At 43.0% G+C, this 64125-nt stretch overlaps 1 long non-coding RNA gene across 1 annotated transcript; it reads right to left on the reverse strand.

Annotated features, from left to right (window-relative positions):
- Window positions 1-7960: 7960 nt before the first annotated feature.
- Window positions 7961-19496, reverse strand: LOC117503250. Its single transcript, XR_004558530.1, has 3 exons — window positions 19484-19496; window positions 10384-10389; window positions 7961-8126 (listed from the first exon to the last, which is right to left on the reverse strand). It is a non-coding gene; the product is annotated as an uncharacterized LOC117503250 (long non-coding RNA).
- Window positions 19497-64125: the final 44629 nt, after the last annotated feature.

Below are 64125 nucleotides of genomic sequence, written 5' to 3' on the forward strand. Positions count from 1 at the left end.
GTTGTTTGTATTTGGTCCAGAGTTTAGACACAGCTGACTGTGAACAACCAACATCTTTTGCAACATTGCGTGATGATTTACTCTCTTTTAAGAGTTTGATAATCCTCTCCTTTGTTTCAATTGACATCTCTCGTGTTGGAGCCATGATTCATGTCAGTCCACTTGGTGCAACAGCTCTCCAAGGTGTGTTCACTCCTTTTTAGATGCAGACTAACGAGCAGATCTGATATGATGCAGGTGTTAGTTTTGGGGATGAAAATTTACAGGGTGATTCCATAATTTTTTCCTCAGAATTGAGTGATTCCATATTTTTTCCTCTGCTTGGTCTAAAAAAAGTAACCGTTACTGACTGCCACAATCTTTTTTTCTTGATTTCTTATAGTGTTTCTTAAAGCCAGAAAGTTGCCATTTGAAATGACTTTAGTTTTGTGTCATGTCTGTGATCTGCTTTTTTTCTACAAAATTAAACAACTGAATGAACATCCTCCGAAGCCGGTGATTCCATAATTTTTTGCCAGGGGTTGTATTAGTTAATTATTTATCCTTTTTGTTGGATAACAGCAAATAGGCCAAACCACACGATGCATGTTGTAGTTTTCAACACCTGTCAGATAGGTCTCCCGAGGAATCCCAGACCATTCTTCTTTGTCAAATCTCTCAAATTCCTCCAGATTTGATGGTCTTCCGGCATGGACCTTGATAGGTCACCCCACAGATTTTCAATGGGATTCAAATCAGGGCATCCTGCAGCCCAGTTAACTTTGGTCGTCTGGAGGTAGTTCTTCAGCAGGAGGTACGTACAATGAACCAGACCCAGTTTTACCGCTGATTGCTTGAGGTTTTCTTTTAAAATCTTCACATATCCTTCTTTCTTCATGATTCCTCCCACTTTGAGGAAATTCCCAGTTCCACATGAACTGAAGCATCTCCACAGCATAACACTCATCCTGCCATGTTTCCCTGCAGGGACGGTGTTCTTTGCGTTATACGCCTCTCCCTGATTTCTCCAAACATAAGCAACGTCACTGTTGTGAGTTCTAGTTTCATCTCATCTCACCAAAGGACATGCTTCCAGTCTGCATCATCTTTCCCCAGGTTGTTTTTAGTGTACTTCAGTCTGGATTGAAGGTGTCTCTTCTGCAGAAGTTGAGTTTTTCCTGGAACCTGTTGATGCCACTGTGCGTCTCATGAGTCTATTGTGTTTGTGTCAGCTTACTTCTCTAGGAAAGGCTGGTACCCATTTACAGCTGGGTGGACTGAGACAATGCAGATAAACTGTCTTGTCCGAAGACAGACAGGTAGTACGAATGGGACTCAAACCCATGTCTACACAGTGGTAGCTATGCAACCTATGTAACCTATGCTATTGCAACCTATGCAAGCTATGTTGGAGTTCCTACTGGACACGAGCCTCGAGTGTCCTCGGTCCCACTGTGAAGGGGTTTGCCAGGAGAGATCTTGGTATGAGGGTGTTTCAAAAGAAAGAAACCCCAGCTAAAACCTCCACAAAGCGCCTAGGCACCAGGACGTATGAAGAAAATGGTGCAACTTCTCCCGGTGCTGTGGGGAGACATCTCTTCTGTAGCAGCACTCAGCTGGGTCATCCACCAGATCAGCGGTGTCACCCACCAGATAGTTCTGATCCTGGACCCAGCAACAACACCACCAAAGGGCTAAAAGAATCCAGTGAAACTGCATCATTGTAAATTGGTCCATTGGGGAGAAGAAAAAGATCTCTCACTATTTCGCTCACTCATACTTGAGAAGTGGGGCAGGAGATCAAAGGCAGTATTTGAGGAGAGGAAAGGTCACTATCTTGAAGAGAGCCCTCGGATACAAAGTCAGTTCCCCATGTGGACCACAGGGAATTAGTAATAGGTCTATTTGTTGACTTAAAAAAGGCTTTTGATACAATCAATCATAACATATTATTTAAAAAGTTGGAACTTTATGGGATTAGAGGAGTGGCTCTGAACTGGATTAAAAGTTATTTGCAAAACCGGAAGCAGTTTGTTAAAATCGGGGACTGCAATTCTACATATCTGGACATTGTTTGTGGGGTTCCCCAGGGCTCTGTGCTGGGACCAAAATTATTTATTTTATATATTAATGATTTATGTAAAGTTTCCAATGTGTTTAAAGCAGTTCTCTTTGCTGATGACACAAACTTGTTTTGTTCTGGAGAGAATTTGCAGCGATTATTGTTTGATTTGAGTGTCGAAATGATAAAGCTGAAGAGTTGGTTTGACATTAACAAATTGTCATTAAATTGGTCAAAAAACAAAATGATGTTATTTGGAAATTATAAATTGGATGTACAAATACAGTTAAATATACTTGGGGTAAATCTAGATTGTGTCAAGGAAAATAAGTTTTTAGGTGTGATTATTGATGAGACAATTAACGGGAGAGCTCATATTCATCATATTCAAAAGAAAGTCTAAAAGTATTGCAATATTGAATAAGGCAAAGTACACTTTAGATGGTAAATCACTACATACTTTGTATTGTACATTGATTGCACCTTATTTGACATGCTGTGCGGAAGTTTGGGGTAATAATTATAAAACTACTTTACAATCATTATTCATCCTTCAAAAAAGAGCATTAAGAATAATTCATAATTCAGGGTTTCAGGATCATATCAATCCGTTATTTATTAAATCAAAGATATTAAAACTTTATGATATGATTACATTTAAGACTGTTCAACTGATGCATAAAGCAAGAAATAAACAATTACCTCTCAGAATTCAAGAATATTTTATGTTGAGAGAGGGAAGGTATAATTTAAGGGGTACATTTTATTTTTAAATTGTGGGCGCTAGGATGACTAGGAGGTGCTTTTGTGTTTCCATTTGTGGCCCAAAAAAATTGAATAATTTACCAGAGAAACTTAAGCAATGTTCAGATATTAACCGGTTCAAACATTTATACAAACAAATGGTATTTGGTAGATATGTATTAGATTATTAGGGTTGAGTTGTGTTATATGTAGAGGCTGTTGTACTGGAACCTTCATTTTTTTCTTTTTTTTTTATGAGTTGTCTGGAGAAATATTTGACTTCTTTTATCTGTAACTAGGTGCTGCTGTGTTCAGATTGTGTTGGGTATAAATGTCTACGAACAGGCATATATGCCTGATGATTTTATAAAGGAGGGTAGGCGTGGATAAGTGTTGCTTCTGCCTACACCTTTAGGCACCATGTATTTGATTTATTTTCTTATTTCTTTTTGTTTTTGACTTTTCTGTTATGAGTTTGGTCATATGAGTGAATTTCCGTTATGCTTGGGTGTCTAATAAATTATTATTATTATTATTATTTACCTGCTGTCTTCTGTAATCTGTGAACATTATTGTAATGTTTGTGTTGAAATAAAACAAGTCTTTACAAGCACATCATGTTTTTGTACACAGTCAAAATTACAAAAATCAGTCACTATCCATTTACTTATGGACTTGACTGTAATCATGGATTGATAAATCAAGTTTCTATCCATCATCGTGGTACCACTTAAGTGTGATAACTTCAGGCTCATGTAGGGAAAGCAAATCCAACAACATGCAGATTGGAGAAGGTTGGTGTATAAACATGAGAAATCTGTGTCTGAAGATCACATTTGTCCATCAACATGGTTTGATGACGCAACACATCAGGCTTTTAGCATGCGAGTAGCGTATCTTCAGCAGAACCTCGGTACTTGTGGAAAATCTCCTGTGAAGTGTATTAAAGTTCGAATTGAAAAATAGAACATTTTCAAACGTCTTCAAAGCAGAGTTGAAATTAGAAGGAGGTGCAATGACGGAATGCTGTAGTTCAACATGGACACCTCATTGGATCCTCAAAGCTTTTCCAAGGTTTCAAGCTGTGACCTTCCTGGATGTGTGTCCTTGAAGGAGACTTTAAGGTGCGTTCAAGACACTTTATTTATGTAAAGTGCTTCTGTGTAATTAAATGTGTTGCTCTGACGGCGGGGTTTGATTGTTGACCTTGTACACACTCGCCTGCCCGTGAACACCTTCACCAGAATCATCTCCAGGGCCTCACCTCCCTCTCAAAACCCAGAGGAAATTAGAAGCCTCGTGTCGTTTTCAGGGACCTTGTGTCTTTTTTTCTTCTCGCTCCATTCTCTCTCTTCCTCCTACCCATGTTCTTTCCTTCCATCCACCTCTGTTGGTGAATTTGATCCAGGCCCTGGAATGGTGAAGCGGAGTGAGCAAATGAAATATTGATCCGCTGCTCCGTGGCCTTGCCTTCACCTTGTCCTGCGCGCTGAGTTACCGACTCTTCCGTTCTGCTTGTAATAGGAATTATTACAGGAGGCCGGGGCGAGTAATTACTTGGCGTGGCGGAGAGGGCGCAGAGAAGGGGCCGCTGTATATTTCCTCTGAAGAAGTTATTTACCGCACTTGGTGCCTTCAACCCCACGCTGCTCCCCGTCCTCCCCTCTGGCTGCCCCTCCCACTGCAGCCGTGTCTTTCTTAACCTTAAGTCAATTGTGTTAACCATCATTAATCATACGAGGCGTCGGGGGAAGTCTATCAAACAGCAGCTGAACCGAGGGGTGGTAAGGCTAACTGAGAGAACACAACCTCTAAACAGATGTCAGGGATCTCACTGTTCACTGCTCCGCAGGGCTAAAATCCCTTTAACAAAATCATTTCTCTTGGCTTCTTCCATTTGTTTGGGTTCACCAAAGTGGATCCACATGCCAGTTTGACACCGGATTTGCTTCCTGATGCAGCTTCATATGCACAAGGAGACTGAAACATGGTGGGCATTGAACTCAAGACCCTTTATCTGAAACAATGGTTGATTGGCCAAATGAAATCTACTGCTGTATTTTAAAGTACAGTAAAATCGTCCTGACTCCTACAGAGAGGTGATGGTCTAGTGGTTAAGCACTGGGCTTGCAACCAGAGGATCCTTGGTTCAAACCCCAGCCTGAATGGAAAATCACTAAGGGTCGTATCTCACTGAACTGTTGGAGAGCAGTTAGAGATGCAACCAAACGCATGACTGAGCGACGGTGTTGAAGTTGGTATCTCACTGAAGTGTCCACTCACAGCTGAAATGACACGTTTGCACACAGTGTTCAGCTCTGATTATTCATGTGAATAGACTGTGGAAATTCCTCTGACTCAACCCAGTAAGAAGAAGAACAACAACAAAAAGCAATGTTAAATGCACAAGTCCAGAAGTCCTGATGTTCTCTGCAACTGCAGCCAGGCTGGCAGCAGCTCAGCCACTTCCAGAAGTGGGTGTTCTTCTTTGATCATCTCTGCTATTGTAGCAACTATTTGCCACCTCCTGGTAAAATTCAAGGTGACTCAAACCCTCCCCAGCATTCAGATTTCTTCTGACCACTGTGGAGGACAGAACTCAGAAGACTTGCCTGTAGAAGCTCTGGAGTAAATACATTTTTCCCCTCACAACAAGTTTTGAAATTTGCAGATTTATTAAACACCACAACTACTAAGTACATAAGTATTCACATAAGTATTCCTTTGCTCAATACTTTGTTGCTGCACCTTTGGTAGCAATTACCAAGGCTGTGAAAACTCTGACGAATTCTGCAGGTTTCATCGTGGGGGGGTGTTAGTGTTGTACTCTGTAATCGTGATCGTCACTGAGTTTTTACAATGCCTATCACAAAGCGTTCTTTTTGTTATGACATCATACAAGTTTGATAAATCCGCGGTCACTGATCTGTATAACAGATACAGATCAGTGTCCGCGGATCTGATGAGAAAAATGCCTCATTCAAAGTGTGGCTGTTGCGACAGTTGTATTAAAGCGGGACTGGTTGGTTGCTGCTGCTCCAAGATGCTGTTTTAAGCTAAATGTAGCATGTGGACATCGCATACTTTAAGATCCATCAAGTTTTTAAAAGAAGAATTTTTCGGCATGTCTGTGTCATGGAGCAACGTCGGAGAGAGGGAAGATGGCGATAAACATGGTTTGAAAAAGTTTAATAAGGACAAGAATCCGTGGAATTGGCCCTGGGTTGAATTTAAAGATCGTTGTCATGAACATTGATAAAAGAAACGGGAAAAGTTCACTGGATCTTGTGCCCTCAAGAAACATGGTAAGAATTTTTGTCTCTGGAAAATAAACATTGTGCTGTTAAAACAGGATTTCAGACAAGATTATGTGACTTTTTAAAAATTAATCTAGACTTTCTTTCAACAGAAAAAAAAGACATTGTGTCTTTGAATGGATTTACACAAGGATATAAATGATTTTTTTTTTTTTACTATAAGGTAGGTTATTGACATTTTACCATGGTTTTCAAAATATTCTACAAGCTTTAGCTGTGGTTTTTGAAATGCTTTAACACTCTTTTCAGTCTTCATGAATTTCATGTAGTTTAATTGTTCTGAGTTAATGCATAATTTCGTTTATAATTAAAAGGAAAATCATTCCAGGTCCTACTTCCACGTCATATTTTGTTATTTCAACTTTATCACTGACGGTTCAAATGAAAGGGTGAATCTAGGATCATTTAAATATGCACTTCTTTTGAGATTTTTTTCTTCCGGGAAATGCTTAAAATGTATCATTTGATACAAAATTAATAACCCTGGCTGCGCCCCCCCATACACCCTGCAAATTTTCCTCAGATTTCACAATTTTCATTTCACAGCCCTGAATTACAGTCCCAAATCAAGTGAATTTGAAGACTCTGGCAGTAATAGGACTGTCCTTGTTGGGAAGGTGTAGTGACACTGACCCACAACAGGGGGCGTTAATGAACGGACAATGGATGAGCCAAAAAGTAACAATTTAATGTTGTGAATTGCACAACAGAATACAGACAATGACAATAGAGGAGTACAGTCAATTGTATACAAGGTGACGTGTGGGCAGGCTCGAGGATAGAAGACGTCTGTCCAGAGAAGAGCCGGATCCCACACGGCTTCCACCGCCAGCGGATCTGAAGAACACCGGAGCCGCCAAGTCCCGAGTCCCAGGTGGCCACCGTCTCCAGCTGTCAGACCAGGTACTGCTGGCAGAAACAGAAACAGTTAGTGATGGGTGTGTGAAGACACACCCAGTAATCGTCCCTTGATTAGTTCCTCCGGGAGGGAGAACCTCCACCTCCAGAAACAGTTTCACCTGTGCAGCTATTGTTGGTCTCTTTCCTGGATGGAGTGAGAGGCGAAGAACATCGCCCTCCCACTATCCTCCAATCCAGCTTCAGACAGAGCCCGCAGGAACACGGCTGCACACAGAATAATGTTTTAATCTCAATATAAACGCAGAGAAGGTTACCTTGATTGGTAGCTGATTTCTCGGCGAGGAGGTCGAGTTGCAGTCTGGCCTTTATAGTGATGGTGATGAGTGACAGCTGGTGCTGATAAGTGACAGCTGTCACTCCCAGCGGCTCTGATCCCCTCTCGTGCTTGGAGCCCGCACTCCAAGCAGGGCACCATCTGGTGGTGGTGGGCCAGCAGTACCTCCTCTTCAGCGGCCCACACAACAGTCCTTATGCCAAGCATAGACAGACGGACACATGCAAAGTCTTTGCAATTCCTGATGACCATCGGGTAAAAACTAAGAAATGACATGTACGACGTACTTAAGTATTCACACCCTTTGCTCAATACTTTGTTGATGCACCTTTGGCAGCAATTACAGCCTGAAGTCTTCTGGAATATGATGCCACATGCTTAGTGCACCTATCTTCAAGAGCACTCTGGAGCAGGTTTACATCCAGGATGTCTCTGTACATTGCTGCATTCATCTTTCCTTCAATCCTGACTAGTCTCCACGTTCCTACCCCTGAAAAACATCCCCACAGCATGATGCCTGGCATATTATTTTTTTAAAATTTGCAACAACCTCAAAAAACTTTTGAGGAAAAAACAATTTCATTCATTTTGAAATAAGGTTGTAACATAAAAAATGTGGAGAAAGTGCAGCGATGTGAATACTTTCAGAATGCACTGTATATAGAATATGGATTTCTAGAATATGGAAATGAATTTTTGTCAGGAAGAAGCCCAACATGCTGCTGCCCTTGAGGAAGAACTGCTTTGTCTGGCTGCTGCCATCCTGCAGCAGAAGAGAAGGGGAAAAAAAAGGAAGACAAGGATGACTGTTTGGGTCAGAGAGTGTCTGCTGCAGAGGAAAGACTGTAGTCAACATGAGAATCTCCTGCTGCAGTTACATGATAGATGCAAACGTTTGTGGAAAAATGAATTCACAGATATTTTGAACATATTCAAAATTTCTATGTGACAAAAAACTGTTTGCAAACTGCAAAACCCACATTTTGCTACGTTCGTCAGTATTTGCCGCTCTTTGAGAGTCTAGCTTTAGTAAGTTTGCCTCTGCACACCAGCATAATGGATTTCAAATGAAACTATTAGGATGTGCTTGTAATAAAAATATTACATTAACTACTTATGAATTAGAGACATTTGATGAAATTGTCTTTTAATTTTCAGAGCTTGTATGCAAAGTATGTCATATTGTACTTACTGACCCTGCAAAATTTATGTTCATATAGATGCACATTCCTGAACCACGCAGCAGGTGTCAGTGTTCACAAGGTGGCTGGAGAGCTTATGTCCTTTTTTCACGTACCGCTTAACAGTGCTCGAAACTCAGGTTTTCGGACCAGTATTTCAAGTTAGCGCTCAGTAATTTGCAGTATGGATTAAAATAAATTAATACATTTCTGAACACTGTTTGGACTTGCAGGAACAAAAGGTTTTGGCACCAGAGCTGCACAGACTTTTGATAATTCCAATTTTACTTTTCAGTTATCACGTATATTTCTGGTCATATTTGCTAACACACACGCTGTCCATCAGGTTTCTCCTCCAGCTGCTTGCTGCTTAACTCTGCTCACTGCTAACTCCCTATCTAGGTAATATTACATAAGTAAAAGGAAAGTTATTACTGGGATTAATCTGGTGCATCAAATATTACAATGAACAATCAATTCATCCATGTGATGCGCCCTTTTTAATTTTCTGAGTTACAAGATGGCAGTATTTATTCCGAGTTATTGTCTGTTCAACCTTGCTGTAGGTGATATTTTTACTGTCCAAACCCTCCACTTTTACATTCTGCATTTCAACTGCACAGAAGCAGTGAAGAAGCAAAGTGCTGAAAAAAATTTTAAAAAATGTATCACAATCCAGAAAATACTTATGTATAGGACTGTAAGTCCTTTTCATACAGGTTTCTAGCAACTGTTACAAAACTGACAAAATAATGCCAAAAGAATGTTCTCTTTTTCATGACTGTCAGTGCCATAATTTCATTCTGACACTTGAAACCCCCAGAATATAATCTATGACAGAGAACAATTCAAATGCTGAGTATTTAAACTATTTTAAAGATTTTTTGTGTAAAAGTGCAGAGAAAAATATATCTTTGCTTTGTAGGTGACATCTTTGTATTGGTTATAAAGCAACAAAAGGCATTCACCTTCACCTGTACAGGAACACAGGACAACAGAAGAAGAGGCAGGTCAATGCTGAATATCATGCAGAGATTTATTCTTGACACTACAGCTCAATTTGCTGTTCTTTTTTTTTCAGATTTTAGTGCCAACATTGGAGTGTATCTCCACTGACATTTTTCTCTGCACAAAACATTTAAAATACATCCAATAGATGAAAAGAGTTGACTTGCTCATTTTGAAATGGATGCCTGCAACACATTTCAAAAAAGCTGGGACAGTGGTATGTTTACCACTGTGTTACATCACCTTTCCTTCTAACAACACTCAATAAGCGTTTGGGAACTGAGGAGACTAATTGTTGAAGCTTTGTGGAATTCTTTCACATTCTTGCTTGATGTACGACTTCAGTTGTTCAACAGTCCTTGTCTCTGTTGTCGTATTTTATGCTTCATAATGCTCCACACATTTTCAATGGGCAACAGGTCTGGACTGTTGTTGTAACACGTGCAGAATGTGGCTTGGCATTGTCTTGCTACTACAGACTTAAAAATGTCTCAGGAAGAAGAAATTTATATTTTGTTCGTGATCCAGAAATGGGACCAGGAATCATAAAATGAATGAATTTGTGCTAAATATGATAGTGTTGACCATCTTAAGGCCCATTCACACCAGGGTTACAACCACCCTGCCACAGGTTCAAGACAAAATGTCACAGGTGTGTGCCACATTCGATCTACTGTCACAGTTAAAAATAAGTGTTGGTAATATGTGGTGGGGTGAAAATCACTTATATAACGTATCCTGAATATTTTTAAAATACATGCAGCGACTCCTGCAGTTCTAGAATGCTGATATTGGTTGATATTGGTGAGCCACAGTGGGACCATCTCTGTGGCTCACTGTGCCACAGAGGTGCACATGTGGGTGGCTGGCATGGTGAGGGTGAAGAGGAAAAAAAACAAAACACTGATTTCGAGTGGAATGGCTTAAAAAGAATAAATCAAAATGAACAGCTCTGCTGCTGAAATTTGGAAAGCTTTGCGTGTGTGTGAGGGCCGCATTTGTAGCCCAACACAATGTAGCAACAACACAATGTAGGAGTTGTCTTGGTTCAGTCACATGGTGCATGCAGACACTCAAATGCCAGTATATGGTTATTTTAAACAGCATACTAAAGGTTTATTTAGTAAATGCTGTACAAAGTTACATGAAGTGCACTGGTTATGATTTAGGTGCTTCTGTTGGTGAGTTAAGATTTAGGGACCTTGACTCGCTGATGGTGCTGTGATCTTTGCAGAATCAATGGATACACTGATTGCAGCACTTGGGAAGCTGAATGAGGAGTCAGCGTGTCGGGTTTGTGATTGACTTGACTTATCTTGTGTCTCTGGTAGAACCTGACCGATATGGATTTTTTGAGGCAGATGCCGATAACGATATTTGGATGAAAAAAATGCCGATAATCAATAAATTGGCTGATTTGCCGATAGCCGATAAATCAGCCGATAGTGAATTTGAATGTTTCAACCTCTTAGCAGTAAACGAAAGTTTTTCACGCTAGAAATAAGGTCTACACAACGTGGGCTTAATAAAAAGCGTGACCGACGCAATGAAGCACATTTGACACATTACTACATAAACTGAGTTAATCAAACTGAGTTGAACTGAAACGGGAGAAATGTGGGGTGAATGTAATCACAAAGTTATTACAAACAACATCTTATAAACAACAACACTTATAAACTTACTTGTATGCTTTTGTCAGCCAATCAGTGCAGTGTGACGGCAAACTACGGGGGCCGGTGATGAACACATTTAAGCAGGGGTGTAAGCAGCTCTCAGTTGAATGGAGTCAGAGCTCCATCTACTGGACAACCGGTGCAAGGACATTTTACATTGCCAACACAAACATTATTTCAGTAACTGTTCTGTTTATGAGAAATTATCAGCGTTCTATCGGCAAAATTTCGGCCGATAGTGAGTACTTTGAAAAGGGCTTATATCGGCCGATAATATCGGCTGGGCTCTAGTCTCTGGGTCTTCTGCATTTGAGATTGAGAGATGCTTGGAAAGAAGTTATGGAGTCATGAGGTCAATGGACAGTAGTGTTTGGGGATATTCATGTTTTTGCAGGACAACAAAAGTCGAAGTCTTTAGGGTCCCCGTGCTGCCTGGCTTGCTGTATGGTTGTGAGACTGAAACATTAACCAGTGACGTAAGGCGAAGACTGCATATCCTTGGGTACTGCTGGTATGAATTTGAATCAAACGAGTGGTTACGTAGGGAGACTGGGATGAGGAGCACTTGCATTGTGAGGGAGCATCCACTTCAACAGTTTGCCATGGAGCACTTTTTTTGTGCATGATGCAGCATGCAGTTGCCCAAGTGTTGAAGTGGCTGAAGGTGATGACCATGAGTCACCTGGCTGTGGTTGTTTTAGAAATGTGGGGATGCACCGGCTGTCTGCCTCTGTGGTTGTCACTAAGGACCCCAGCTGGCTCTGTGGTGTCACGGATGCAACCAAGTGCATATACCATCACGTTCATCCAGACTTGACTTGGAAGTTTCATTAGTGCTACTTGGAACACGCACGTTTAGCAAACTATTGTAGACCTGACAGTCTGCTTTATTTTATCTTGAGTGATCCAACAGTCTGTTTTATCTTACCTCAGGCTTGCAGTTGTGCCAAAGGTTAGGTGGCGTAGAGAAGACAAAAGACAACCTTCACGAACCAGAGTCCAAACAGCGTGAGACCTCACCATGTGCTTGTTGCATCAATGGTAATTGAAATTACATTTGGTATTTGCATTCTATCAGTTTTGATGACTAATATCCTCATATCAACTATTAGATTAACTTGCTGTTTTGTTTCTTTTCTAGGTAGTAAGAGCATTGGTGTTTGTGTTATCTCCTTGGGTGTGCAGTTGGTCTGATCAGCCATCTATCTATCTATCTATCTATCTATCTATCTATCTATCTATCTATCTATCTATCTATCTATCTATCTATCTATCTATCTATCTATCTATCTATCTATCTATCTATCTATCTATCTATCTATCTATCTATCTATCTATCTATCTATCTATCTATCTATCTATCTATCTATCTATCTATCTATCTATCTATCTATCTATCTATCTATCTATCTACACTGAAAAAAATTTGTAGTGATATTTACTTTAAAAAACCTAGGAAAGTTTTTTCACTCAAAAATTCCAAGTAAATTTTACAAGGAGAATTCTTCAGTAAATTTTACTTGCACATATTAGTTTTTCTAAAAGAATAACTCAAGTAACATTTACTAGCAATTATCAACTGAATATTTTCATTGAATTTTACTGTGTCTTTATTCATAAAAAGTAAAACTTGTCAGCTGTTCCCCTTGTTTTCACTCAAGGTTGCCACAGCAGATCCAATTTGGATCTGCATGTTGATTTGGCACAAATTCTATACTGGATGCCCTTCCTGACGCACCTCCACATTACATGGAGAAATGTGGCAGGGCTGGGGTTTGAACCAGGAACCATCTGCACTGAAACCAAGTGCACTAACCACTTGGCCATACAGGTTTATTGTCTTTGTACAAGTACAATGAAATGGGGAGAACATGCAAACTCCACACAGAAAGGCCACAGCTGGGAATTGATCCCATGACTTTCTTAGTGTGAGGCACCAGTGCTAACCACTAAGTCACTGTGCTCCCCGAGACAGAAAATATAAATAAATATAAAAGTGAATAAGAGATGGAGTGAGAATAAACAGTTGTTGCATTAGAACTATGTAGAGTTGACATCTCTAAGCTGACCTTATTGCACATAACCGTACTGCATACAGCCATTATTGCACAGAATTTCACGTCATAAATATTGCACTGTGATGGACCTATCTATAAGGTTGGAGGGATTGTCTTCTGAGTGTGAGATGTTTATCTCGGGTCCTGTTTTTTAGTCTGTTTTGCACACTTTTATTGCCCTGCAGCGCCTGCCTGAGAGTAGCAGTTTGAAGAGTTGTGCAGGGTGGGATGCGTCCTTCAGGATGGTATTTGTTTTCTTGAAGCAGTGGGACTTGTAGAGCTCCTCTAGGGAGAGAAGAGCGCAACTGATGATTTTCTGGGCTGACATGATGACCCTCTGGAGCACTGTCTTCTCTCCTGCAATGCAGCCAGTGAACCACACAGAGGTACTCTCTCTATGGAACACCAGCAGCCTCTCTGCCATGTTGTTGTTCTCAAGAAGTGGACCCACTGCTGTGCCTTCTTCATCTGAGCTGTGGTGTTTGCTTTCCATGTCATGTGATCCCCCAGGTGCCATCCCAGAAACCCGAAGACTGAAAGCCTCTGCACGCTGACCCCCTGGATGAATCAATCAATCAATCAATTTTTTTATATAGCGCCAAATCACAACAAACAGTTGCCCCAAGGCGCTTTATATTGTAAGGCAAAGCCATACAATAATTATGTAAAACCCCAACGGTCAAAACGACCCCCTGTGAGCAAGCACTTGGCTACAGTGGGAAGGAAAAACTCCCTTTTAACAGGAAGAAACCTCCAGCAGAACCAGGCTCAGGGAGGGGCAGTCTTCTGCTGGGACTGGTTGGGGCTGAGGGAGAGAACCAGGAAAAAGACATGCTGTGGAGGGGAGCAGAGATCAATCACTAATGATTAAATGCAGAGTGGTGCATACAGAGCAAAAAGAGAAAGAAACACTCAGTGCATCATGGGAACCCCCCAGCAGTCTACGTCTATAGCAGCATAACTAAGGGATGGTTCAGGGTCACCTGATCCAGCCCTAACTATAAGCTTTAGCAAAAAGGAAAGTTTTAAGCCTAATCTTAAAAGTAGAGAGGGTGTCTGTCTCCCTGATCTGAATTGGGAGCTGGTTCCACAGGAGAGGAGCCTGAAAGATGAAGGCTCTGCCTCCCATTCTACTCTTACAAACCCTAGGAACTACAAGTAAGCCTGCAGTCTGAGAGCGAAGCGCTCTATTGGGGTGATATGGTACTACGAGGTCCCTAAGATAAGATGGGACCTGATTATTCAAAACCTTATAAGTAAGAAAAAGAATTTTAAATTCTATTCTAGAATTAACAGGAAGCCAATGAAGAGAGGCCAATATGGGTGAGATATGCTCTCTCCTTCTAGTCCCCGTCAGTACTCTAGCTGCAGCATTTTGAATTAACTGAAGGCTTTTTAGGGAACTTTTAGGACAACCTGATAATAATGAATTACAATAGTCCAGCCTAGAGGAAATAAATGCATGAATTAGTTTTTCAGCATCACTCTGAGACAAGACCTTTCTGATTTTAGAGATATTGCGTAAATGCAAAAAAGCAGTCCTACATATTTGTTTAATATGCGCTTTGAATGACATATCCTGATCAAAAATGACTCCAAGATTTCTCACAGTATTACTAGAGGTCAGGGTAATGCCATCCACAGTAAGGATCTGGTTAGACACCATGTTTCTAAGATTTGTGGGGCCAAGTACAATAACTTCAGTTTTATCTGAGTTTAAAAGCAGGAAATTAGAGGTCATCCATGTCTTTATGTCTGTAAGACAATCCTGCAGTTTAGGTAATTGGTGTGTGTCCTCTGGCTTCATGGATAGATAAAGCTGGGTATCATCTGCGTAACAATGAAAATTTAAGCAATACCGTCTAATAATACTGCCTAAGGGAAGCATGTATAAAGTGAATAAAATTGGTCCTAGCACAGAACCTTGTGGAACTCCATAATTAACTTTAGTCTGTGAAGAAGATTCCCCATTTACATGAACAAATTGTAATCTATTAGACAAATATGATTCAAACCACCGCAGCACAGTGCCTTTAATACCTATGGCATGCTCTAATCTCTGTAATAAAATGTTATGGTCAACAGTATCAAAAGCAGCACTGAGGTCTAACAGAACAAGCACAGAGATGAGTCCACTGTCCGAGGCCATAAGAAGATCATTTGTAACCTTCACTAATGCTGTTTCTGTACTATGATGAATTCTAAACCCTGACTGAAACTCTTCAAATAGACCATTCCTCTGCAGATGATCAGTTAGCTGTTTTACAACTACCCTTTCAAGAATTTTTGAGAGAAAAGGAAGGTTGGAGATTGGCCTATAATTAGCTAAGATAGATGAATGTGGGCTGAGGTTCCAGCCTGTTCTTCCTGAAGTCCACAATGATTTCTTTCATTTTGTGGTGTTCAGGTCTAGGTTATTGTCAGTGCATCATGAAGTTAAGGTCCTCACCTCACCTCCATATGTGGATTCATCTCCTCCCATTATTAGGCTAACCATGGTTGTTTTGCCCACACATTTCACCGTGTTGTTGCTTGGGTGGGTTGGGGGTGCAGTCATGGGTGTAGAGAGTGTAGAAGAGGGGGCTTAGTACACGTCCTTGTGGTGCACCAGTGTGAAGGCTCAGTGCTGAAGAAATGTAGGAGCCCATGCTTACTCTCTGTGAGCAGTCAGTCAGGAAGTCTTTTAACCAGAGGCAGGTGGAGTGATGGACAGTTTGGAGACCAGTCTGGATGGGATGATGGCATTGAAGGCCAAGCTGTAGTCTATGAAAAGGAGCCTGGCACAGCTCCTCTGTTATTCCTCTAAGCAAATTGGTGGATGAGGTTGAAAGGCTGGAGAGGATGTGACTTCCCACCAGTTTCTCGAAATGCTTCATGATGACTGGAGTGAGAGCTACTGGACAGAAGCCATTTAGACCATTTATGGTGGTGTTTTTGGGGACAGGAATAATGGTTGAGGGCTTCGGGGGGGGGGGGGGGGTGACAGCCTGGATAAAGACTGGTTGAAGATCATTGTGAGCACATCCATTCCATGTTATTTCTTAGTTTTTTTTTAAATATTTAATATATTCAGAAAAATCTAAGAAGCAAATACTTTTTCGCTTTGTCATTATGGGGTATTGTGTGTAGAATTTTGAGGAAAAAAATGAGTTTCATCCATTTTGTAATAAAGCTGAATGTGTCATTCACATGGGCCTCATCTCTCTATGAAAAGCGAAAAATAGCACCCCCACATGGTGTGCCTCTGTTCCTGCATGTACACCTTGGCTACTTGGTGCACAGCTCTGTGCACAGAAATACTGATTTGTGTGCTTGTTTCAGAAACACAGCATTAGCTGCATGTAAACGGCACTTGTATTTTGACATGAAGTGAACCGTGTTGGTGCCGTGCGGTGGTTATGTGAGGACGGGCACAGTGGGCAGATCACCTGCAGCACCGACTGCCATTGTGCTGGGGTTTGATATATTCCTGTGTCCCTCAGACAAGAAGCAGCCGTTTGTTTGGGTGATAGATCCGCAGCCGTAGCATCCTTGCCTTAGCGGTGACCCATCTGTCGCTTCCAGGCTGGATGATACTGTATCAGAGTCACGCTGAAGGTCACCAGTGATGGGACGGGAAGTAGCAGCAATCCATTCTGAGGCAGGACGCTGGTTTAACAAGGCCAAAGTCTGGAGTGGGAGAGAAAAGAACAACGAGCAACCCAAAGCATTCTGTCCAAAAAGACAGATGGCTTCTGATCCATCAGCCACTGAGACTTGAACAAGTTTAATCACAAACAGCCTTGAGAACTTTCACAAGGATTTTTGTGGAATTAATTAAAGGAAACTGAAGTTCCAACAATGGTTTATTTTTTCTTTGAATTCTACAATGAAAGTCTTGCACAAAGGCTACAGTTTGTGTTTTGATTCTATCCAGACCCCTGGTGCCCCAGGATGGAGGCTTTCCAGCTCGGTCCTCCCTAACAAGATCAGACCCGGCCCTGATAGATTCTATTACCCCCCACTCTATTACATTACATCTCCATTTATGAACCTTAAGCAGCTCTGAGCACGGCCTGGGCTTCGACCTTGTCAAAGAGGAGAAACTGTGAGCCAGATAGAGAACAAGGGCGAGAGAGCGGGGAAAGAAAATAACTCAGAGACAGGCCGAAGTGATGGGAGCGCGCACGTGGAGATGGAAAGAGCTGGAGGACGGAGGAGGGGAGCAAAAGGAAAATAGAAAATCAATAAAAGCAGGGGGATGAAGATTGAAGGATGATGTGGATTTGGGGGAGGAGGTGAAGTTTGAGTGAGATTACAGAGTAGCTCAGAAGGTGCGGATGGTGATGACCAAACCTAAAAACATAAAGCCGATGTGAGACAGTGGGACAGGATGTCAAATCCCAGGGGGAACCAGCTCATCTCCTGAGATGTTTGGGAGGCAGTGGGGGCGGGGATCATCACGTTCTGAGGTTTGTCACGGACGGGTTAAGTCATGCTCTGTTATTGAGACCTGTCCATGTTCTTCCACCTCCACTCTGAAAAGAAAAGAAAAAACAAAACGTGTCTGGAAACGGCAGTTCTGACAGTCCATCTGATTCATACACAAGATAAGACTTGTTTTTTTTTTTTCATTTTCAAACTGACATAATGCTACAAAGAAAACTTTGGCCATTACTCAGAGTTCTGTGTCCTTGGCTATTGTGTTGAATTCATTTCCTCAACAAAAGCCCATTTTTTTTCCATGAACAAAAAGGGGGGAAAAAACAGCTCATTCTTATTACTCACTCACTCTTTCATATCCACAGGGTCACAGGAACCCGAGCGCCTTCACAGCATGCGATTAAAGGAATGAAAATACCCTTTGCTTTTTTTTTTTTTTTGCAGGACTAAACGTAAAACTCGAAACCATCAGAAAAGTGCAAAGAGCCACCAATGACAAACCTGCAGCAAAAGATAATTAATTTGGCATTTTCACAAGTAGTAGCAGATGAAAGCGCCAGTTTCAGGAGTTCACACAGCACAGTTGGTGGTCGTTTGTGCCCGTTTGTTAAAGTTCTGATCTAAATCTGTTGCAGTGCTTCTGCTCACAGAAACATCATGATTTGATTTGAGTTTTCTTGTGGACCATACTGTTATGATGTCACATACAGTAGTGTTCAGAATAATAGTAGTGCTATGTGACTAAAAAGATTAATCCAATTTTTGAGTATATTTCTTATTGTTACATGGGAAACAAGGTACCAGTAGATTCAGTAGATTCTCACAAATCCAACAAGACCAAGCATTCATGATATGCACACTCTTAAGGCTATGAAATTGGGCTATTAATAAAAAAAAGTAGAAAAGGGGGTGTTCACAATAATAGTAGTGTGGCATTCAGTCAGTGAGTTCATCAATTCTGTGGAACAAACAGGTGTGAATCAGGTGTCCCCTATTTAAGGATGAAGCCAGCACCTGTTGAACATGCTGTTCTCTTTGAAAGCCTGAGGAAAATGGGACGTTCAAGACATTGTTCAGAAGAACAGCGTAGTTTGATTAAAAAGTTGATTGGAGAGGGGAAAACTTATACGCAGGTGCAAAAAATTATAGGCTGATCATCTACAATGATCTCCAATGATTTACAATGGACAAAAAAAACAGAGACGCGTGGAAGAAAACGGAAAGCAACCATCAAAATGGATAGAAGAATAACCAGAATGGCAAAGGCTCACCCATTGATCAGCTCCAGGATGATCAAAGACAGTCTGGAGTTACCTGTAAGTGCTGTGACAGTTAGAAGACGCCTGTGTGAAGCTAATTTATTTGCAAGAATCCCCCGCAAAGTCCCTCTGTTAAATAAAAGACATGTGCAGAAGAGGTTACAATTTGCCAAAGAACACATCAACTGGCCTAAAGAGAAATGGGGGAATATTTTGTGGACTGATGAGAGTAAAATTGTTCTTTTTGGGTCCAAGGGCCGCAGACAGTTTGTGAGACGACCCCCAAACTCTGAATTCAAGCCACAGTTCCTCGCAGATGTGAAGAAATCATGAAAAGCTGTGGTTATACAACTAAATACTAGTTTAGTGATTCTCAGGATTGCTAATAAAGCAGTTTGAACATAATAGTTTTGTTTGTAGCGTCAACAGCAGATGCTACTATTATTGTGAACACCCCCTTTTCTACTTTTTTTTAATAATAGCCCAATTTCATAGCCTTAAGAGTGTGCATATCATGAATGCTTGGTCTTGTTGGATTTGTGAGAATCTACTGAATCTACTGGTACCTTGTTTCCCATGTAACAATAAGAAATATACTCAAAACCTGGATTAATCTTTTTAGTCACATAGTACTACGATTATTCTGAACACTACTGTATGACTGAATGTTACTGAGTTATGGGGTAAAAAAAGGTACATTTTACTTCGTACAGGGGTCACACGTTTAAGTTGCTCCAGTTTTGGTAAAAAGTGATACAAATTATTAGTTGAGGTAACAGAATTAATGAATAGAATACTTTTGACCATGCTGAATGTTTGGTCTGAAAATGGTCAAACAAGATCAATGTTTATTAGATTCTCTAACAAATGTTCCTGTCATGACCCAGTCCTGTTGGACCCAGCTGTTACTATTTTGACCTCTTTTTCCACATTTGTGTTCTGAGCTTTTTGTATTTTTTTAATCATGCCATGTATCTTAGTCATGCTTCAGCTGGTCTTGTTTCTTGTTCTTGTCAGGTTTTCATGTTAGCTTTGGTTTTGTTTTTGTCAATTAACCTTGTATTTGTTCTCTCTTGGTCACTTAGTTCTTCCAGTCTTAGTTTGATTCTGTTTACTTCATTTCTTGTATTATGCTTTGGTCACTGGTTCAGTTTTCTTTAGAGCATCTTGTATTCATAGCTTAGTTCTGTTTATCACATTTTTGTATTATGCTTTAGTCACAGGTTTTGGTTATTATTTATCTTCAAGTGTTTCTTCTGATTGTGTTCTGTTTGTCACTTATTGCTCATCAGTTAGTTCATTTTATTTATTGCACTATTCTGTAGTCACCAGTTTTGTTTATCTGCTGTTCTCATTTCTGTTGTACTTTTATATCGGGTTTTGCTTTCTGTTAATTAGTCACTTCCTGTTGAGCTTTGCTTCAGTATTGATTTTCTGATCAGTTCTCATGTAGTTTTTCTTTTGTACTTATTATATGTTGATTTGCTTTACGTTCCCATGATTCTTGCTCTGTCCTGGTCCCCTAGTATCGTATTCTGTTTTTACTGTGTTCTCACGTCATCCTCATGTTTGTGTTCATTCCACTTCCTGCACCCGCCTCATGTCTTTGTCTCCCACACTTTGTCTGTTTGCATTTTCATTCACTCCCACTCTTGCACCTGCTCACGCATCTTTGTATCTGACATCACTCCACTTTGTGCACTCCCTTCCCCATTATCTTTCCCATGCTTAACCTTTGTCTTCCCTGGTCACTCCCCCTTCCAGAACCTTCACCGACACCTGTGTCTTGTTCCACTAATTACATCACCAGTTATATAAGCCCTCACAGTCTCACAGTCCCTCGCTTGATTGTTGAATGTATTTCACTTTCCAGCTTTCACGTCCTGCCCTGTTTTGCTTGTTGATCTGCCTGCCGGTATTTGACCTTGTTTTGCCTTTGACCACGTTTTTTTGTCTCTGCCTCTGATTGCCAACACTCCGTATATTTTGACCTCAGCCTGTTTATTCGACCAAGCCTCAGCCTTACGTCTGTCTGTACCTTTGCTTCACTACTGGACCATCTGTGTACCGAATCTCTGCCTGTTACTATCATTAAACCTTATTGTAACTGCATCTGTTGTGAGAGTTCGCATTTGTGTCCACTCGATTTGTGCCACGCCCTGATAGTTCCTGTGTAATGTCAGAACTAAAGATCGTGCAAACTATTTCAGAATCATATTAAGTCGTAGTTAATCCATACTATAATTTTTTTTTATATTTATGGTTCAACAAATAATGGGTATACTTTTGAATATGACTGGAGCCTTTTTATATACTGACCCCTTGCTAATCCTTCATTGACCCCTTATCTGGCTATAGGTACCACCCTGGGATGCATATCATGCATAGTAAATATTAACTAGGGACACACGGCTAGTAAATTATAGGTGGTGTGTTTCACCACTTTCTGTGGTCTGGCCCTAGACCTATCCTTGGAAAGAAATATACACAACATGAAACTCACAAAAATCCAGAAAAAGTGGAGAAAAACAATGATCGTTTTAATAACTATTATTGATTACCCAATAGAGGAGTTGCTGTGACTTTACATAATACGCACACAAATTAGTTTTGAAAATCTAGTGGCTCGCCTGTGATCTTTGACAACCCCCTAGGGGAGTCCCAGGCCCCAGGTTGGGAACCAGGGATTTAGACATTAAAAATGGACATGTTTCAGTCTCTCCTGGGTGCGGGGTGAACATACATTGGTTATTTTCATGCCCGACACCCATGTTGCATTCATTTGTGTGTTCATGGGGGTGTAAAAATGAGGTGTGGTCATTGTTATTATGAGGCAGCATAAAATCACTGTGCCACAGACCAACAAATGCCTGGTCTAGAGTTGGGCGCAGAAGGGTTTTTGTTATGCATTATTTACAACCCAGTCTCACAGCATGTCGTGATTCAGCAGCACAAAATATACATTAATCTATTGGTTCGTCATATTGTCATGAAAACTGCAAAATTTTCATCATCGCAGCACACATTGATTCTAATTAATTCCGTGATGGCTGCACGTAATTAAAAGTGCAGCGGGGGTTTGGGGTGGTTATGGTTAGGGTTGGGGGCAGGAGTAGAGTTAGAAATAGTGATTTAAAAAAGAAACCCTGTCACAAAAAAATCTGAATCATTTCGTGATGGGAGGACGAAAAAAAAAACACGTGAGACTGGGCTGTTATTTACATACACCAAACACACAGGTGTGTGGACAATGCACACACACTGTGCCTGTGCACACAGTGATGTGCACTAGTGCCATTGTACTACAATGGAGCTGAACTGAAAATAAAAATAAATTCTATAAGAATACAAACTAATGGGGTAAAACAAAACTTTAACAATTCTGGTTTGTACAGTATTTTTATGAAGGTTTATTACTTTCTGGCAAGACAGTAGAGGTGGGCGGATCGATCCTAATATCGATAATATCGATGCCAACGCTGGTATTGATACTGAACGATCCGCTTGTAAAAAGATCGATACTCAAGCTTTTTTTCTCTCTGCACACACTGACTGCTGCACACGCAGATTCATCAAAATCCCTTGTATTGTGGTTTGTCAGCCCTCTACCTCAGGAGATTTTGTTTTAAGTTGTGTTGAGTGATATTTTTTTGAACAAAAATGTTAATTGTGATAATAAAGTATTCTGTTGTCACATGTAATGTTTGCCAAAATTCTATCCTACGTCTTTTGGATCCTTTGCATCTATGAAGCTTAAATCTGAAAAAGTATTGGTATCGTTTCGATATCGGCGATACTGGGCCTGTATTTACCTGGTATCGGATCAATACCAAAATTCCAGGTATCACCCACCTCTACAAGACAGCCGACAGCACCAAGATGAGGCTGGCCACAGAGTCCGGATTGCCGGCTGGCTTTGTCTTGTGGGATGTGAAGAAGATCGGTGTTTGGAGGAAGATGATGAGAAGAAGGTGTAATATTTTGACACTTATAAACTGTTGCACATTACAGTAGACATAACAGAAAGCCTACCAGCACCTCTAGGTCTGTGTTACAATGAGTGTCCTACCGATATCACCACCACCACCACCACCACTACTACTACTACTACTACTACCACTGCCACTACTACAATAATAACAGTGAAAAGTTTATGTATTTTTCATAACTAAAACATTGTTCAATATGTCAATATCACTTTGACCGTCCTAATTTTACTACTATAATGCTGCAATATTTGGAATTGAGGAGCCATATAATAAAAGAATCTTCAATAAATAAATAATTAAACTTTTTCATGCCAAGATTGCATCAGATGGCTCCAAATTTGATTCAGTATTTAAAATTTTCCTTGACACTTCAAAGCAGGTGCTCTTTCCACACTGTGCATTTCGGATTTAACACTGCTTGGTCATATCACACCTCTTTTCATGCTCAAAACTCTGGATAGCAGCCATTTACAACTACAACACTTGAAGTCTGCACTGAGTGTAAACGCAGTACTTGTAAAATAGAAAGCTTTCTGCTGTTGTCTGAGTATGAAGACGGGTTGCGAGTCAGTCGACCTTGTTGCTGCATGAATGAATATGACAGAATATGAGAGAGGAGCCAAAACGTCTAAAACAAATTAAGCAGATGCAACTTCAGTGCTCTGCCTGAGCTGATACAAAGATCGATTCATTTCTGAATTCTTCAGCCTGCTCAGTATTCAGAGATGCTGTATGTCCCTTGTTCACAAATACAGACAAACGTTACCACAGCAGACTTCACACGAGACGTGTGGCAACTGCAGCGAGTGCTGGTTTTCATTTCGGCATCCATGTTAACAGGTTACCGTGTGCATTACTGTCAAGTGCACAGTTTAGAAATAGAAATTGGGGGGGACAAAGTGCGAGGCCCACAGGGCTGAAACCCATAGGCCGGGGGTCTGGGGGCCGCTTTAGGCCCCCAGAAGCCAACGGTTTCTAGATAAGCTCAGATGCATTCTGAGCATCCAGAACAGTAATTTTAATGTTTTGAGAAGACCATAAAGTGGACACCATTTGACTTATGCAGTTTGAAACTGTGGATATAAGTACTTTATTCTGAGAATAGCCAGCATTGATTTTATTAACATCCTGGTGTAAATAAGGTATCACCGCATGTGTAGAACTCAAAAAGAATGATAGGTTGAGTTTTCATTCAAAAAAAAACAACTGCAATGTGGTAAAATATATTCATAAATATGAAAGAAGAGGCTCTTAATAATTATTAACTATCGCATACTGTATTTTTTTCTCAAGATTTGTTTTTGCATAAGTTTGAAAAACCAACAGATCATAAGTTTAGGATAAATTACTTCTCATGAATTTAATTTTTGAAGTGGCACTAATGACAACACTCATACTGAACATAATTTCACTTGCATAGACTGATTTTGGAGATCAATCAATAATTGCAGATGGGCTTTCTGAGGTCCCAGATAGCTTTTCTGATTTCCTTTTCTAACTTTCAGAATTTAGTAAATTAGCATATGGTCCATTGATACTTATGTCTAGAGACTACACCCTAGAGGCAACTATTTTTGGTGTCAAATCTGGGCAAATGCAGTCCCAGAAAATTCCAAATGTGACAAACAAGAAACAGGTGTAAACAAGTCAATGCTGCTAAAACACAAACTTGCAGAAACAAAGATACTGTTCTGAAATGGTTTGCACATAAGACAGGCATAGCATGTTTCAAGTACAAACATATATGTCAGAAAGTGGGGGAGACATACCATATTCTGTCCCCCCCGGTTGAAAAGGTGTCCCCCCATCCCCCACCAAATTGCGCCCCTGTCTGAATGAAAAGTGTGTCCCAAATGTGCCGCCACGTTTTTCCATAGATTTGGAGTGCTCCTTGTTTCTCACAGGGCAAAAAACGAGAAATGATGTGTAGGCAGTCGTATTTACATCTGAATGGCAAGAATGAATAGCTGACACCTTTGTGTCACAGGTATGAAAAATAAAAGTCATTTTTAAAAACCATTTCATTGGTTGAACAAGAGCAATCAGAGATTTCTGACATCCCCCAAGAGTTGATGAGGATTCACATCGTGACCTGGACTTTACCTGGATCCGGATTCCACAACACAATGCAATAAGTGCACACTGATCCAGAATGGCCCGATCACGATGTTGCAATCTGATATTTAATTCACAAGCTGAAACAAAATAGTGTCTTCCTGATCTTGGTGATATCGTACCCGTGAAGTAGTTTTGAAGCAATCCTCAAAAGTCTACAAAGTTAAATCCTGATCCAGAATCTGGATCTGGATCCAGATCACCCCCAAAATTTAATGGAGTCTTCTAAAGCCTATAACGCCAATGTGTGGTGAAAATTTGGCAAAAATCTGTTAAGACGTTTTGGCGTAATCCTCAAAATCCTTTTAGTAACAAGCAAGATAATCACATGACTCATATCTGCTTAAAGCATGTCATGTTCTCCATTAAGTTGTGCCGCTACATTTCCACGTAATCACCTTTCCTTTCCACACCAATTTTTGAAGAAATCTCCTCTCAGCACCAGCGGCATCTTTCTGCTTTCACCTCTGCATCATTAGTGTAACGTGACCCACCCCCCGCCCGGTAAATATCTTCTCTTCGTTGAAATGAGCTGTGATTTTGAAGACATTTAAAAAAGTAAACCGACTTCTTCGTGTTGACTTCGTGTTGACTTTTCTGAGTGCTCCGCTAGCACAGCACTGCTGCTAGTTGTGGAGGACTGAGCATTTTATTAAAAATGTTTGGAATAATTATGGCTCACTGTGTACTTAACTGTCCAAATGTATCCTCTCAGATGTCTGTGTGACAGTATTTAGGTGAAGTGAAGCTTTTGTGTTATTTAATTTGATATGTTAGCGAGGTTAGGCAATGCTCTCGATTTACCGATCAATCTACGTTCCAATCCTCACCTATGGTCATGAGATTTGGCTCATGACCGAAAGAACGAGATCGCGAGTACAAGCGGCCGAGATGAGTTTCCTCCGCAGGGTGGCTGGGCACTCCCTTAGAGATAGGGTGAGGAGCTCGGCCACTCAGGAGGAGCTCAGAGTCGAGCCGCTGCTCCTCCATGTCGAAAGGAGTCAGTTGAGGTGGCTCGGGCATCTTTTCCGGATGCCGCCTGGACGCCTCGCTGGAGAGGTGTTCCGGGCATGTCCCACTGGGGAAGACCCAGGACACGCTGGAGGGATTACATCTCTTGGTTGGCTTGGGAACGCCTTGGGGTGTGGGTGGATCGGGAGGTCTGGGCGGCTTTGCTTGAGCTGCTGCCCCCGCGACCCGACTCCGGATAAAGTGGAAGAAAATGTTAGCGAGGTTAGCCACGGGTTATCACTTTTAGCAGCTATTGGTATCTTGATGACTTTAGGTCATTAATCAGTGTTTAACGATATAATTCCTTCTTTATGTTTTCTAATGCCATATACCAACACAGGGCAGAGTAGCTACCTAAACTCTGTAAGTGAGATAGAGTATCTCGTAAATAGTTTTATATCCTCATTGAGGACAACTTTGGATGCTGTAGCTCCTCTGAAAAAGAGAGCCTTAAATCAGAAGTGCCTGACTCTGTGGTATAACTCACACGCTCGCAGCTTAAAGCAGATAACCCGTAAGTTGGAGAGGAAATGGTGTCTCACTAATTTAGAAGATCTTCACTTAGCCTGGAAAAAGAGTCTGTTGCTCTATAAAAAAAAAGCCCTCCGTAAAGCTAGGACATCTTACTACTCATCACTAATTGAAGAAAATAAGAACAACTCCAGGTTTCTTTTCAGCACTGTAGCCAGGCTGACAAAGAGTCAGAGCTCTATTGAGCCGAATATTCCTTTAACTTTAACTAGTAATGACTTCATGACTTTCTTTGCTAATAAAATTTTAACTATTACACAAAAAATTACTCATAACCATCCCAAAGACATATCGTTCTCTTTGGCTGCTTTCAGTGATGCCGGTATTTGGTTAGACTCTTTCTCTCCAATTGTTCTGTCTGAGTTATTTTCATTAGTTACTTCCTCCAAACCATCAACATGTCTATTAGACCCCATTCCTACCAGGCTGCTCAAGGAAGCCCTACCATTAATTAATGCTTCGATCTTAAATATGATCAATCTATCTTCATTAGTTGGCTATGTACCACAGGCTTTTAAGGTGGCAGTAATTAAACCATTACTTAAAAAGCCATCACTTGATCCAGCTATCTTAGCTAATTATAGGCCAATCTCCAACCTTCCTTTTCTCTCAAAAATTCTTGAAAGGGTAGTTGTAAAACAGCTAACTGATCATCTGCAGAGGAATGGTTTATTTGAAGAGTTTCAGTCAGGGTTTAGAATTCATCATAGTACAGAAACAGCATTAGTGAAGGTTACAAATGATCTTCTTATGGCCTCAGACAGTGGACTCATCTCTGTGCTTGTTCTGTTAGACCTCAGTGCTGCTTTTGATACTGTTGACCATAAAATTTTATTACAGAGATTAGAGCATGCCATAGGTATTAAAGGCACTGCGCTGCGGTGGTTTGAATCATATTTATCTAATAAATTACAATTTATTCATGTAAATGGGGAATCTTCTTCACAGACTAAGGTTAATTATGGAGTTCCACAAGGTTCTGTGCTAGGACCAATTTTATTCACTTTATACATGCTTCCCTTAGGCAGTATTATTAGACAGTATTGCTTAAATTTTCATTGTTACGCAGATGATACCCAGCTTTATCTATCCATGAAGCCAGAGGACACACACCAATTAGCTAAACTGCAGGACTGTCTTACAGACATAAAGACATGGATGACCTCTAATGTCTTGCTTTTAAACTCAGATAAAACTGAAGTTATTGTACTTGGCCCCACAAATCTTAGAAACATGGTGTCTAACCAGATCCTTACTCTGGATGGCATTACCCTGACCTCTAGTAATACTGTGAGAAATCTTGGAGTCATTTTTGATCAGGATATGTCATTCAATGCACATATTAAACAAATATGTAGGACTCCTTTTTTGCATTTGCGCAATATCTCTAAAATTAGAAAGGTCTTGTCTCAGAGTGATGCTGAAAAACTAATTCATGCATTTATTTCCTCTAGGCTGGACTATTGTAATTCATTTTTATCAGGTTGTCCTAAAAGTTCCCTGAAAGCCTTCAGTTAATTCAAAATGCTGCAGCTAGAGTACTGACGGGGACTAGAAGGAGAGAGCATATCTCACCCATACTGACCTCTCTTCATTGGCTTCCTGTTAATTCTAGAATAGAATTTAAAATTCTTCTTCTTACTTATAAGGTTTTGAATAATCAGGTCCCATCTTATCTTAGGGACCTCATAGTACCATATCACCCCAATAGAGCACTTCGCTCTCAGACTGCAGGCTTACTTGTAGTTCCTAGAGTTTTTAAGAGTAGAATGGGAGGCAGAGCCTTCAGCTTTCAGGCTCCTCTCCTGTGGAACCAGCTCCCAATTCGGATCAGGGAGACAGACACCCTCTCTACTTTTAAGATTAGGCTTAAAACTTTCCTTTTTGCTAAAGCTTACTGTTAGGGCTGGATCAGGTGACCCTGAACCATCCCTTAGTTATGCTGCTATAGACTTAGACTGCTGGGGGGTTCCCATGATGCACTGAGTGTTTCTTTCTCTTTTTGCTCTGTATGCACCACTCTGCATTTAATCATTAGTGATTGATCTCTGCTCCCCTCCACAGCATGTCTTTTTCCTGGTTCTCTCCCTCAGCCCCAACCAGTCCCAGCAAAAGACTGCCCCTCCCTGAGCCTGGTTCTGCTGGAGGTTTCTTCCTGTTAAAAGGGAGTTTTTCCTTCCCACTGTCGCCAAGTGCTTGCTCACAGGGGGTCGTTTTGACCGTTGAGGTTTTTCCGTAATTATTGTATGGCCTTGCCTTACAATATAAGGCACCTTGGGGCAACTGTTTGTTGTGATTTGGCGCTATATAAATAAAATTGATTTGATTTGATTTGTTTACTGAGGAAATGAGATGATCAGAATTTTTTTATACCCAACCCAAAGAAAAGCATTATGAAAACCACCACTCAGTCCCCAAAAATATGCGATAATAAAACACCTAATTTTGTTTAAAGGCTTAAATAATGATTAGCACTTTGTGCAGTGCAAGTCAGGAATTTTCTCTGAGTTGTTACTTTGATGTAACACTGGGATTCTGAACACTGACTCCTGAGCGTCTGTGCCACCACCTCTAAAACTATAATGGGGCTATTCCACAGAGCGCCGTTTATTCCTGTTTAATCCAAAATAGTAAATCAAGGCATGCTTTGAAGCATCAATTTCTTAATCCATCTTTGTCAATCTTGAACAAATTTGGTACACGCAGTACTTACAACAATCATCGCCACCAGATTTGAAATCAAGACCCAGTTTTTTGAAATGTTCAAAAATTGAATCCTGATTCTCAACATTGTTGATAGTACGTGGCAACTTCTGGGTATTCATAGTCTTAACGACTTCAGTCATGTTTGAACTTCTTTAAACAGGGTATTCGTAGTGACTACAGCTTGAAACTTGTTTTACTGTGTAACAATTTAAAGCCAAAGCAGCGTTTGTTGCGGTTTTTGCTCAAAGAGGTCAAGGGCGCAGCTCCTCTTTTTCAGGTGGGTTGCCAGGTCTATACTTTATAAGCCAGCCTGTTAGGAAGCAAGCTGAATCAAGGCGTTCGATCCCATTTTTGCACCTTTTTGGAGCGTGGGCGAGCGTAGTAGAATGGTTCCCGGTGGAATAGCCCTTTTAGGTGAGACTTTTAAAAGAAAAGACTTCCAATCTGAACCAAAATAGGCCTCCACAATGGATGAAGAACAGCAGGGGGATTCATAAATAATTTTTCATTTTCCAGAATAAATGAGGGTGCAGCAGCATCCATCATTGATGGTGATGTATTTCCACTCTCTCTGTCTGCACATTGATTGTTGTAACTGCTATTTAGTTCACATTTCATATATCACAGGGAAGCTTGTCAATGCTTGGCGCGTGCTTTACAATCGAATGCACCAACCCAGACACACCATCAGCATGCACTCATGTGGCTCCATAATAAGCCCATTATTCGCCAGAATTCTGCTTGGTAACCGGCGGAGGAATGTGCTTAAACCATTTTCTATACCTCTCTGTCTGTCTGTCTGTCCCCCTCATCCCTCCATGTGTGTCTCTCCGTTTCTGATGAGGACCTAATGAATATTTCCCTTTGAGTGCAGGAGTGTAAAACAAACACCAGCTCGGCTCTCTTTTCCCGGCTTCCTCTGAAGGATGTGAGATGCATGAAAAGCTTGTGAGACTGAAGAGCAGATACAGTATTTTGGCATCTGCTCTGCCCACCCTCTCCTCTCACCAAATCCCCTCTGCTCATCTTCCTCGACATGGCAAACACAGACAGACACCACTGCAAAAACATCTGAACCACCCAAACCAAGGAGACGCATTTTGTGAAGCAGCAAAATGGTTTTTGCAAACAAAAGCATGGGTTAAATCCTGCACAGGCACCACAATATCATTTTAAACATATTTTGAACGTATACCGATCCTGCACTGAGTATAGCCTTTAAATATGAAATTCATAATTTGATGTGGTGTTACAATGACATCTAGGAGGCTAGATGCAAGTGCACATTAATTTAATTACAGTGATGAGTGAGAAGACAACAGTAGATGCAAAAATGTGAAGTGGTGTTTTCATGGAAAGTCTGTGATGATCAAGGAGTCAAACCGTGATAAAACATACGTAAAGATACTATGTACAAGTCTCACCAAGCAAACAAGTCCATAGCAAATGCAGATTAATTCCAAAGCATTCAATAACTAATAGACAGGTGTGCACATACAGTGAGGTAAAAAAGTATTTAGTCAGAATCAGAATCAGAAGAAGTTTATTGCCATTGCCAGTGAACAGGATTCACAGACTAGGAATTTGCTTCGATATAATGGTGCAACATTAAGAAGAGATAAAATGCTAAGATAAAATATAACATATGTGTCAAAATAAGATAAAATATAAGATAAAAAAAAGAAATATGAAATATGAAAGGCTGTGTGCAACAGAAAAACAGAGAAACAGAAAAAACAGTGCAGTGGAAGGAGTGCAATTAAAAACCAAAGTACATTGTCTAAAGTGACCCGTGATAAAATGATAAAGTGACAGAGTTAAGGTTAAGGTGACTGAGTTATGAGGAGTTCATGAGTCTAACGGCAGAGGGGAAGAAACTGTTCTTATGGCGGGAGGTTCTGGTCCGGATGGACTCCTGCCCGAGGGGAGTGGTTTGAATAGACCGTGTGCAGGCTGAGAAGGGTCAGCTGTGATCCGACCTGCTCGGCCCAGAGTCCTGGAGACGTGCAGGTCGTGGAGAGATGGAGTCAGCCCCTGATTGTGCAAGTTCTCCTACTTAGAAAGATGAGAGAGGTCTGTAATTTTCATCATAGGTACACTTCAACTATGATAGACAAAATGAGAAAAAAAATCCAGGAAATCACATTGTAGGATTTTTAAAGAATTTATTTGTAAATTATGGTGGAAAATAAGTATTTGGTCAATAACAAACAAGCAAGATTTCTGGCTCTCACAGACCTGTAACTTCTTTTTAAGAAGCTCTTCTGTCCTCCACCTGTATTAATGGCATCTGTTGGAACTCATTATCTGTATAAAAGACCCCTATCCACAGCCTCAAACAGTCAGACTCCAAACTCAACCATGGCCAAGACCAAAGAGCTGTCGAAGGACACCAGGAAGAACATTGTAGATGTGCACCAGGTTGGGAAAAGTGAATCTACAATAGTCAAGCAGGTTGGTGTGAATAAATCAACTGTGGGAGCAATTGTAAGAAAATGGAAGACATACAAGACCATTGATAATCTCCCTTGATCCGTGGGGTCAAAATGATCATGAGAACGGTGAACAAAAATCTCAGAACTACATGGAGGGACCTGATGAATGACCTGCAGAGAACTGGGACCAAAGAAACAAAGGCTACACACTATGCAGAGAGGGACTCAAATCCTGCAGTGCCAGGCGTGTCCCCCTGCTTAAGCCAGTATGTGTCCAGGCCTGTCTGAAGTTTGCCAGAGAGCATATGGATGATCCAGAAGAGGATTGGGAGAATATCATGTGGTCAGATGAAACCAAAATAGAACATTTTGGTAAAAACTCAACTAGTCGTGTTTGGAGGAAGATGAATGCTGAGTTGCAATCCAAGAACAACATATCTACTGTGAAGCATGGGGGTGGAAACATCATGCTTTGGGGCTGTTTTTCTGCAAAGGGGACAGGACGACTGATCTGTGTTAAGGGAATAATGAATGGGGCCACATATCATGAGATTTTAAGACAAAACCTCCTTCCATCAGTGAGAGCATTGAAGATGCAACATGGCTGGGTCTTCCAGCATGACAATGATCCCAAACACACCACTTGGGCAATGAAGGAGTGGCTCCGTAAAAAGCATTTCAAGGTCCTGGAGTGGCCAAGCCAGTCTCCAGACCTCAACCCCATAGTAAGTTTGTGGAGGGAGTTGAAAGTCCATGTTGCCCAGCGACAGCCCCAAAACATCACTGCTCTAGAGGAGATCTGCATGGAAGAATGGGCCAAAATACCAGCTACAGTGTGTGCAAACCTGGTGAAGACTTACACGAAACGTTTGACCTCTGTCATTGCCAACAAAGATTATGTTATAAAGTATTGAGTTGAACTTTTATTATTGACCAAATACTTATTTTCCACCATAATTTACAAATAAATTCTTTAAAAATCCTACAATGTGATTTCCTGGAATTTTTTTTTCTCATTTTTGTCTCTCATAGTTGAAATGTACCAATGATGAAAATTACAGACCTCTCTCATCTTTCTAAGTAAGAACTTGCACAATCAGGAACAGCCTAAATACCCACTGTAACTGGTGCTCATGGTGCTCGTGCACAGCACAAAACATGAAGGAAAGTATTTCTCAGGAGGAAAACGATGATGACAGGTTGAACAAAAAGTGCTTCCCTCCATGTTTTTGTTGAATATCAATTATTTTCAGTACGCACAAGCACCAGTTATGTGCTCACCTCCTAACAGAGTTCAGAACAAAAGTTTGGGTTTATGACTCATGAGCTGAAAGTATTCACTAAAATGCAAACCAGCTGAGGGTCACAACTCTGCCAGTAGAGGGCACCATGAGTAGGGTTAGCAGTTATGACATATGGAGGCAAATTCATAAAGTATTCAGGCACCAGGATTCAGTATGCTTTCTTTTTTATATGGACACCAGAACAATGATCTGAAACAGGTTTTGAAATGTTCCTGAAGAGTGTTTTAAATTCACCATTACAAATTTGTGGTACTGACAAAAGGCTTTGGCACCATCACCAACCAAATGTTTTATCCATTCTTTCATTCTGGTTTTATTTTCCCATTATATTTGTCAGGCAGGTTGGTCAGGAAGGGTTGGACACAAATGCAAGGCTTGAACAAGCAGCTCTGATTGGTAAAAGGCTTTAATTGAGTAGATAGCGATGGTCGGTTCACACGAGTAGACAGTCCAAAAATCAGAATCAGAATCAGAACCATCCATCCATCCATCCATCCATTTTCTTCCGTTTTATCCGGAGTCAGGTCGCGGGGGCAGCAGCTCAAGCAAAGCCGCCCAGACCTCCCGATCCACACACACCTCCCCCAGCTCCTCCGGGGGAACCCCAAGGCGTTCCCAATCCAGTCGAGAGACGTAGTCCCTCCAGTGTGTCCTGGGTCTTCCGGGGCCTCCTCCCAATGGGATGCGCCCGGAACACCTCTCCAGTGAGGCGTCCAGAGGGCATCCGGAAAAGATGCCCGAGCCAACTCAACTCAACTGGCTCAACTGGCTCTTTTCAACGTGGAGGAGCAACGGCTTGACTCTGAGCTCCTCCCAAGTGACCGAACTCCTCACCCTATCTTTAAGGGAGTACCCAGCCACCCTGTGGCGAAAACTCATCTCGGCCGCTTGTTCTCGCGATCTCGTTCTTACGGTCATGAGCCAAATCTCATGTCCATAGGTGAGGATCGGAACGTAGATCAATCGATAAATCGAGAGCTTTACCCCTCTACTCAGCTCTCTCTTCACCATGACGGTCCGATACAGCGACCGCATCACTGCAGATGCTGCACCGATCCATCTATCGATCTCACGCTCCATCCGTCCCTCACTCATGAACAAGACCCTGAGATACTTAAACTCCTCCACTTGAGGCAAGGACACTCCACTGACCTGAAGAGGGAAAAGCACCTTTTTCGAGTTGAGAACCATGGCCTTGGATTTGGAGGTGCTGATTTTCATCCCAGACACTTCACACTCAGCTGCAAACCGCCCCAGTGCACGCTGAAGGTCCTGATTTGACGAAGCCAACAGAACCACATCATCCGCAAACAGCAGAGACGAGATTCTGTGGTTCCCAAACCAGACTCCCTCTACACCCTGGCTGCGCCTAGAAATTCTGTCCATAAAGATAATGAACAGAACTGGTGACAAAGGGCAGCCCTGGGGGAGGCCAACATGCACTGGAAACAGGTTTGACTTACTACCGGCAATGCGAACCAAGCTCCTGCTGCGTTCATACAGGGACCGGCTAGCCCTTAGCAAAGGACTCCGGACCCTGTACTCCCAGAGCACCCCCCACAGGGTGCCCCGAGGGACATGATTGAACACCTTCTCCAGATCCACAAAGCACATGTGGACTGGTTGGGCGAACTCCCATGAACCCTCGAGCACCCGATGGAGCGTGTAGAGCTGGTCCAGTGTGCCGCTACCAGGACGAAAACCACACTGCTCCTCCTGAATCCAAGGTTCGACTATCGGTCCAGTTCTCCTCTCCAGTACTCTGGAATAGACCTTACTGGGGATGCTGAGGAGTGTGATCCCCCTGTAGTTGGAACACACCCTCCAGTCCCTCTTCTTAAACAGAGGGACCACCACCCCGGTCTGCCAATCCAGAGGCACTGTCCCCGACCACCATGCGATGTTGCAGTGGTGTGTCAGCCAAGACAGTCCCACAACATCCAAAGACGTAAGGTACTCAGGACAGATTTCATCCACTCCAGGAGCCTTGCCACCAAGGAGCTTTCTAACCACCTCGGTGACTTCGGCCTGGGTAATGGATGAGTCTGCCTCGGTTCCACCAGTAGTTCCCAGCAGACCCTCACGATATGTTTGGACCTACCATGTCTGACCGGCTTCCTCCCCTTCCAGCGGATCCAACTCACCACCAGGTGGTGATCGGTTGACAGCTCAGCCCCTCTCTTCACTTGAGTGTCCGAGACACGCGGCTGAAGGTCAGATGATACGACTACAAAGTCGATCATCGACCTCCGGCTCAGGGTGTCCTGGTGCCATGTGCACTTATGGACAAATATGACAGATATCCAGAGGTGATTAGATTTTGGAGTTGTTTGTTCACACATCAAGATCAAAGAAAACATGGTCCAAAAACCATGTTTTTTAAACATATCTCTCAACAATCAAGAAACCGAGACTATTTGTGATTGACTGGGTTAAATGACTACGTAATTAATTTACACAGAAGTCATATGATGAAATCATACAAAGTCAAAAACACCATTAATTGATATATATTTGATATATATTGATATATACTTACTTACTGCCATATGCCTCTTTGGTATGTAGGACATCAACAAAGGAATGCCACTCCTGCCTGTCCCGGGCCATCTTCTGAATGGTTCCCCAGGTGTGATGGAAGGCCTTCAGTTTCATCTCCACAGTCCGAGGCCAGGTGTTGTTGGGTCGTCCTTGCCTACGTTTCCCCTCTGGTGTCCAGTGAAGGGCTATGCGGGTGATGTTGTCCTGTTCCTGTCGTATGACATGTCCAATCCATTTCCATTGCCTTCACAAAATGATGTTCCCATGCTGTCCTGGTTGCAGCGGCTGAGAAGTTCTTGGTTGGAGACGCTCTCAGACCAGAAGATCTGTTGCATTCTTCTGAGATTCTTGGTGTGGAAGGTGGACAGCTTGTTCAGGTCACTCTCAGTCATCCTCCAGCATTCCGAGCCGTACAATACGGTGGCAAGGACACAGCTCTGGTACAGTCTTAGTTTTGCCTTAGTGCTGTATTGGGATGACTTCCATACATTGTTCATCATTCTGAAAACATTTCTGGCCTTGCTGAGTTGGTTCTTGATGTCGCTGCCTGCTCCGCCATTGTGTCTGACAGTGTTCCCCAAGGTAGGTGAACTCTTCAGTTGTTGGTAGGTCTTCTCTGTTCACTGTGACAGGTGAGGGGTTTTGGCCGTTCAGTATCATTTTTTATTGATATATGTAAATTTATAATTTGGAGCATTGCAAGATGATTTATGAAGCTTTTACTGGTGGTTTTGCTTGATAATTAATTTGAAAATGCAGTGATTAGCGAAATATTTGATTGTGTTTATCCACTGATTTGACTGAGTTAATGAAATCTAATTTCTTGCTCTGCTGCATCTAAAAACCAGCTGTAAACAGTTAGGTGGCTCCTCGGGATAGAGGGCGGGTTGGACAGGCCTCCTGGTGCATCCGTGCTGATCAAAGGGGCTGCAGTGGAGAGATTACCCAAAGATGGGCTCCTTCTCCAGCCCGGGCTTCTATCAGGCATGAATGGCACACAGTAGAGATGGATGCCTGAGGGGCAAGAGCTGGTGGAGGAAATCAGAGAGATGTGGGCACAGTGCTCCCTGTCTGGGGAGAACAGCCCCCCCCACCATGCCCAACCACTGAGAGTCCATCCAAATTGAGGCAATCTTACAGGCCCTCAAGGGAATGGCATGAAAATGTACTCATTCCCGCCTTCCTGCCAGTGTGCCTCCATCTCCTTCAAGTCATGTATGAATGAAGCGAGCCGAGCGGGGAGGGTGGGAGGAGGAAGGGAATCAAAAAAAGGGGCGGGGGGTGCAGCGGGGTGGGGGTGTGTGATGTGGTGCAACAGAAGCAGGCGATCTCTGTGTGTCCTTTGAAGCTTGTCTTATGGCTTTTCTCTGTCAGGTCTCTCTCCAGGGACACAGATGGGATCTGGATCTGGATCTGGAAGGCATCTGCACTCTGACAATCTGAAGCTGCATTTGAGCATCCAGCCTGAAAAGTCTTTCTGTGTAGTAAAGAGCTCACAACATGAGCTGCGGCATGCAGACCTCCCTCTGCACGCAGGGAAATAATATGTGAACTGGCCCAAGTGACGGAGTAAAAACACAGCAATGTTCATCTTTATTTAACCTGGATTTTATTTTCTCCTCATTTACAACTCGGTGCTGATTTCCAATCAGAGAGTGTTACTGTATTAAAGCAGACCTGCATTGAAAAAAATGTGGTCAGATCTCAGAAAGAGATAGCTGATATGTATTTATAAGACCCTTATGAATGCAGTAAAGTAAATCTGTAAGCCCAAATTTGTAATTCAGTGGAGAAATCTTCGTTTAAAAATGACAAATTTGAAGCTAAAATTTGGCCCTCAGCAAAAACTGTTTGTACATCTGGGTCATTGCAGTGACATCCGGCAGAAGACGGAGCACTCGCGCCTTCAGTCCGATCCCGCACTGAAAATTATTTTATCTGTTAGTAATGTTACTGTTATACACATCCTGGTTTCAGCATCCAAACGTAAGCTGCAATGAATGTGAGATACAGCTCTGCATGCTCAGATCAGCGGTGACATCAACAGCGGGCGACATTCTTCCCGACGCCTAACATAACTGCTGCAATTTGTAATAATTGATTATAAAATGCAGCTAAACCTACTATATTCTGCATCCAGAAAGTATTCACAGCACTTCACTTTTTTCATATTTTGTTATGTTATAGCCCTATTCCAAAATGGATTCTAATTCATTTTTTACCCTCAAAATTCTACACACAGTACCCCATAATGACAATATAAAAATATATATTATATATATTTTTGCAAAGTTTGTGTAGTGTTAGACAAAAACTGTTCAGTCATATTTTGTGGAAATATGTGTCATGTTCTGATCTTCAGGGCATAGTGGACCACACTATAGTGTAGTGGCTGAAGCTGACGCAGCACTCTACAGCCTGCTTTTGGCATGTATGCTTTCATGAGGACAGCTTGTGCTGTGGCAGACTGATGACCTGATGGATGCATGCTGGTCCCTACACCCCAGGGTGCTGGACGTATCTCACTACACCCTGCCTGTGGTGCCAATGACTGCATGCTCATCTCAATAATTAACATTGTTTTTGGTGCTACTCTGGTTTTTACGGTTTCTTCAGCTTGGTGAAATCTTAGCAAAAACCTTGTAACTGTTAGAATGGCCTAAGCAGTGGGTCACCCCTTTGAGTCTGGTCTGCTTGAGGTTTCTTCCTCAACATCATCAGAGGGAGTTTTTCCTTACCACTGTCGCCTGTGTACTTGCTCTGGGGGTTGGTAAGTTTAGACCTTACTTGTGTGAAGCACCTTGCAGCTTTGTTGTGATTTGGTGCTGTATAAATTAAATAAATTGACTATTTCTAACCCTACCATACCCCCCTCCCCCCAACATCATCTATTTGTTCATAACAATATTACAAATTAATAGATTAAATCAGTCGTTGTGATGCCATCACAAACTGGCATGAGATTGGGTTGAGTCAATCAACAAACACAATCGAAATGCTTGACAGTTCACACTTCAGGTCCTGTCATTTTGCCATCCTCAAAACATGTTTTCTATGTCTGATGTGATTTATTGTAGCTAACTGAAATGGTTCCAGATTTGGTTCACAAACCATTTGTTAGCTTTACCAAGTTGGTGCTGAAGTGGATATGAAAAGGAAAAGCAAGGGATGGATTGTTACAGCATTTCTAAGTCATCACTTGGAAATTTAAGATTCAAAAGATTTAAGATTTGTGTGCTTAAATTGATTAAATATGGTTATAACAGTAAAGAGTATTTAACCCTCTGGGGTCGAGGGTATAATTGGCTCTTTTTGACTACTTTTGGTTTGACCTTTATAACTTACCTTTAAAAAATGTTTACCTGACCTTGTTTGGTGTCATTTTTTCAGCACAACCTCAACTGTGTAACTTTACAGTTTCTTATTCATTCTGACCTACTGTATTAACACAGTGAACCTAAAATTACACAAAAATATAAAATCCAAGTAGAAAAAAGTTTGTTTTTTTTCACTGTGAAAACCACAAACTTGTTTAATGAACCATTTTCATAACTTAAAATGTATATATAAATTGTAAATTTCAAAAACATATGTACAAATGTAGCAAAAAAGACAAAGTTAAATACAACTATTTACATAAATGCAGGAAATGTGTGGTGAAAGTGTAGTGACACGGACCCACAACAGGGGGCACAAATGAACGGTCAATAGATGAGCCAAAAATTAACAATTTAATGTTGTGAAGGTGCACAACGAACATACAGACAATCTCAGAATATGATTACAGTCAATCCACAAAGGTGACGTGTGGGCAGGCTCGAGGATAGAAGACGTCTGTCCTGAGAAGAGCCGGAACCACACGATTTCCGCCGCCACCGAACCTGGTGAATACTGGAGCCGCCAAGTCCCGAATTCCCAGGTGATCACCGTCCCCGACTGTCGGATCTGGTACTGCTGGCGAGAACAAAGACAGTCAAGTGTGGGTGTGTGTACACCCCGTAACAACAACGGTGGGAATGCCACCTCCACCTCTCACTCAATATGTTGCAGAGTACCGCAGTGATTCCTCAGGGGAAAAGAGTGCCGTCCTGCACTCACTCAGCCTCCACAGAAAGAGGGACCGGTACTCCTGCAAACACTCACAATATACAGATATGTTGCAACACAAATGGCTGAGGATATTACCTCCAACGAAGTACGATATCTCGGCAACAAGGTGGAGATGACGTCTGGTCTTTATGGAGTGAGATGATGTTGAGTAGATGGGTGACAGCTGTCAAGAGATAATGAGTGACAGCTGTCATCCCCGGCTGTGTCCGTGGCGGCAGCGCCCTCTCGTGCCTGAAGCCCACACTTCAGGCAGGGCGCCCACTGGTGGTGGGCCAGCAGTACCTCCTCTTCTGGCGGCCCACACAACAGGACCCCCCCCTCAACGGGCGCCTCCTGGCGCCCGACCAGGCTTGTTCGGGTGACGGTGGTAGAAGTCGGCCAGGAGGGCCGGATCCAGGATGAAGCTCCTCTTCACCCAGGAGTGTTCTTCGGGTCCATACCCCTCCCAGTCCACCAAGTACTGGAACCCCCGGCCCATCCGATGGACGTCCAGGAGCCGGCGCACCGTCCAAGCCGGCTCCCCGTCGATGATCCGAGCAGGAGGCGGCGCCGGTCCGGGAGCACAGAGGGGTGAGGTGTGGTGAGGTATGATTCGTGATACGTGAAAAACCGGATGGATCCGCAGTGAAGCCGGGAGTTGGAGCTTCACTGCGGCAGGACTGAGGACTTTGAGGATCTTGAATGGTCCGATATATCTGTCCTGAAGTTTCGGGGAGTCCACCTGGAGGGGGATGTCCTTCGTGGAAAGCCACACCTCCTGCCCGGGCTGGTAAGCAGGGGCCGGGGATCGCCGGCGGTCTGCATGGGTCTTCGCACTCGTCCGGGCCTTCAACAAGGCGGAACGGGCGGAGCGCCACACCCGACGGCACTTCCGCAGGTGGGCCTGGACCGAGGGCACACCGACCTCTCCCTCCACCACGGGAAACAACGGGGGCTGATACCCCAAACACACCTCTAATGGGGAGAGGCCGGTGGCAGAGGACACCTGGCTGTTATGCGCATACTCGATCCAGGCCAGATGTTTACTCCAGGCCGTCGGGTGTGCGGACGTCACACAGCACAGAGCTTGCTCCAATTCCTGATTGGCCCGTTCTGCCTGTCCATTGGTCTGCGGATGATACCCGGACGAGAGGCTCACAGTAGCCCCCAGTTCCCGGCAGAAGCTCCTCCAGACGTGTGAGGAGAACTGGGGACCACGATCCGAGACGATGTCGGTGGGTATCCCATGCAGACGGACGACGTGGTGGACCAGGAGGTCTGCTGTCTCCTGGGCTGTTGGGAGCTTCGGGAGGGCCACGAAGTGGGCCGCCTTGGAGAATCGGTCCACTATCGTGAAGATGGTGGTGTTGCCCTGGGACGGCGGGAGGCCCGTGATGAAATCCAGGCCGATGTGGGACCAGGGGCGATGAGGCACAGGTAACGGGTGGAGAAGTCCTTGGGACCTTTTATGGTCTGCCTTGCCCCTGGCACAGGTGGTGCAGGCCTGGATGTATTCCCGGACGTCGGCCTCCATAGACGCCCACCAGAAGCGCTGCCGGACAACTGCCACGGTCCTTCGCACCCCTGGATGACAGGAGAGCTTGGAACCATGACAGAAGTCCAAGACTGCAGCTCTGGCCTCTGGTGGGACATACAAGCGGTTCTTCGGACCTGTTCCTGGGTCCGGGCTCCGTGCCAGGGCCTCCCGGACGATCTTCTCCACGTCCCAGGTGAGGGTGGCCAAGATAGTGGACTCTGGCAGGATGGGCTCCGGTGGATCCGACAGTGCAGTTTTGACCTCCTCTTCGTGTACCCGGGACAAGGCATCCGACCTCTGGTTCTTGGTCCCGGGGCGATAGGTGATCCAGAAGTCAAAACGCCCGAAGAACAGTGACCAGCGGGCTTGCCTGGGGTTCAGCCGCTTGGCGGTCCTGATATACTCCAGGTTCCGATGGTCAGTGAAAACCGTGAACGGCACAGACGCTCCCTCCAACAGGTGTCTCCACTCCTCAAGAGCCTCTTTCACCGCAAGGAGTTCTCGATTGCCGACGTCATAGTTCCGTTCAGCCGGGGTCAACCTGCGTGAAAAGTAGGCACACGGGTGAAGAACCTTATCAGTCTCTCCGCTCTGGGATAGCACGGCTCCTATCCCTGAGTCAGAGGCGTCCACTTCAACCACGAACTGGTGGCTAGGGTTGGGCTGCACTAAAACTGGAGCAGTAGAGAACCGTCATTTCAACTCCTTGAACGCGGCTTTGCACCGATCCGACCAGGTGAAGGGGACTTTTGGAGAGGTCAGGGCTGTCACCCTTATCAGTCTCTCCGCTCTGGGATAGCACGGCTCCTATCCCTGAGTCAGAGGCGTCCACTTCAACCACGAACTGGTGGCTAGGGTCGGGCTGCACTAAAACTGGAGCAGTAGAGAACCGTCGTTTCAACTCCTTGAACGCGGCTTCGCACCGATCCGACCAGGTGAAGGGGACTTTTGGAGAGGTCAGGGCTGTCAGGGGGCTAACTACCTGACTGTAGCCCTTAATGAACCTCCTATAGAAATTAGCGAAGCCGAGGAACTGTTGCAGCTTCCTACGGCTTGTTGGTTGGGGCCAATCTCTCACCACCGCAACCTTGGCCGGATCAGGGGTGACGGAGTTAGAGGAGATGATAAACCCCAGGAAGGACAAAGACGTGCGGTGAAACTCGCACTTCTCGCCCTTCACAAACAGTCGGTTCTCTAACAACAGCTGCAGGACCTGACGTACATGCTGGACATGGGTCTCAGGATCCGGAGAAAAGATGAGAATATCGTCCAGATATACGAAGACGAATCGGTGCAGGAAGTCCTGCAAGACGTCGTTAACCAAGGCTTGGAACGTCGCGGGGGCGTTGGTGAGGCCGAACGGCATGACCAGGTACTCAAAGTGACCTAACGGGGTGTTAAATGTCGTCTTCCATTCGTCTCCCTTCCGGATCCGAACCAGGTGATACGCATTTCTAAGATCCAGCTTAGTAAAGATTTTGGCTCCATGCAGGGGGGTGAACACGGAATCCAACAATGGCAACGGGTATCGGTTGCGAACCGTAATTTCATTCAGCCCCCTGTAATCAATGCATGGACGGAGTCCGCCATCTTTCTTGCCCACAAAAAAGAAACCTGCCCCCATCGGGGAGGTGGAGTTCCGGATCAGCCCGGCAGCTAATGAGTCCCGGATGTAGGTCTCCATTGATTCGCGCTCAGGTTGTGAGAGGTTGTACAGCCTGCTGGACGGGAACTCAGCGCCTGGAACCAAATCAATGGCACAATCGTACGGACGGTGCGGGGGAAGGGTGAGTGCCAGATCCTTGCTGAAGACGTCAGCAAGATCGTGGTACTCAACCGGCACTGCCGTCAGATTGGGAGGGACTTTGACCTCCTCCTTAGCCTGTAAACCGGGAGGAACCGAGGATCCTAAACACACCCGATGGCAGGTCTCGCTCCACTGAACCACCACCCCAGACGGCCAATCAATCCGGGGATTGTGCTTCAACATCCATGGGAAGCCCAAAATCACGCGGGAGGTAGAAGGAGTTACAAAAAACTCAATCTCCTCCCGATGGTTTCCAGACACCACCAGAGTTACTGGTTGTGTCTTGTGTGTGATTAAAGGGAGGAGGGTGCCATCTAGTGCCCGCACCTGCAATGGCGAAGGAAGCGCCACCAGAGGGAGCCCTACCTCCCTTGCCCATCTGCTGTCTAGCAAATTCCCTTCTGACCCCGTGTCCACCAGTTCTGGGGCTTGAAGGGTTAAATCCCCACTCAGGATTGTAACTGGGAGTCGTGTGGCAATCTGTGTGTGTCCCACGTGAATGTTTTGACCCCCCCTTAGCCCAGTCTCTGAGGGCGGTTGTTTTTGTGGCCGTTTGGGGCAGTTTTTCTGTGTGTGCTCCTTTGAGCTGCAGAGAAAGCACTCCCCGCGGACCAGCCTCCTCATTTTGGCCCTGTGCATTTCCCTAACAACGTCAGCAGGGGGAGCTGTTGCCCCACGGAGCGCTGCGGCTGTGGAGCGTGGGGAGGGCGGCCCCTTTTCGAACCCAGAAGGGAGAGGGGCGGCGCGTATCCGGCCACGTCCTTCGCCTCGCTCCCGACGGCGTTCCTCCAACCGATTGTCTAACCGTATAACGAGATCGATAAGCCCATCTAAATCCCGCGGTTCCTCCTTAGCTACCAGATGCTCCTTCAGGACCGATGACAGTCCGTTTATGAAGGCGGCGCGGAGCGCAACGTTATTCCAGCCGGACCTCGCAGCCACGATGCGGAAGTCGACTGCATATTCGGCTGCGCACCGGCGCCCCTGTCGCATTGACAGTAGCATTGTTGAAGCGGTCTCTCCTCTGTTAGGGTGATCAAACACTGTTCTGAACTCCCCCACAAACCCAGTGTATGCTGATAACAACCGTGAGTTCTGTTCCCAGAGTGCCGTAGCCCAGGCGCGTGCCTTACCCCGAAGCAGAGCAATCACATAAGCTATTTTACTAGCATCTGACGCGTACATGACGGGACGTTGTGCGAAGATGAGCGAACACTGCATGAGAAAGTCCGCGCACGTCTCCACACAACCTCCGTACGGCTCAGGAGGGCTTATGTATGCTTCAGGGGATGGTGGGAGGGGTTGTTGAACCACCACTGGAACGTTCATATCCTGCACAGGGTCGGCAGGAGGAGGAGCTGCAGCAGCGCCCTGAGCGCTCGCCGCCACCTGCGCGGAGAGAGCCTCCACCCTGCGGTTCAGGAGGATGTTTTGCTTGGTCATTTGATCCAACCGAGCTGTAAAGGCGGTGAGAATGTGCTGCAGCTCACCAATCACGCCTCCTGCAGACGCCTGCGCTCCCTGCTCTCCCATTGGTCGTTCAACAGCCGGGTGATGCCCCTCAGAGACCATGACGCTGGCCGAGATATCCTGTTGTGAAAGTGTAGTGACACAAACCCACAACAGGGGGCGCAAATGAACGGTCAATAGATGAGCCAAAAATTAACAATTTAATATTGTGAAGGTGCACAATGAACATACAGACAATCTCAGAATATGATTACAGTCAATCCAAAAAGGTGACGTGTGGGCAGGCTCGAGGATAGAAGACGTCTGTCCTGAGAAGAGCCGGAACCACACGATTTCCGCCGCCACCGAACCTGGTGAATACTGGAGCCGCCAAGTCCCGAATTCCCAGGTGATCACCGTCCCCGACTGTCGGATCTGGTACTGCTGGCGAGAACAAAGACAGTCAAGCGTGGGTGTGTGTACACCCCATAACAACAACGGTGGGAATGCCACCTCCACCTCTCACTCAATATGTTGCAGAGTACGGCAGTGATTCCTCAGGGGAAAAGAGTGCCGTCCTGCACTCACTCAGCCTCCACAGAAAGAGCGACCGGTACTCCTGCAAACACTCACAATATACAGATATGTTGCAACACAAATGGCTGAGGATATTACCTCCAACGAAGTACGATATCTCGGCAACGAGGTGGAGATGACGTCTGGTCTTTATGGAGTGAGATGATGTTGAGTAGATGGGTGACAGCTGTCAAGAGATAATGAGTGACAGCTGTCACCCCCGGCTGTGTCCGTGGCGGCAGCACCCTCTCGTGCCTGAAGCCCGCACTTCAGGCAGGACGCCCACTGGTGGTGGGCCAGCAGTACCTCCTCTTCTGGCGGCCCACACAACAAAATGCTTCAGCCGTTTTTTATACAATATTTACAAAACAGTCAGATATCACAATAAGATTTAGAATGTAAATATAAATTGTACATTCCAAAAACATATAGTGCAGGAAATGCTAATGCTAAACTATTTACAAAACAATCAGATGTCAAAATAAGATGCAACACAAATTATTTGTGCCACTCAAAAAAACAATTCCCGTCCAACACAACACAGGGGGGCACATCGCAGGCCTGAAAGTTCCACGGTGTGTCACTCCTCTTGTTGTCCACGTGAAGGCACCTTTGGCACCTCAATCTGCCTTTTGTGGCTTTTTGGCGAGGATCTGTGCCTGTCAAAATTGGCAGAGGAACGTGGTTCTGGCTCCTGTTTTGTGGGACACCTGTTTTGTCTGTGCCACACAGCTGACACACCAACTCCACCATAAATTTCTTGTGTGTCATGGGTTGCACTTGCTTGACACTGCTGGTCTCATGATGCAAGAAGAATGCATTTGTAGTTGCAATGTCAAGGAAGTGCAGCAACACTGTCCTGTACCAGCGTGCAGTTTTTCGATGGGTGGAATAGTACTGGATGAGCTGGTCAGATAGGTTGACTCCACCCATTTTTTTATTATAAGCCAACGCTGGGGTAAGACGGGGAATGTCTTTCACCATTCAGCATCCATCCTTCCCATCCTTCACCCTTCTCCACAATGTCTCACCTGAAAACACATGATGGATAGTGGAGCACACAGAAACCTCCAGTGTGTCCATCCACTTTATAAATACATTAGGCCGCTCTCTTATCCATCTTATAGATCCTCTTTCAGATTTTTTTGTGAGAGCATTTGTCCTCACTTTGGGGCATCCTCGTCTGTTCTCCCTGTATGTGCCACATGCCCCAAACTTCATGTTAAACAGGTCCATGAACAGTTTTGGACTCATGTAAAAATTTTCCATGTAAATATGGTACCCAGTACCAAGCGAGGATGGCTGGATCAGGTTCATGACCACATCATATGACAGCCCGTGCTCACTTGTGATCACAGACTTGCCAGTGTAAATGGTGAACTTGAGTGTGTAGCCATTACTTGAAACAGCCAACACAAAAAGTTTCATGCCCCATTTTGTTGGCTTGTCCTTCAAATATTGAGTCATTCCAGTTTTTGCCTTCATCGCCACCATCCTTTCATCCACTGCCAGCTCCCTCCTCAGGTGGTAATAAGCCTGGCAGGCACTGAGGATGTCATCATAAAGAGGCCTGACTTGAAACAGCTAGTCATGACCTGGTGTTCCCTTTTTTCTATAATTTTCTACATCCTCATCTGGATCACATACGTGGATGTTCCAGAATATCGGTCTAAATCTGTCTCTGGACATTACTTTCACTGGAAAGGGCACAGACAAAATATTATGTTGTTTCCAGTAGACCTGGAGACTTGGCAGTGACACCAACGACATGTATATCAGAAGTCTAAAAAATTTATACTGAGCTTTCATTTTAATGTCTGTCCAGTTATATTTTTTCCCTAATGTCTTGTTTTTTTGCAGCAGTTTTGTTGGTGTTGGTGCAAATTGTTCTAATTGTGTCAGTTGCAAAAAAAAAAAAAAGGCTGAACTCTGCTTACTGCTGGAGCAGTGTCTACATCCTCCTCCGAGTTCCAGCAGTCAACGCTGGGACATCTCTCTGCTATGCATCCGAGAAAAGAAGCGCATGCTCCGACCCTCTGTTCAGATCTCTGTACGCATGTTGGTGGATCCACCTGCTTTGGTTGCTCCTCCAGAACAAAAGCGAGATCATCTCTTTCAGCACCAGAATCCTCACTGGCTGTTTCAGACTCTGACGACGGGCTGCATGCTCAGTCTTCCTCAAGTTCAAAAAAATAACTGAAGCACTTGCTCCACATTCATAAAATGCCTAATTTTTACAAAAAAAAAACCCCAAACAACAACAAAACAATAAACCACATACGCTTTCCACCAGCAATAAAGAGAAAGCGACCACACAATCAGACCCAGGTGGGGTGGGTGGGGTGTAATTAAACACACGTGGGATTAGTAACTTCTGATTGGTAGAAAATTCACAAGCCAGCAAACCAGAGAGGAAGAAGGAGTCATATTTCTTCCCACCACTGTCGCTGCTGCAGTAGAGAAGGAAATTATTCTTTTGGCTGTTTATGTGTACATAAACACGCAGTGAAAAATCAAATCAAATCAATTTTATTTATATAGCACCAAATCACAACAAACAGTTGCCCCAAGTCGCTTTATACTGTAAAGCAAAGCCATACAATAATTACAGAAAAACCCCAATGGTCAAAACGACCCCCTGTGAACAAGCACTTGGAGACAGTGGGAAAGAAAAACTCCCTTTAAACAGGAAGAAACCTCCAGCAGAACCAGGCTCAGGGAGGGGCAGTCTTCTGCTGGGACTGGTTGGGGCTGAGGGAGAGAATCAGGAAAAAGACATTCTGTGGAGGGGAGCAGAGATCAATCACTAATGAGTAAATGCAGAGTGGTGCATACAGAGCAAAAAGAGAAAGAAACACTCAGTGCATCATGGGAACCCCCCAGCAGTCTAAGTCTATAGCAGCATAACTAAGGGATGGTTCAGGGTCACCTGATCCAGCCCTAACTATAAGCTTTAGCAAAAAGGAAAGTTTTAAGCCTAATCTCAAAAGTAGAGAGGGTGTCTGTCTCCCTGATCCAAATTGGGAGCTGGTTCCAGATGAGAGGAGCCTGAAAGCTGAAGGCTCTGCCTCCCATTCTACTCTTACAAAGCCTAGGAACTACAAGTAAGCCTGCAGTCTGAGAGCGAAGCGCTCTATTGGGGTGATATGGTACTATGAGGTCCCTAAGATAAGATGGGACCTGATTATTCAAAACCTTATAAGTTAGAAGAAGAATTTTAAATTCTATTCTAGAATTAACAGGAAGCCAATGAAGAGAGGCCAATATGGGTGAGATATGCTCTCTCCTTCTAGTCCCTGTCAGTACTCTAGCTGCAGCATTTTGAATTAAATGAAGGCTTTTCAGGGAACTTTTAGGACAACCTGATATAATGAATTACAATAGTCCAGCCTAGAGGAAATAAATGCATGAATTAGTTTTTCAGCATCACTCTGAGACAAGACCTTTCTAATTTTAGAGATATTGCGCAAATGCAAAAAAGCAGTACATATTTGTTTAATATGCACATTGAATGACATATCCTGATCAAAAATGACTCCAAGATTTCTCACAGTATTACTAGAGGTCAGGGTAATGCCATCCACAGTAAGGATCTGGTTAGACACCATGTTTCTAAGATTTGTGGGGCCAAGTACAATAACTTCAGTTTTATCTGAGTTTAAAAGCAGGAAATTAGAGGTCATCCATGTCTTTATGTCTGTAAGACAATCCTGCAGTTTAACTAATTGGTGTTTGTCCTCTGGCTTCATGGATAGATAAAGCTGGGTATCATCAGCGTAACAATGAAAATTTAAGCAATGCTGTCTAATAATACTGCCTAAGGGAAGCATGTATAAAGTGAATAAAATTGGTCCTAGCACAGAACCTTGTGGAACTCCATAATTAACCTTAGTCTGTGAAGAAGATTCCCCATTTACATGAACAAATTGTAATCTATTAGATAAATATGATTCAAACCACCGCAGCGCAGTGCCTTTAATACTTATGGCATGCTCTAATCTCTGTAATAATATTTTATGGTCAACAGTATCAAAAGCAGCACTGAGGTCTAACAGAACAAGCACAGAGATGAGTCCACTGTCTGAGGCCATAAGAAGATCATTTGTAACCTTCACTAATGCTGTTTCTGTACTATGATGAATTCTAAACCCTGACTGAAACTCTTCAAATAGACCATTCCTCTGCAGATGATCAGTTAGCTGTTTTACAACTACCCTTTCAAGAATTTTTGAGAGAAAAGGAAGGTTGGAGATTGGCCTATAATTAGCTAAGATAGCTGGGTCAAGTGATGGCTTTTTAAGTAATGGTTTAATTACTGCCACCTTAAAAGCCTGTGGTACATAGCCAACTAATAAAGATAGATTGATCATATTTAAGATCGAAGCATTAATTAATGGTAGGGCTTCCTTGAGCAGCCTGTTGGAATGGGGTCTAATAGACATGTTGATGGTTTGGAGGAAGTAACTAATGAAAATAACTCAGACAGAACAATCAGAGAGAAAGAGTCTAACCAAATACCGGCATCACTGAAAGCAGCCAAAGAAAACGATATGTCTTTGGGATGGTTATGAGTAATTTTTTCTCTAATAGTTAAAATTTTATTAGCAAAGAAAGTCATGAAGTCATTACTAGTTAAAGTTAAATGAATACTCGGCTCAATAGAGTTCTGACTCTTTGTCAGCCTGGCTACAGTGCTGAAAAGAAACCTGGGGTTGTTCTTATTTTCTTCAATTAGTGATGAGTAGTAAGATGTCCTAGCTTTACAGAGGGCTTTTTTGTAGAGCAATAGACTCTTTTTCCAGGCTAAGTGAAGATCTTCTAAATTAGTGAGATGCCATTTCCTCTCCAACTTACAGGTTATCTGCTTTAAGCTGCGAGTTTATGAGTTATACCACTGAGTCAGGCACTTCTGATTTAAGGCTCTCTTTTTCAGAGGAGCTACAGCATCCAAAGTTGTCCTCAATGAGGATGTAAAACTATTGACGATATAATCTATCTCACTCACAGAGTTTAGGTAGCTACTCTGCACTGTGTTGGTATATGGCATTGGAGAACATAAAGAAGGAATCATATCCTTAAACCTAGTTACAGTGCTTTCTGAAAGACTTCTACTGTAATGAAACTTATTCCCCACTGCTGGGTAGTCCATCAGAGTAAATGTAAATGTTATTAAGAAATGATCAGACAGAAGGGGGTTTTCTGGGAATACTGTTAAGTCTTCAATTTCCATACCATAAGTCAGAACAAGATCTAAGGTATGATTAAAGTGGTGGGTGGACTCATTTACGTTTTGAGCAAAGCCAATCGAGTCTAACAATAGATTAAATGCAGTGTTGAGGCTGTCATTCTCAGCATCTGTGTGGATGTTAAAATTGCCCACTATAATTATCTTATCTGAGCTAAGCACTAAGTCAGAGAAAAGGTCCAAAAATTCACCGAGAAACTCACAGTAACGACCAGGTGGACGATAGATAACAACAAATAAAACTGGTTTTTGGGACTTCCAATTTGGATGGACAAGACTAAGAGTCAAGCTTTCAAATGAATTAAAGCTCTGTCTGGGTTTTTGATTAATTAATAAGCTGGAGTGGAAGATTGCTGCTAATCCTCCGCCTCGGCCCGTGCTACGAGCGTTCTGACAGTTAGTGTGACTCGGGGGTGTTGACTCATTTAAACTAACATATTCATCCTGCTGTAACCAGGTTTCTGTAAGGCAGAATAAATCAATATGTTGATCAATTGTTATATCATTTACTAACAGGGACTTAGAAGAGAGAGACCTAATGTGTAATAGACCACATTTAACTGTTTTAGTCTGTGGTGCAGTTGAAGGTGCTATATTATTTTTTCTTTTTGAATTTTTATGCTTAAATAGATTTTTACTGGTTGTTGGTGGTCTGGGAGCAGGCACCGTCTCTACGGGGATGGGGTAATGAGGGGATGGCAGGAGGAGAGAAGCTGCAGAGAGGTGTGTAAGACTACAACTCTGCTTCCTGGTCCCAACCCTGGATAGTCAAGGTTTGGAGGATTTACACTTAACAAAAATATAAATGCAACACTTTTGGTTTTGCTCCCATTTTGTATGAGATGAACACAAAGATCTAAAACTTTTTCCACATACACAATATCACCATTTCCCTCAAATATTGTTCACAAACCAGTCTAAATGTGTGATAGTGAGCACTTCTCCTTTGCTGAGATAATCCATCCCACCTCACAGGTGTGCCATACCAAGATGCTGATTAGACACCATGATTAGTGCACAGGTGTCCCTTAGACTGTCCACAATAAAAGGCCACTCTGAAAGGTGCAGTTTTGTTTTATTGGGGGGGATACCAGTCAGTATCTGGTGTAACCACCATTTGCCTCATGCAGTGCAACACATCTCCTTCGCATAGAGTTGATCAGGTTGTCAATTGTGGCCTGTGGAATGTTGGTCCACTCCTCTTCAATGGCTGTGCGAAGTTGCTGGATATTGGCAGGAACTGGTACACGCTGTCGTATACGCCGGTCCAGAGCGTCCCAAACATGCTCAATGGGTGACATGTCCGGTGAGTATGCCGGCCATGCAAGAACTGGGACATTTTCAGCTTCCAGGAATTGTGTACAGATCCTTGCAACATGGGGCCGTGCATTATCCTGCTGCAACATGAGGTGATGTTCTTGGATGTATGGCACAACAATGGGCTTCAGGATCTCGTCACGGTATCTCTGTGCATTCAAAATGCTATCAATAAAATGCACCTGTGTTCTTCGTCCATAACAGACGCCTGCCCATACCATAACCCCACCGCCACCATGAGCCACTCGATCCACACCATTGACATCAGAAAACCGCTCACCCACACGACGCCACACACGCTGTCTGCCATCTGCCCTGGACAGTGTGAACCGGGATTCATCCGTGAAGAGAATACCTCTCCAACGTGCCAAACGCCTGCGAATGTGAGCATTTGCCCACTCAAGTCGGTTACGACGACGAACTGGAGTCAGGTCGAGACCCCGATGAGCACGACGAGCATGCAGATGAGCTTCCCTGAGACGGTTTCTGACAGTTTGTGCAGAAATTCTTTGGTTATGCAAACCGATTGTTTCAGCAGCTGTCCGAGTGGCTGGTCTCAGACGATCTTGGAGGTGAACATGCTGGATGTGGAGGTCCTGGGCTGGTGTGGTTACACGTGGTCAGCGATTGTGAGGCTGGTTGGATGTACTGCCAAATTCTCTGAAATGCCTTTGGAGACGGCTTATGGTAGAGAAATGAACATTCAATACACGAGCAACAGCTCTGGTTGACATTCCTGCTGTCAGCATGCCAATTGCATGCTCCCTCAAATCTTGCGACATCTGTGGCATTGTGCTGTGTGATAAAACTGCACCTTTCAGAGTGGCCTTTTATTGTGGGCAGTCTAAGGCACACCTGTGCACTAATCATGGTGTCTAATCAGCATCTTGATATGGCACACCTGTGAGGTGGGATGGATTATCTCAGCAAAGGAGAAGTGCTCACTATCACAGATTTAGACTGGTTTGTGAACAATATTTGAGGGAAATGGTGATATTGTGTATGTGGAAAAAGTTTTAGATCTTTGAGTTCATCTCATACAAAATGGGAGCAAAACCAAAAGTGTTGCATTTATATTTTTGTTGAGTGTAATTAAAGTGGCCAGATTTCTAGAAATGAGTGCTGCTCCATCCAAAGTGGGATGGATGCCGTCTCTCCTAACAAGACCAGGTTTTCCCCAGAAGCTTTGCCAATTATCTATGAAGCCCACCTCATTTTTTGGACACCACTCAGACAGCCAGCAATTCAAGGAGAACATGCGGCTAAACATGTGACTCCCGGTCCGATTGGGGAGGGGCCCAGAGAAAACTAGAGTCCGACATTGTTTTTGCAAAGATTCAATGTTAATTTTAGTGACCTCCGATTGGCGTAACCGGGTGTCATTACTGCCGACGTGAATTACAATCTTACCAAATTTACACTTAGCCTTAGCCAGCAGTTTCAAATTTCCTTCAATGTCGCCTACTCTGGCCCCCGGAAGACAATTGACTATGGTTGCTGGTGTCGCTAAGTTCACATTTCTCAAAACAGAGTCGCCAATAACCAGAGTCTGTTCCTCGGCGGGTGTGTCGCAGAGTGGGGAAAAACGGTTAGAAATGTGAACGGGTTGGCGGTGTACAGGGGGCTTCTGTTTAGGACTACGCTTCCTCCTCACAGTCACCCAGTCGGCCTGCTTTCTCGGCTGCTCGGGATCTGCCGGAGGGGAACTAACGGCGGCTAAGCTACCTTGGTCCGCACCAACTACAGGGGCCTGGCTAGCTGTTGGATTTTCCATGGTGCGGAGCCGAGTCTCCAATTCACCCAGCCTGGCCTCCAAAGCTACGAATAAGCTACACTTATTACAAGTACCGTTACTGCTAAAGGAGGCCGAGGAATAACTAAACATTTCACACCCAGAGCAGAAAAGTGCGGGAGAGACAGGAGAAGCCGCCATGCTAAACCGGCTAAGATCTAGTAGCTGCGCTAAGCTAGTGGATTCCTAAAAACACACAAAGTGAATAATGTGTAAATAATTTAGAGGTGATTCAGCAGAGGGAGTGCTTTAGTTAAGGCACGTGAAGATTACACTGTAAAACAAATCGTTATCTAGTTAACTAGATCAATCTAACTGCACAGATTAAACAGCTAACAGATACAGTAAAGCACTGCTGTGCTGCAGAACAGGAAGTGATACAATACCACAGTGAGAGCCAACCACCAGTAGAGGCCAAAAATGACAATAATATTCATGAAAACGCATGGCGTAAAAAATACTCATAATTCAAGTTAAGCTAGGCCTATTAACAAAATTTAAAAAATGCTATAAATGTTGAAATCTCCACATTCAACACACATTTAAAGGGAGCCTCAGACTGCAGTGGATTGAGTGTTATGTCTGCTTAATTAGGTCATGTGACTTTTTACGTGAGGGCACGTCATTCAACTCCAGAGGGTTAAAAGATTCCCTGTCTCTGTTCTCCTGAGAGGATGCTGCAGATTCCTGCAGAACTAAAGGGTGCATAGAAGTTCCCAGTTTGTGAGAACCATCCACAGACATTCTATAGCTTTCCTTTGAATCCAGTTGAAGTTCCTACAGACTGCTCTTTGCTCAGTGCTCCAGACTTTCTGGTTAGACTTCAAAGTCAGACTGTTTTCAGTTTGCACACTATGTAGTTCGATGGTGGTGGTTAAAGGAGGTGGTGTTTCATCTATAAGAGCTCTCTGAATTAATATTATCCAGAAGAATCTGAGCGCACGAGCTGTATACGAAGCAGAGAAAGGTGGATGAGTTGGCACAAAGGGCAGATAAGCAGTGTTTCCCAATCCTGTTCCTCGGGAACCACATTGCTACCTGCTGTGCAATTTCCCCTGCTCCGATACATAATGAGCCAAATGAGGTGTTCCATTGAAACATCAAATGTTGACTGGTTAAACACCTCCTGACTGAGCTGATCTAGTATGATAGTAGTAGTTCATCATGTAGTAGATGAATGACAAATGGAAAATGCGCAGTACTCTGAGTCCCAATGACCAGGATGGGGAATCACTAGACTAGGGCGTATTTGTTAGAAGAATCAGCAACCAGTTGACACACTGTGGTTTCATAACCATTGATCTGCTTACAGGGGAATTGAAGCACTATCACTTCTCCAAACCTGCACCTCATCTCATGACAGTCAAGGGAAGTGAAGACGCAGTAATAAAAGATAACTCTGCTGTACTGTCCTGATGGTCCAGTTACTTTGAGCAGCTGAATAAATCCAATCATCCTGTTTCTGTGTAGGCTCTCAGTTGTCCAGGTGGCTTCCATAGTAGAGAAGCTTGAATCTTCGACTGGACTGGGTTGCTTGAAGCGAGGACGTTTCGCTTCAAATCGCAGAAGCTTCCTCAGCTAAAATTCTTGTTCTGGAAGTCTGACTTCTGTCTGACTCTTGTAGAGAAGAATAAAACAGAAGCCAACAAAAGCTGGAGTTTTAAACCTAACCAGACCCCTCCTACTGAGAGGCAGACTGCTATAGGCTAGTGACTAAACAATAGCTCTAATTAGCAACTATTGTGCTCTAGTTAGCACACCTAATGACAGGACAGCTGTCCCTCTAATGATCAATCATTCAATCAATCAATTTTTTATATAGCGCCAAATTACAACAAACAGTTGCCCCAAGGTGCTTTATATTGTAAGGCAAGGCCATACAATAATTATGTAAAACCCCAACGGTCAAAACGACCCCCTGTGAGCAAGCACTTGGCTACAGTGGGAAGGAAAAACTCCCTTTTAACAGGAAGAAACCTCCAGCAGAACCAGGCTCAGGGAGAGGGGCAGTCTTCTGTTGGGACTGGTTGGGGCTGAGGGAGAGAACCAGGAAAAAGACATGCTGTGGAGGGGAGCAGAGATCAATCACTAATGATTAAATGCAGAGTGGTGCATACAGAGCAAAAAGAGAAAGAAACAGTGCATCATGGGAACCCCCCAGCAGTCTAAGTCTATAGCAGCATAACTAAGGGATGGTTCAGGGTCACCTGATCCAGCCCTAACTATAAGCTTTAGCAAAAAGAGAGGGTGTCTGTCTCCCTGATCTGAATTGGGAGCTGGTTCCACAGGAGAGGAGCCTGAAAGCTGAAGGCTCTGCCTCCCATTCTACTCTTACAAAGCCTAGGAACTACAAGTAAGCCTGCAGTCTGAGAGCGAAGCGCTCTATTGGGGTGATATGGTACTACGAGGTCCCTAAGATAAGATGGGACCTGATTATTCAAAACCTTATAAGTAAGAAGAAGAATTTTAAATTCTATTCTAGAATTAACAGGAAGCCAATGAAGAGAGGCCAATATGGGTGAGATATGCTCTCTCCTTATAGTCCCCGTTAGTACTCTAGCTGCAGCATTTTGAATTAACTGAAGGCTTTTTAGGGAACTTTTAGGACAACCTGATAATAATGAATTACAATAGTCCAGCCTAGAGGAAATAAATGCATGAATTAGTTTTTCAGCATCACTCTGAGACAAGACCTTTCTGATTTTAGAGATATTGTGTAAATGCAAAAAAGCAGTCCTACATATTTGTTTAATATGCGCTTTGAATGACATATCAAAGTTTAAAAGCAGGAAATTAGAGGTCATCCATGTCTTTATGTCTGTAAGACAATCCTGCAGTTTAGCTAATTGGTGTGTGTCCTCTGTCTTCATGGATAGATAAAGCTGGGTATCATCTGCGTAACAATGAAAATTTAAGCAATGCCGTCTAATAATACTGCCTAAGGGAAGCATGTATAAAGTGAATAAAATTGGTCCTAGCACAGAACCTTGTGGAACTCCATAATTAACTTTAGTCTGTGAAGAAGATTCCCCATTTACATGAACAAATTGTAATCTATTAGACAAATACGATTCAAACCACTGCAGCGCAGTGCCTTTAATACCTATGGCATGCTCTAATCTCTGTAATAAAATTTTATGGTCAACAGTATCAAAAGCAGCACTGAGGTCTAACAGAACAAGCACAGAGATGAGTCCACTGTCCAAGGCCATAAGAAGATCATTTGTAACCTTCACTAATGCTGTTTCTGTACTATGATGAATTCTAAACCCTGACTGAAACTCTTCAAATAGACCATTCCTCTGCAGATGATCAGTTAGCTGTTTTACAACTACCCTTTCAAGAATTTTTGAGAGAAAAGGAAGGTTGGAGATTGGCCTATAATTAGCTAAGATAGCTGGGTCAAGTGATGGCTTTTTAAGTAATGGTTTAATTACTGCCACCTTAAAAGCCTGTGGTACATAGCCAACTAACAAAGATAGATTGATCATATTTAAGATCGAAGCATTAAATAATGGTAGGGCTTCCTTGAGCAGCCTGGTAGGAATGGGGTCTAATAAACATGTTGATGGTTTGGATGAAGTAACTAATGAAAATAACTCAGACAGAACAATCAGAGAGAAAGAGTCTAACCAAATACCAGCATCACTGAAAGCAGCCAAAGATAACGATACATCTTTGGGATGGTTATGAGTAATTTTTTCTCTAATAGTTAAAATTTTGTTAGCAAAGAAAGTCATGAAGTCATTACTAGTTAAAGTTAATGGAATACTCAGCTCAATAGAGCTCTGACTCTTTGTCAGCCTGGCTACAGTGCTGAAAAGAAACCTGGGGTTGTTCTTATTTTCTTCAATTAGTGATGAGTAGAAAGATGTCCTAGCTTTACGGGGGTGTTGACTCATTTAAACTAACATATTCATCCTGCTGTAACCAGGTTTCTGTAAGGTAGAATAAATCAATATGTTGATCAATTATTATATCATTTACCAACAGGGACTTAGAAGAGAGAGACCTAATGTTTAATAGACCACATTTAACTGTTTTAGTCTGTGGTGCAGTTGAAGGTGCTATATTATTTTTTCTTTTTGAATTTTTATGCTTAAATAGATTTTTGCTGGTTATTGGTGGTCTGGGAGCAGACACCGTCTCTACGGGGATGGGGTAATGAGGGGATGGCAGGGGGAGAGAAGCTGCAGAGAGGTGTGTAAGACTACAACTCTGCTTCCTGGTCCCAACCCTGGATAGTCACGGTTTGGAGGATTTAAGAAAATTGGCCAGATTTCTAGAAATGAGAGCTGCTCCATCCAAAGTGGGATGGATGCCGTCTCTCCTAACAAGACCAGGTTTTCCCCAGAAGCTTTGCCAATTATCTATGAAGCCCACCTCATTTTTTGGACACCATGATGGGATGGATGCCTTTCTGATGGCTCCCTTGATGACGTGAATGACTCATTACTATGAACAAAAGACTGAAACTCATTGTTTGGTTATGAGAGGGTTGTGTAATGGTCAAAATATGATGTCACTCCATAACGTAGGTTGGAGTCTGCAATATTTCATATTAGTCACTCATTTGACACAGTTTTTCCAGTGGTACCCAAGGATCTTCTAGTTATCTCCTTACATCACTGGATAGTATCCAGTTCTCACAATCACACAGCATGACAGGAAGCTCCAGGGCCCCAATGACTTGGGCCTTCATTCTTCTGCAAAGATCACAAACAGCTTTGTCCAGCAACTGCACAACTCCATAAGGTCATCTCAGGCATCTCTCAATCTCAAAGGTGGATGACAAAGATAAAAAAAAAAAAAATCTTGCTTTCTCTTTTCACCACAGACAGATTCTGTAAAGAGCATAGCATCATCCGTAAATTAACAGTCCACCACCAATAAAGGCACATAAGTTTCCACAAGTCTGCTCAAGGCCCAGTCCATGCATGAGTCCAGGCAACCAGTGGACAGTGTAGAAACTAGAACAGTCCCTTAATGAATACCAGAATTCACTGGGAAAAACGCGAGACTTTTCCCAGCTCTGCACAGCGCTCACAGTTCCTGTGTAAAGGTCGTCCGTGACTACCAGCAACAACTTGGGTAACTTTTTAATTATCAGGACACTTTGTGAGCATCAATCAATCAATCAATCAATTTTTTTATATAGCGCCAAATCACAACAAACAGTTGCCCCAAGGCGCTTTATATTGTAAGGCAAGGCCATACAATAATTATGTAAAACCCCAACGGTCAAAACGACCCCCTGTGAGCAAGCACTTGGCTACAGTGGGAAGGAAAAACTCCCTTTTAACAGGACGAAACCTCCAGCAGAACCATGCTCAGGGAGGGGCAGTCTTCTGCTGGGACTGGTTGGGGCTGAGGGAGAGAACCAGGAAAAAGACATGCTGTGGAGGGGAGCAGAGATCGATCACTAATGATTAAATGCAGAGTGGTGCATACAGAGCAAAAAGAGAAAGAAACAGTGCATCATGGGAACCCCCCAGCAGTCTACGTCTATAGCAGCATAACTAAGGGATGGTTCAGGGTCACCTGATCCAGCCCTAACTATAAGCTTTAGCAAAAAGGAAAGTTTTAAGCCTAATCTTAAAAGTAGAGAGGGTGTCTGTCTCCCTGATCTGAATTGGGAGCTGGTTCCACAGGAGAGGAGCCTGAAAGCTGAAGGCTCTGCCTCCCATTCTACTATTACAAACCCTAGGAACTACGAGTAAGCCTGCAGTCTGAGAGCGAAGCGCTCTATTGGGGTGATATGGTACTACGAGGTCCCTAAGATAAGATGGGACCTGATTATTCAAAACCTTATAAGTAAGAAGAAGAATTTTAAATTCTATTCTAGAATTAACAGGAAGCCAATGAAGAGAGGCCAATATGGGTGAGATATGCTCTCTCCTTCTAGTCCCCGTCAGTACTCTAGCTGCAGCATTTTGAATAAACTGAAGGCTTTTTAGGGAACTTTTAGGACAACCTGATAATAATGAATTACAATAGTCCAGCCTTGAGGAAATAAATGCATGAATTAGTTTTTCAGCATCACTCTGAGACAAGACCTTTCTGATTTTAGAGATATTGCGTAAATGCAAAAAAGCAGTCCTACATATTTGTTTAATATGCGCTTTGAATGACATATCAAAGTTTAAAAGCAGGAAATTAGAGGTCATCCATGTCTTTATGTCTGTAAGACAATCCTGCAGTTTAGCTAATTGGTGTGTGTCCTCTGTCTTCATGGATAGATAAAGCTGGGTATCATCTGCGTAACAATGAAAATTTAAGCAATGCCGTCTAATAATACTGCCTAAGGGAAGCATGTATAAAGTGAATAAAATTGGTCCTAGCACAGAACCTTGTGGAACTCCATAATTAACTTTAGTCTGTGAAGAAGATTCCCCATTTACATGAACAAATTGTAATCTATTAGACAAATACGATTCAAACCACTGCAGCGCAGTGCCTTTAATACCTATGGCATGCTCTAATCTCTGTAATAAAATTTTATGGTCAACAGTATCAAAAGCAGCACTGAGGTCTAACAGAACAAGCACAGAGATGAGTCCACTGTCCAAGGCCATAAGAAGATCATTTGTAACCTTCACTAATGCTGTTTCTGTACTATGATGAATTCTAAACCCTGACTGAAACTCTTCAAATAGACCATTCCTCTGCAGATGATCAGTTAGCTGTTTTACAACTACCCTTTCAAGAATTTTTGAGAGAAAAGGAAGGTTGGAGATTGGCCTATAATTAGCTAAGATAGCTGGGTCAAGTGATGGCTTTTTAAGTAATGGTTTAATTACTGCCACCTTAAAAGCCTGTGGTACATAGCCAACTAACAAAGATAGATTGATCATATTTAAGATCGAAGCATTAAATAATGGTAGGGCTTCCTTGAGCAGCCTGGTAGGAATGGGGTCTAATAAACATGTTGATGGTTTGGATGAAGTAACTAATGAAAATAACTCAGACAGAACAATCAGAGAGAAAGAGTCTAACCAAATACCAGCATCACTGAAAGCAGCCAAAGATAACGATACATCTTTGGGATGGTTATGAGTAATTTTTTCTCTAATAGTTAAAATTTTGTTAGCAAAGAAAGTCATGAAGTCATTACTAGTTAAAGTTAATGGAATACTCAGCTCAATAGAGCTCTGACTCTTTGTCAGCCTGGCTACAGTGCTGAAAAGAAACCTGGGGTTGTTCTTATTTTCTTCAATTAGTGATGAGTAGAAAGATGTCCTAGCTTTACGGGGGTGTTGACTCATTTAAACTAACATATTCATCCTGCTGTAACCAGGTTTCTGTAAGGTAGAATAAATCAATATGTTGATCAATTATTATATCATTTACCAACAGGGACTTAGAAGAGAGAGACCTAATGTTTAATAGACCACATTTAACTGTTTTAGTCTGTGGTGCAGTTGAAGGTGCTATATTATTTTTTCTTTTTGAATTTTTATGCTTAAATAGATTTTTGCTGGTTATTGGTGGTCTGGGAGCAGACACCGTCTCTACGGGGATGGGGTAATGAGGGGATGGCAGGGGGAGAGAAGCTGCAGAGAGGTGTGTAAGACTACAACTCTGCTTCCTGGTCCCAACCCTGGATAGTCACGGTTTGGAGGATTTAAGAAAATTGGCCAGATTTCTAGAAATGAGAGCTGCTCCATCCAAAGTGGGATGGATGCCGTCTCTCCTAACAAGACCAGGTTTTCCCCAGAAGCTTTGCCAATTATCTATGAAGCCCACCTCATTTTTTGGACACCATGATGGGATGGATGCCTTTCTGATGGCTCCCTTGATGACGTGAATGACTCATTACTATGAACAAAAGACTGAAACTCATTGTTTGGTTATGAGAGGGTTGTGTAATGGTCAAAATATGATGTCACTCCATAACGTAGGTTGGAGTCTGCAATATTTCATATTAGTCACTCATTTGACACAGTTTTTCCAGTGGTACCCAAGGATCTTCTAGTTATCTCCTTACATCACTGGATAGTATCCAGTTCTCACAATCACACAGCATGACAGGAAGCTCCAGGGCCCCAATGACTTGGGCCTTCATTCTTCTGCAAAGATCACAAACAGCTTTGTCCAGCAACTGCACAACTCCATAAGGTCATCTCAGGCATCTCTCAATCTCAAAGGTGGATGACAAAGATAAAAAAAAAAAAAAATCTTGCTTTCTCTTTTCACCACAGACAGATTCTGTAAAGAGCATAGCATCATCCGTAAATTAACAGTCCACCACCAATAAAGGCACATAAGTTTCCACAAGTCTGCTCAAGGCCCAGTCCATGCATGAGTCCAGGCAACCAGTGGACAGTGTAGAAACTAGAACAGTCCCTTAATGAATACCAGAATTCACTGGGAAAAACGCGAGACTTTTCCCAGCTCTGCACAGCGCTCACAGTTCCTGTGTAAAGGTCGTCCGTGACTACCAGCAACAACTTGGGTAACTTTTTAATTATCAGGACACTTTGTGAGCATCAATCAATCAATCAATCAATTTTTTTTATATAGCGCCAAATCACAACAAACAGTTGCCCCAAGGCGCTTTATATTGTAAGGCAAGGCCATACAATAATTATGTAAAACCCCAACGGTCAAAACGACCCCCTGTGAGCAAGCACTTGGCTACAGTGGGAAGGAAAAACTCCCTTTTAACAGGACGAAACCTCCAGCAGAACCATGCTCAGGGAGGGGCAGTCTTCTGCTGGGACTGGTTGGGGCTGAGGGAGAGAACCAGGAAAAAGACATGCTGTGGAGGGGAGCAGAGATCGATCACTAATGATTAAATGCAGAGTGGTGCATACAGAGCAAAAAGAGAAAGAAACAGTGCATCATGGGAACCCCCCAGCAGTCTACGTCTATAGCAGCATAACTAAGGGATGGTTCAGGGTCACCTGATCCAGCCCTAACTATAAGCTTTAGCAAAAAGGAAAGTTTTAAGCCTAATCTTAAAAGTAGAGAGGGTGTCTGTCTCCCTGATCTGAATTGGGAGCTGGTTCCACAGGAGAGGAGCCTGAAAGCTGAAGGCTCTGCCTCCCATTCTACTATTACAAACCCTAGGAACTACGAGTAAGCCTGCAGTCTGAGAGCGAAGCGCTCTATTGGGGTGATATGGTACTACGAGGTCCCTAAGATAAGATGGGACCTGATTATTCAAAACCTTATAAGTAAGAAGAAGAATTTTAAATTCTATTCTAGAATTAACAGGAAGCCAATGAAGAGAGGCCAATATGGGTGAGATATGCTCTCTCCTTCTAGTCCCCGTCAGTACTCTAGCTGCAGCATTTTGAATAAACTGAAGGCTTTTTAGGGAACTTTTAGGACAACCTGATAATAATGAATTACAATAGTCCAGCCTTGAGGAAATAAATGCATGAATTAGTTTTTCAGCATCACTCTGAGACAAGACCTTTCTGATTTTAGAGATATTGCGTAAATGCAAAAAAGCAGTCCTACATATTTGTTTAATATGTGCTTTGAATGACATATCCTGATCAAAAATGACTCCAAGATTTCTCACAGTATTACTAGAGGTCAGGGTAATGCCATCCACAGTAAGGATCTGGTTAGACACCATGTTTCTAAGATTTGTGGGGCCAAGTACATTAACTTCAGTTTTATCTGAGTTTAAAAGCAGGAAATTAGAGGTCATCCATGTCTTTATGTCTGTAAGACAATCCTGCAGTTTAGCTAATTGGTGTGTGTCCTCTGGCTTCATGGATAGATAAAGCTGGGTATCATCTGCGTAACAATGAAAATTTAATCAATACCGTCTAATAATACTGCCTAAGGGAAGCATGTATAAAGTGAATAAAATTGGTCCTAGCACAGAACCTTGTGGAACTCCATAATTAACTTTAGTCTGTGAAGAAGATTCCCCATTTACATGAACAAATTGTAATCTATTAGACAAATATGATTCAAACCACCGCAGCCCAGTGCCTTTAATACCTATGGCATGCTCTAATCTCTGTAATAAAATTTTATGGTCAACAGTATCAAAAGCAGCACTGAGGTCTAACAGAACAAGCACAGAGATGTGTCCACTGTCCGAGGCCATAAGAAGATCATTTGTAACCTTCACTAATGCTGTTTCTGTACTATGATGAATTCTAAAATCTGACTGAAACTCTTCAAATAGACCATTCCTCTGCAGATGATCAGTTAGCTGTTTTACAACTACCCTTTCAAGAATTTTTGAGAGAAAAGGAAGGTTGGAGATTGGCCTATAATTAGCTAAGATAGCTGGGTCAAGTGATGGCTTTTTAAGTAATGGTTTAATTACTGCCACCTTAAAAGCCTGTGGTACATAGCCAACTAACAAAGATAGATTGATCATATTTAAGATCGAAGCATTAAATAATGGTAGGGCTTCCTTGAGCAGCCTGGTAGGAATGGGGTCTAATAAACATGTTGATGGTTTGGATGAAGTAACTAATGAAAATAACTCAGACAGAACAATCGGAGAGAAAGAGTCTAACCAAATACCGGCATCACTGAAAGCAGCCAAAGATAACGATACGTCTTTGGGATGGTTATGAGTAATTTTTTCTCTAATAGTTAAAATTTTGTTAGCAAAGAAAGTCATGAAGTCATTACTAGTTAAAGTTAATGGAATACTCAGCTCAATAGAGCTCTGACTCTTTGTCAGCCTGGCTACAGTGCTGAAAAGAAACCTGGGGTTGTTCTTATTTTCTTCAATTAGTGATGAGTAGAAAGATGTCCTAGCTTTATGGAGGGCTTTTTTATAGAGCAACAGACTCTTTTTC

This window comes from Thalassophryne amazonica, chromosome 2, assembly GCF_902500255.1.
Source record: "Thalassophryne amazonica chromosome 2, fThaAma1.1, whole genome shotgun sequence".
NCBI lineage: Eukaryota > Metazoa > Chordata > Actinopteri > Batrachoidiformes > Batrachoididae > Thalassophryne > Thalassophryne amazonica.